Source organism: Cucurbita pepo, chromosome LG11 (genome assembly GCF_002806865.2).
Source record: "Cucurbita pepo subsp. pepo cultivar mu-cu-16 chromosome LG11, ASM280686v2, whole genome shotgun sequence".
Classification (NCBI taxonomy): Eukaryota; Viridiplantae; Streptophyta; class Magnoliopsida; order Cucurbitales; family Cucurbitaceae; genus Cucurbita; species Cucurbita pepo.
In genome coordinates, this window is record NC_036648.1 from 6,280,286 (window position 1) to 6,341,233 (window position 60,948).

The 60,948-nt window shown below is 37.2% G+C and overlaps 7 protein-coding genes and 1 non-coding gene across 13 annotated transcripts; 4 read left to right on the forward strand and 4 right to left on the reverse strand.

The window, feature by feature from the left end:
* The first annotated feature begins 6,965 nt into the window (after positions 1–6,965).
* Positions 6,966–10,019, forward strand: LOC111805279 (protein CUP-SHAPED COTYLEDON 3-like). Its single transcript, XM_023690272.1, has 3 exons — positions 6,966–7,263; positions 8,091–8,365; positions 9,378–10,019. The coding sequence occupies exons 1-3, from the start codon at positions 7,044–7,046 to the stop codon at positions 9,870–9,872; spliced, it is 990 nt and encodes a 329-aa protein (XP_023546040.1). The 5' UTR covers positions 6,966–7,043; the 3' UTR covers positions 9,873–10,019.
* Positions 10,020–17,385: 7,366 nt separating this feature from the next.
* LOC111805270 (monosaccharide-sensing protein 2-like) lies at positions 17,386–22,215 on the forward strand. Of its 4 annotated transcripts, XR_002816645.1 has the most exons (7): positions 17,386–17,806; positions 18,317–18,418; positions 18,509–19,069; positions 20,019–20,938; positions 21,032–21,219; positions 21,327–21,824; positions 22,123–22,215. XR_002816645.1 is itself a non-coding variant. In XM_023690256.1 (6 exons), the coding sequence occupies exons 2-6, from the start codon at positions 18,340–18,342 to the stop codon at positions 21,769–21,771; spliced, it is 2,193 nt and encodes a 730-aa protein (XP_023546024.1). In that variant the 5' UTR covers positions 17,387–17,806; positions 18,317–18,339; the 3' UTR covers positions 21,772–22,010. The 4 variants fall into 4 exon arrangements, 3 of the variants coding, with proteins under 3 accessions (XP_023546024.1, XP_023546025.1, XP_023546026.1); XM_023690256.1 differs by lacking the exon at positions 22,123–22,215 and having other exon boundaries at positions 17,387–17,806; positions 21,327–22,010; XM_023690257.1 differs by lacking the exon at positions 22,123–22,215 and having other exon boundaries at positions 17,797–17,935; positions 21,327–22,010.
* Positions 22,010–25,526, reverse strand: LOC111805288 (outer envelope pore protein 21, chloroplastic-like). Its single transcript, XM_023690280.1, has 5 exons — positions 25,300–25,526; positions 24,988–25,062; positions 24,747–24,899; positions 24,524–24,652; positions 22,010–22,260 (listed from the first exon to the last, which is right to left on the reverse strand). The coding sequence occupies exons 1-5, from the start codon at positions 25,390–25,392 to the stop codon at positions 22,177–22,179; spliced, it is 534 nt and encodes a 177-aa protein (XP_023546048.1). The 5' UTR covers positions 25,393–25,526; the 3' UTR covers positions 22,010–22,176.
* Positions 25,527–26,653: 1,127 nt separating this feature from the next.
* LOC111805295 (dolichyl-diphosphooligosaccharide--protein glycosyltransferase subunit 1A-like) lies at positions 26,654–31,504 on the reverse strand. Its single transcript, XM_023690290.1, has 10 exons — positions 31,367–31,504; positions 30,805–30,849; positions 29,361–29,995; positions 29,122–29,269; positions 28,867–29,043; positions 28,345–28,413; positions 28,110–28,199; positions 27,782–27,940; positions 27,424–27,648; positions 26,654–27,223 (listed from the first exon to the last, which is right to left on the reverse strand). The coding sequence occupies exons 1-10, from the start codon at positions 31,457–31,459 to the stop codon at positions 27,032–27,034; spliced, it is 1,833 nt and encodes a 610-aa protein (XP_023546058.1). The 5' UTR covers positions 31,460–31,504; the 3' UTR covers positions 26,654–27,031.
* A 1,545-nt stretch (positions 31,505–33,049) lies between these two features.
* LOC111805277 (MLO-like protein 9) lies at positions 33,050–39,728 on the reverse strand. Its single transcript, XM_023690268.1, has 16 exons — positions 39,592–39,728; positions 39,320–39,485; positions 38,137–38,194; positions 37,795–38,042; positions 37,566–37,682; positions 37,345–37,402; positions 37,164–37,252; positions 36,390–36,464; positions 36,217–36,305; positions 35,855–35,904; positions 35,649–35,689; positions 34,482–34,655; positions 34,354–34,389; positions 34,182–34,249; positions 33,613–33,673; positions 33,050–33,502 (listed from the first exon to the last, which is right to left on the reverse strand). The coding sequence occupies exons 2-16, from the start codon at positions 39,452–39,454 to the stop codon at positions 33,179–33,181; spliced, it is 1,623 nt and encodes a 540-aa protein (XP_023546036.1). The 5' UTR covers positions 39,455–39,485; positions 39,592–39,728; the 3' UTR covers positions 33,050–33,178.
* TRNAR-ACG lies at positions 38,849–38,922 on the forward strand. Its single transcript has one exon. It is a non-coding gene; the product is annotated as a tRNA-Arg (tRNA).
* A 2,063-nt stretch (positions 39,729–41,791) lies between the features above and the next one.
* LOC111805903 (F-box/kelch-repeat protein At5g42350-like) lies at positions 41,792–44,795 on the forward strand. Of its 2 annotated transcripts, XR_002816716.1 has the most exons (3): positions 41,792–41,943; positions 42,511–44,543; positions 44,620–44,795. XR_002816716.1 is itself a non-coding variant. In XM_023691188.1 (2 exons), exon 2 carries the CDS (start codon positions 42,764–42,766, stop codon positions 44,444–44,446), a length of 1,683 nt encoding a protein of 560 aa, XP_023546956.1. In that variant the 5' UTR covers positions 42,097–42,220; positions 42,511–42,763; the 3' UTR covers positions 44,447–44,795. The 2 variants fall into 2 exon arrangements, 1 of the variants encoding a protein (XP_023546956.1); XM_023691188.1 differs by lacking the exon at positions 41,792–41,943 and adding an exon at positions 42,097–42,220 and having other exon boundaries at positions 42,511–44,795.
* A 3,619-nt stretch (positions 44,796–48,414) lies between these two features.
* LOC111805362 (U-box domain-containing protein 44-like) lies at positions 48,415–59,847 on the reverse strand. 2 transcript variants are annotated; one of them, XM_023690419.1, is made up of 4 exons: positions 59,468–59,847; positions 58,740–59,313; positions 58,339–58,648; positions 48,415–50,317 (listed from the first exon to the last, which is right to left on the reverse strand). In XM_023690419.1, the coding sequence occupies exons 2-4, from the start codon at positions 59,292–59,294 to the stop codon at positions 48,735–48,737; spliced, it is 2,448 nt and encodes an 815-aa protein (XP_023546187.1). In that variant the 5' UTR covers positions 59,295–59,313; positions 59,468–59,847; the 3' UTR covers positions 48,415–48,734. The 2 variants fall into 2 exon arrangements, with proteins under 2 accessions (XP_023546187.1, XP_023546186.1); XM_023690418.1 differs by having other exon boundaries at positions 58,740–59,341.
* Positions 59,848–60,948: the final 1,101 nt, after the last annotated feature.

Consider the following 60,948-nt stretch of genomic DNA (forward strand, 5'->3'; position numbering starts at 1 on the left):
GAGTGGATTGGAGAGGGGAACGAAACATTTTTTTTATAAGGGTGTGGAAACTTCTCCCTAGTAGACACGTTTTAAAACCGTGAGGCTGACGACGATACGTAACAGACTAAGACGAATAATATCTACTAGCGGTGGACTTGATCTGTTACAAATGGTATTAGAGTAAGGTTACGGGGCGGTGTGCCAGCGAGGACGTTGGCTCCAAGGGGAGTGGATTGGAGATAGGAACGAAACATTTTTTTTATAAGGGTGTGAAAACCTCTCCCTAGTAGACGCGTTTTAAAACAGTGAAGCTGACGACGATACGTAACAGGCTAAAACGGATAATGATCTGTTACAAATGGTATTAGAGTTAGGTTACTGGGCGGTGTACCAACGAGTACGCTGGCTCCAAGGGGAGTGGATTACGAGATCCCACATTGGTTCGAGAGGAAAACGAAAGATTTCTTATAAGAGNTCCTTGTCCCTATGTATTTGTTTCTCTCTTAATTTTTTTTTTTTTCTTTTCTCTTCTATGTTCTTCATCAAGAACGGAAGAGTCGGGATATAATGCACCGTGTCAAAGTTTCAGATAAAGATTTGAAATTCGAATTCGATACCTAATGATTTTGGCATTCTCGTACATCTTTTGGAACATGATCATGTTACCTACTTGCCTCGAACTGTTTTTAAGAGTGAAAATGTGAAATCTCACATTGGTNTGTGGAAACCTCTCTCTAGTAGACACGTTTTAAAACCGTGAGACTAACGACGATACGCAACGGACCAAAACGAATAATATCTGCTAGCAATGGCATTGGGCTGTAACAGAAAACTATTCATACAAACCGTAAAAAATCATATTATTATTTACGTCTCGGTCTCGATTAATTGATTTAATTGAAGTGTGACATTAAATATCTAATATTGCGGTGCCTATCTGGAAAGCTAAGAATTTTATGTTTTTGTGAGCATTTCCTTTTATTTTGATGCCTAAGTGTTGAAATTTTTTCTCCTCTTTAATTCTTTTGTTCGTACAATATAATAAATAATATCTCATAATATCTAGTCCACGCTTAAGGAAGACTACAAATATTTAAAATATCATGGTCCACAATAATAAAGAAAAAAAAAAAAAAAACCCGAACATGTAGTTGTGATTAGTCGGCAATAACAGCTCGTTTGTTTTGGCTCGTTACATATCGTCGTCAACCTTACAGTTTTAAAACGCGTTTACTAGGGAGAGGTTTCCACACCCTTCTGTTATGTATTACCGTCAACCTCACGGTTTTAACATGCGTCTACTAAAGAGAGGTTTCTACATCCTTCTGTTACGTATCGCCGTCAATCTCATGGTTTTAAAGCGTAGAGTTTTCCACACCCTTATAAGGAATATTTTATTCCGCTCACCAATCCATCCCCCTTCAGAGCCCAACGTCCTTGTGTCTGGCTTTAATACCATTTGTAACCGCCCAAGCCCACCGCTAACGGATATTGTCCACTTTGACCCATTACATACCGCCGTCACTCACAATTTTAAAACGTGTGTACTAAAGAGAGGGTTCCACACCCTTATAAATAATGTTATGTTCACCTCTCCAATCGATACGAGATCTCACAATCCACTCCCTTGGAGGCCAGCATTCTTATTGACACACCACTCGGTGTCTGGCTCTGATACCATTTGTAACAGTCAAAGCCTATCACTAGTAGATATTATCCGCTTTGGCCTGTTACATATCACCGTCAGTTTCATGATTCTAAAGCGCATCTAATAGGGAGAAGCTTCCACATCCTTGTAAGGAATATTTCGTTTCCTCCTCTAATCAATGCAGGATCTCACATAAACGCTCAATAAGTTCTAGAAATGGCTGGAAGCTAACTAATGAAAATGCAACACTTGATCCAACGATACATTCATCATATCTTCGAGACAAAGTGAAAACAAGCTCGACAGAAGTTGGAGGCGCTACAAGCGTTCAAATAGTGTGATTCCGAGTAAAAGAGGTAAAAAATCAATCGAGCATCAAAATTCAAAATTTTAAAAAATCGAACGTTGCCACGTCACTTTTCAATTAATTTTTCTTTTTGTTGGGGTGGGATTTCCATCGCATTGAAGGCTTTGTTCTTGTTTGTAGACTTAATTTGGCTCTTAAAAAAATTCAAAATATAACTGAAATTGAGTTGCAAATTTTAATTCAACGTTTAAAAATAAATAAAAATCTATATTTTAAGTATTAACATTTTACTTTTATTAAAAATAAATGATCCAAACAATTCAAATAATAATCCAAATATTTTTTAGCTGAGTTCATTGCTCGGGTGGAAAGAAATTACAACTCGAACAACTGGGTTGGGTCTAAAATGATTTTAACAAATACTTATTATGTAACGGCCCAAGCCCACCGCTAGTAANGGTGGGATTTCCATCGCATTGAAGGCTTTGTTCTTGTTTGTAGACTTAATTTGGCTCTTAAAAAAATTCAAAATATAACTGAAATTTTAATTCAACGTTTAAAAATAAATAAAAATCTGTATTTTAAGTATTAACATTTTACTTTTATTAAAAATAAATAACCNCACACCACTCGGTGTCTGGCTCTGATACCATTTGTAACAGTCAAAGCCTATCACTAGTAGATATTATCCGCTTTGGCCTGTTACATATCACCGTCAGTTTCATGATTCTAAAGCGCATCTAATAGGGAGAAGCTTCCACATCCTTGTAAGGAATATTTCGTTTCCTCCTCTAATCAATGCAGGATCTCACATAAACGCTCAATAAGTTCTAGAAATGGCTGGAAGCTAACTAATGAAAATGCAACACTTGATCCAACGATACATTCATCATATCTTCGAGACAAAGTGAAAACAAGCTCGACAGAAGTTGGAGGCGCTACAAGCGTTCAAATAGTGTGATTCCGAGTAAAAGAGGTAAAAAATCAATCGAGCATCAAAATTCAAAATTTTAAAAAATCGAACGTTGCCACGTCACTTTTCAATTAATTTTTCTTTTTGTTGGGGTGGGATTTCCATCGCATTGAAGGCTTTGTTCTTGTTTGTAGACTNAGTAAAAGAGGTAAAAAATCAATCGAGCATCAAAATTCAAAAATTTCAAAAATCGAACATTGCCACGTCACTTTTCAATTAATTTTTCTTTTTGTTGGGGTGGGATTTCCATCGCATTGAAGGCTTTGTTCTTGTTTGTAGACTTAATTTGGCTCTTAAAAAAATTCAAAATATAACTGAAATTGAGTTGCAAATTTTAATTCAACGTTTAAAAATAAATAAAAATCTATATTTTAAGTATTAACATTTTACTTTTATTAAAAATAAATGATCCAAACAATTCAAATAATAATCCAAATATTTTTTAGCTGAGTTCATTGCTCGGGTGGAAAGAAATTACAACTCGAACAACTGGATTGGGTCTAAAATGATTTTAACAAATACTTATTATGTAACAGCCCANTTAACAAATACTTATTATGTAACGGCCCAAGCCCACCGCTAGTAAATATTGTCCACCTTGAATTTTCCCTTCCAGGGGGAGATTTCCACACAGTTATAAAGAATGTTTCGTCCCTCTCTCCAACTGACGTAGATCTCACAATCCACTCCCAGGACTCAGCGTTCTCACTGACATTCATTTCTNTTGTTGTACATACCTGAAGTTATCAATACAAAATCCTTTTAGATCCACCTTGAATTTTCCCTCCCGGGAGAGATTTTCACACAGTTATAAAGAATGTTTCGTCCCTTTCTCCAACCGATGTAGATCTCACAATCCACTCCCAGGACTCAGCATCCTCACTGACATTCGTTCTTCTCTCCAATCGATGTGAGATCTAACACATTAGATTAGGGTTTTACTTAGACTCTAAGTACCAACTTCTAAATAAAACAACTGTATTAGCTCACAACTCGACCTATAAAGCTTAAGAACGTAAATCAAATTTTCCCGTTCTTCATTGAATACGAACCATATCGAGTCGAAAATAAAGCGATAATCGAAAGCGCCCATAACCTAATAAGAACTCAGATGAGAATTGTAATAGTGAAGGAGGAGGAGGAGGAGGCAAGAAAGAAAAGAGTAGATTGGTAGGCAGTCCATGGTCTATGGTACCCTACACATAATGGGCCTTCTTGGTTCTTATTATGATCATATGATGCTCCTGAACACAAGAATCCAAGGCTTTTCCACTTATCACAGTCAATCTGACCACGTTTTCTCTATTATTTTTCATAGCCTAATTGAGGTCGGTCATAGCCTTCGCTTTCTAATCAATTATATGGTCTCCTAATTCAAACTTTTCAATTTATTTTAAGCTCAGACCAAAGCCCCACAGCTCTTCTTCTTCTTTACTACTACCTACCCTTCATGTCGCTCGTGTCGATCACCATTCTAGCTATGTCGGTCACCGTTGCCGTTTTCCGTTTTGTTCTTCTTTCTTCTCCTTCGCTTTTTAGCTCTGGGAAATATCTTCTTATTTGAATTTTGGTCGTTCGTGTGAAATGAAAGAAAGAGTTAATGAATTTTAGTATTAGTTAAGAGTTCGCCCCACTTGATGTTTCATGCACCCACTACATTTGGAAAAGAGAAATTTATGGACGAGTTAAATCGGTATACTGTTAAAAAGTGACCATTTTAATCTTTTGTTTCCTTCTTAAAAACCCACGTGGTCAGTTTTTGAAAATCAGATGAAAATAGACGTTTGAAACGTATAAATATCAGAACGAATCATAATTGAAAGTGCTATGACTAAAATGAAAATTTTGAACTATATGAACTAAAATTTATGACTCGAGCTTCTTTCTCCCGAACAAACCGACATTTGCACATGAAATTGAAAGATATAAAAACCCTTTTGGATGATTGCTATTAATATGAGATTTTATTTTTTAAGTGAGAATATTTTTATAGGTCGAACGTAATTTTTATTCATTTTCTAACGAAGTCAACTTAGAGGTTAATTTTTTTTTATGGGGTATGCCATACTCCGCTCGTTGAGACGATAAGCTCCGTGTGTACTATGGAATCTATTGTCGAATTCCTATCCTAACGAAATTTAACTTTATTTACGGGCATAGCTTATATAGGACAAGAAAAGTTATACTCTTTACCCAAGACTTTATTGTCTAGCTTTATGAAGGTATGATAGGTAATATGCAAAAACGGATGAGACTGATAGTAATTTCATGCTAAACGGACATATGAATACTTATATCATACCTAATGACTCGAATATTTTTTTGCATTCCTTACTACCTGGACACGACACCATAGATACAAAATTAAGTTGTTTGAAAACTATTCAGTGTTGTGCCCATGATAGCGTGCCTAGGTCTTAAGGGATGTAGAGAAATATCGAAGATATTTGGTGTTAAATCTGGATTTCAAATCTTGGTCTAAATCCTAGATTTGAGACATTATAGATGATAAAGATGGCTCTATTACACGTCTTGAGATTGTTCGATAAATGATATAACCAGATTTGATTTGTTTATAACTTAAGATTACTCGATGCATAGTATAACTAAAGATTTCTCTATTGCACGTATTTAAATTACTTTATGTTAGTATGACCATAGATTTACGTATCGGAGTAGTGATGATTTACGTACCATAGATTCAATTCTAGGTTTAGTAGGGTAATCTGGATCGAAACATGAATTAGTGTAACATCTGAAACGCACGGTTAGCAGATATTGTCCGTTTTAGCCTATTATATATTGCCTTCAGTCTCACAGTTTTAAAATACATCTGTTAGGGAGAGGTTTCCACACCCTTATAAGAAATGTTTTATTCTCCTCTCCAATTGACGTGGGATCTCACAATCCACTCCTTTTGAGCCAGCGTCCTCGCTGGTACACCACTCGGTGTTTGGCTTTGATACCATTTGTAATAGCTCAAGCCCATTGCTAGCAGATATTGTCCACTTTGACCCATTACGTATCACCGTTAGCCTCATTCTCCTCTCCAACCGATGTGGGATCTCACAATCCACCCTTTTTAGGCCAGCGTCCTTGCTTGCACACCATTCGGTGTCTGACTTTGATACCATTTGTAATAGCTCAAGCCCACTGCTAGCAGATATTGTCCGCTTTGACCCGTTACGTATCACCATCAGCCTCATTCTCCTCTCCAACCGACGTGGGATCTCACAATTCACCCCCTTTGGGCCAGCGTCCTAGCTGGCACACTGCTCAGTGTCTAACTTTGATACCATTTGCAACAACCCAAGCCCCACAACTAGAAAATATTGTCCACTTTAGCCCATTACGTATCGCCAATAACCTCACGATTTAAAAACGCATCTACTCGAGACAGATTTCCACATCCTTATAAGGAGTACTTCGTTCCCCTCTACAAGCAATGTGAGATCTCACAATCCACTCCCCTTGAGGCCCAGCATCCTCGCTAGCACACCGCTCAGTGTCTGACTTTAATACCATTTGTAACAACCCAAACCCCACAACTAGCAAATATTGTCCACTTTAGCCCGTTACATATCACCATCAGCCACACGATTTTAAAACATATCTATTAGGAAGATGTTTCCACACCCTTATAAGAAATGCAACGTGGGATCTCACAATTAGTATACCACATCATCTAATTCACATATCTGTTCTTTCAAATCATTAACTTATTTACAAACGACATATATCTTAATCACTCGAGCTATACTTAAATCATTAAAACGAGTACGAGTCCAAGCTCGTTCTAAACAAATCGTATAGCGATTTAGGTATGGACCAAAGAAGTAAAAGTCAGTAGTTTGATTCAAAGTTTTCAATTCAAACCAAAAGCATCTTTCTTTCTTTCTTTCTTTCTCTTGAGCTTTCATTTTGCATTCAATGCCTCTTCCTTTGACCCACCAATCCGTTAACTTTCATTTCTTTTGTCCTTTCTAACACAACCAATCGTCCTGAAAAGTTGAAATAATTGTAATAAAGTGTTTGTCTTCTCCAACTTCTTCATCATGTTCTAAGTTTCAAAGCTTTTAAGCTCTTAAAATTCTCTTTATTATTTCCCAATAACTCATATCTCTCTCTACAAAATGTTTGGAATTGAAGAAGTTATTGATGAACTAAATGGAGAAGAAGCTGATAATGCTAAGGAAAGGCATAGATTATTGCCACCAGGCTTTAGGTTTCACCCTACTGATGAAGAACTCATTGCCTTTTATCTTGCTTCAAAGGTCTTTAAACCTTCAAATTTTCATGGTGTCAATATTGCTGAAGTTGACCTCAATAGATGTGAGCCTTGGGAGCTTCCAGGTACTCGTAATTTCTTTACAATCTTCTCGCTCGGGATTCACTCTCGAATCGAAAGTATCATGTCGTGTAAGCTTACCCTATTGAAATAATCGTGAAAGTAATAATCGCATGAAACTCGTTTTCTAGGGTTTGTTTGGTTTGTGTTTCTGTTTGAGTCTGTGAGTCAATAAGCTTGACTTGTTTAAATCCGAACATTAAGCATCATGTTAGAATCGTGATATGTAGTAGCCGTGCATTGAGAAGTTATTGATCGTAGAGTATTTCTAAGAGAAGTTAGTGGAACATTTTTTAATATTTCTATGAGAATAATTGTCATGATTTTGTTGGTTTAAATAGTTGTACAATTTTTTTTGTGGGTGTTTTGTTCTACTTCGATGATTTGTTTTGGTGTACTTAGATCGATAGTGAATGATCAAGAAAGGAAAACCCAACGAGGACAATATCAGCTAGCGGTGGGCTTGAGCTGTTACAAACGGTATTAGAGCTAGACACCGGGTGGTGTACCAGCTAGGACACTGTGCCTCCAAGGGGGGTGGATTGTGAGATCCCACGTCGGTTGGAGAGGAGAACAAAACATTCCTTATAACGGGATGAAAACCACTCCCTAGTAAATGCGTTTTAAAAACATTGAAGAAAGTCGAGAAAAGACAATATCTGCTAGCAGTGGGCTTAGACTTCTTCAAAGATTCATTTTTAATGTGTTTTCAAATGAATTGTAGCGATTTTTTTTTTTCATTCGACCCAAAATCTTAGATTGATGAGTTATATGATCGAATATTCGATCATTAGTTCGTATAAATGATGATTATAATGATTTTGTTCTTCAGATGAGGCAAAGATGGGAGAGAAAGAATGGTATTTCTTCAGCTTAAGAGTGAGGAAGTATCCGACAGGATTAAGAACCAACAGAGCCACAGTGGCTGGTTACTGGAAAGCCACAGGGAAAGACAGGCAAATTCACAGTAGTTCCAATGGAGTGAAGCTTGGAACAAAGAAAACTCTCGTGTTCTACAAAGGAGGAGCTCCAAGAGGCACTAAAACCAAGTGGGTTATGCATGAATATCGTCTCCACTCTGATCTTGCTTCCCCTAATGCCTGCAAGGTTCGTATTTGTTTCTTTCAAGCTAGATCCTATATTATTTGGAGAGGAGAACGAAACATTCTTTATACGGGTGTGGAAACCTCTCTTTAACAAACGCGTTTTAAAAATCTTGAGAGGACAATATCTACTAGTGGTGGGTTTAGGCTGTTACAAATGGTATCAAAGCCAGACACTGGACGGTGTGTCAGTGAGGACGCTGGGCATCGAATGGGGTGGATTGTGAGATCTCACATCAGTTGTAGAACGAAACGTTTTTATAAGGGTGTGAAAACCTCTTATTAGCAAAAGTGTTTTAAAAATCTTGAGAAAAGTCTGAAAGGGAAAGCTCAAAGCCGACAATATTGGCTAGATGTGGGCTTAAACTATTACAAATGATATTAGAGTAAATTTTGATGGAAGTCCGAAAGGAAAAGCCCACAATATCAGCTAGCTGTGGGCTTAATGGTTACAAATAGTATCAGAGCAAATCTTGAAAGAAACCGGAAAAGAAAAGCCCAAAGAGGACAATATGTGCTAGTGGTGAGCTTGAATTTTTACAAATAGTATCAGAGTCCGACTTCGGGCGGTGTGTCGGTGAAGACACTGGCCCCAAATGAGGTGGATTATGAGATCCCACATCGGTTGGAGAGAAAAACGAAACATTCTTATAAAGACGTCTCCTTAGAATACGTATTTTAAAAATTTTGAGGGAAGCGTGAAAGGGAAAACTCAAATCGGACAATATTTGCTAGCACTAGGCTTCACCTGTTACAAATGGTTTCAGAGCCATACACCAAGCCGTATGAGAGCAAGGATGGTAGCCACTAAGCTTGGACGGTTACAAATGGTATCAGAAGTGTACCAGCAAGAATGCTGGCCCGAAGAAGTAGATTGTAAATTCTTACGTCAATTGGAGAGAGAACAAGTACCAACAAGGAGGCTAGGCCCGAAAGGAGATGGACGAAGAGAACGGAACATTCTTAATCTTTTTAAGTGTCAAAATTTTGCTAATTTTATGTGTGATTTGATGCAGGATGAATGGGTTCTATGCAGAATAATTCACAAATCAGGAGAGAAGACAAAACCAAGATCCTTCCAACAACAACAAACATGTCACCAAGAATCATCTCCCTTGTCGGTCCCCTCTCCCATTTCTCCGCCGCCATTACTACTCGACACATCTCAAACCATAGACCATAACAACATCCGCCTCCAAGCAGCTCTACACAACCTTCACCGCCATGAAAATGGCCTCGACAGCTTCAACATGAACAACCCACATTTCATGTTCCAACCAAACCCCTTTCCATTTGGCTTAAATCTCGACACCCATTTCTGCCCGCCGTCAATTCAGGGGACCAACACCGACTTTCATGGCCATTTTAACCCACAGTTGTTGTTCGAAGGCGGCGGAGGAGGTAGTCGGGAGGCGTCGAGCTTTGCTGTGGATGGTGGCGCGTTGGTTGATGTGGCTGCTTATGCTGGTGGTCGTGGTGAGTTGGATGAGAATTGGAGCGGAGGGAGGTGATGAGATGTTTGCGTTAGATTATAATTGTTATTCTCCACCTGTATGGATATGGAACGATACAACCACGAAATGTTTACGAAATGGTTAGGATATGGAACGATATTTGTACGGATCCCCAAGCATTTTTGCTTCGTGGTGTTGGATGATGGTCGAAAATGGATGTCTACTACAATAATATCTACTTGGAACTTAGCTTAATTTATGACATTTTCGTGGGAGCGTTCATGCATATATGTTTCAATTGTTCGTTCGTATAGAAAAACTTAAATTAAAAAATATATGTTCAACTTTGTCTAAAAAAACATTCCTAATTTTTAAAATTTTTTTATAATATCCTTCAACTTAAAAAAAAATAAAAATATTTTTTATGTTAATACCTTATTCAAGCATGTATAAACGATGAATAGATATGTGCGGGGTAGCTAAAGGAAGAGAGCTAACACAACCCTACCACCTTTCTAAAGCAAAAAGCGAGAAAGTTACCGTTTTTCAATAACAAAGAAGAAAGGACGGGCGGTGAAAGACAACTTTACTCATGAACCAGAAATCAAGCGGAAAATGGCCTGACGTTTTCTTGTCTTTCTAGAATAGAGTTGTTTTGCTCGTATCCTATTGATATAAAAAAGGATAGAACCACTGCTTGGTTCGGTGATTCACTCATCAAACAATAAATGAAGCAGAAACATTTAACCCTTGAGCTTGTCTTTATTGGATATGACCATGACCCTAGATTGAAATACACCGAAACAAATAAATGAAGCACAAATAAAAACTTGAGAGGAGAGTTTCTGATAAGGCAACCCTAATCCTCAGCCAACTATCCAAGCTTTTGTTAAGCAAAAACCCTTCAATCAAATAAATTAACACCTATTTATACAAAATTCGGATCAAACAATAGATAATGCTAGAATTAAATTACCTATCGAAGATCTAGAAACAAGATTTGGAACCTAACACAAGAATTGCATGATTCAGATGCAATCTACCACAAGAATTGAGTCACTCCACAATCGAACTTGATCAAAGCTTGATTGAATGACTTTGATGCAATCTACCATAAGAATTGTATAAAACTTAAAAATGACAAAGATAATGCTCCATTTCTAAAGGTGAAAGTCTCAATTTCATATCTCAATTTCATTCTTTCAAAACGGGTCTTTTACATAATAATTGGTGGGTATTTATAGTTTCCACACAAAAAAGAAACTTTCAATTCTTAAATAGGCACTAAAGGAGTCATGGCCGTAATTTAATTCCAATCCCCTAAATCTACACAAAAGAAAAAGAAACAAGTCAATTTGACCAATAACTTTCTCCACCCTTTCCCGTTGTTATAAGAAATCATGAAACTAAAAATAAAAACAAAAACAAAGTTTTCTAACCGCTTATCAATAAAATGCAATTTATAGCATTCCGCTACTTCAATTATGCAAATATTCACTTCCGTACCTCCAAGTTGTCATTCCTCAATCGAATCAGCTTGTAAGACATGAAATAATGGTTGAACCGAGCCTATCCAATTTCGTAGATGAAGAATGAATGTTTGTTGAATCTTCTTGACCGTTGATCGTATAATACGTCCAGTTGGAACATTTGGTACATCGTGTTCCTTATCAATTTCTTTGAACTGAAGAACCGACTAACAATTTTTCTAAACTTGCTCAAGTTAATAACGGTGTCAATTTTCCTAAACTTACTCCAATTAATAACCGTGTNCAATAAATGAAGCAGAAACATTTAACCCTTGAGCTTGTCTTTATTGGATATGACCATGACCCTAGATTGAAATACACCGAAACAAATAAATGAAGCACAAATAAAAACTTGAGAGGAGAGTTTCTGATAAGGCAACCCTAATCCTCAGCCAACTATCCAAGCTTTTGTTAAGCAAAAACCCTTCAATCAAATAAATTAACACCTATTTATACAAAATTCGGATCAAACAATAGATAATGCTAGAATTAAATTACCTATCGAAGATCTAGAAACAAGATTTGGAACCTAACACAAGAATTGCATGATTCAGATGCAATCTACCACAAGAATTGAGTCACTCCACAATCGAACTTGATCAAAGCTTGATTGAATGACTTTGATGCAATCTACCATAAGAATTGTATAAAACTTAAAAATGACAAAGATAATGCTCCATTTCTAAAGGTGAAAGTCTCAATTTCATATCTCAATTTCATTCTTTCAAAACGGGTCTTTTACATAATAATTGGTGGGTATTTATAGTTTCCACACAAAAAAGAAACTTTCAATTCTTAAATAGGCACTAAAGGAGTCATGGCCGTAATTTAATTCCAATCCCCTAAATCTACACAAAAGAAAAAGAAACAAGTCAATTTGACCAATAACTTTCTCCACCCTTTCCCGTTGTTATAAGAAATCATGAAACTAAAAATAAAAACAAAAACAAAGTTTTCTAACCGCTTATCAATAAAATGCAATTTATAGCATTCCGCTACTTCAATTATGCAAATATTCACTTCCGTACCTCCAAGTTGTCATTCCTCAATCGAATCAGCTTGTAAGACATGAAATAATGGTTGAACCGAGCCTATCCAATTTCGTAGATGAAGAATGAATGTTTGTTGAATCTTCTTGACCGTTGATCGTATAATACGTCCAGTTGGAACATTTGGAACATCGTGTTCCTTATCAATTTCTTTGAACTGAAGAACCAATAAACAATTTTTCTAAACTTTCTCAAGTTAATAACGGTGTCAATTTTCCTAAACTTACTCAAATTAATAACCGTGTGTGCACTACGTCTCGACCAGTTGAATTTGAGATAAAATATCGAATATTTATGATGCTTCCATTCACATGTCTCTACGTAAATGATTTAATCATATACAACTATTTAAAAAATCCATCATTTGATATTGAAATTTGGGTTGAAAGATATGCTTTAAGCACCACTCGTGAAAACCAAGCCTTTGGAGGAATAGCTTCAATTTTGGCTGGACATCATTTTCAACAAGATGTGAAAAGCCTAGTTTTTGGTGTTCAATTCGTGGTGGGCTCACCTTTAAATTATTTGCCTGCCTTTCAATTCAAGTAATTTTGCAAATTCATGGGCTTATTTTTAATCTCCTATCGGCATCACATCGATAGAGATAGCGTCGATTACTCATATATTCGTGGTCTTCATCGACTCCAACAATCTTCAATAATCATCCCATTGAACAAAATACACAATAGAGCCTCTCTTGAGACCTTCTTTGGAACTCTCGAACAAAGTATACTCTTTAATCTTGTGCCACCACTGCCCCCTATCACTGTCGATTGTCACCCCACCTCGAACGACCATTTGACCGATCCTCGATAGCCAATCATTGTGTTTTAAATTCAAATTGAAAGTTATTGGTTCATTGTATTTAATAGTCGTCCTTTAAAATAATTCGAAACATTTTTTTTTGCCATTAAGTGTTGAGGATTGTTAGGAGTGATTCCCACCTTGGCTAATTTAGGGAATGATCATGATGAGTTTATAAGTAAAGAATACATATTCATTGGTCTCACGAGGCCTTTCCTAGGAAAGCTCAAAGCAAAGTCATGAGAGCTTATGCTCAAAGTGGAACAATATCATACGACTGTGGAGAGTCGTGATTTCTAACATTAAGTTCATATCAGTAAATTCTTGTGTTCCATCTAAGCCGTTCTAAGTTAGAACGTGATATTCGAACTTTTAGGTGGTATTTTGAGTATCATCAATTGCACCAACATGATCCTAAAGAGAAGGAAATTGATATTAACATGAAAACAATAAACTCAAACAAAAGACGTGGAGGAGTCACTATCTTGATCACCATTATGTGCTATACTACCTAATCAAATAATATAAGAACAAATTTAAATGTAGGTAACAAAAGCATGTAAAATCACTCATGTGATTCATATCTATAATTTCTTACCAATACATCTTGCTAGGTTTCTTAAAAATCAAGGACAAAAGCCTACACCTAAATTGTTCGAAGATTTTCTTAGAAAAATTACAGTTTTAGTACGTGCGGTTTGAATTTAATAGCATTTTGGTCGCTCCAGTTTCAAACTCAACATTTAGTCTCTAGGGTCGTAGGTTTTAAAGTTTTGGTCAAACTTTGTCACACCAATACGTTGTACTAAACGAGCTAAAACGTTTGTCAAACTTAGTCATGCAAATACCAGGTTCAAACAAATGTTGTACAATAATTGTCATATCGAGTCACACAAATTTCTTATATTAAAAACAAGTAAACTCCTCGTCAAATTTCTAAACTCTTCATATTGAATCAACACAAATACCTACTAAAAACGCAACTTCGTAATTGATTCGTTGATCAAATATTGCTCGTGTTGGAACTTATGCCCTAAAAGTTCGTAATTAATTTTTATTATTGAATAATTTTTTTTATTAAATTTTGTTCATTATCCATTACATAAAAATTTCAAGATTATTAGAGTAAATTTAGAACATACGTGATCGACATAACAGAATCATATTCCAATAATAACTTAAAGAGTATGTAGTGTGTGATAGCACTATTATAATATAGTTCGCTTTGTATATTATTCTCGAAGATTCTCTCCATTCACGGTCGTTTCTCAAATCTCTCTAGCTCATGAATTTTTTCCGTCGAGTCGATATCAGTAGTCTTTCAAAAAACGACCTCTAAGTCAATGTCCAAATTCTCCGTTTTACATCCGTCCGTCCCAAGTTTTTTTTTTACTATTCTTTCTATTTGGCATTAGAAAAAAATTATAATAACCATAAAAATAAATACCGAAATTGATTGTTGTGTTCTAGGAATTTACGCCACAAATCCATAGTCAAAAGGAACCAAAAATCAATTAAGATCGGCCAAAAGTCGACTGTGAACATAACAAAAAAACGAAACAAAAAACAGAGATACCGAACATAAAAAAAAAAAAGATCTAGAAAGTGTTTGTCCCAATGAATTTAACCGAAAGCGATGTGGTTGTACACTAGCGGGGCTTGATGAGAATATGAACAAATGTTTACGTAGATGAAGATTGTAGAACTTTTAAGGCATTATGATCCAAGTATATTTTTATTTACATAAATAATTTTTAAATATATTATGAAATTATAGTATCTAATAAATTGTACGTTGATACTTGTCATCGTTTTACTTTAACGGATATCATCAGATTGAATTGGAGCAGATTCAAGCTAGTATCAAGAATAATTAGTAACTCCGGTCTAGGTTAATCAAATAAGTGTTTTACTACTGACTTAGTTGGATGAATTGTTTAACGTATGAACGGTGTGTGTCCAATGGCCCTGCACGTACCGTGCCTTATGATTGTTTAATGCATGTTTGTTACATTATTATTGTGATGTGAGTATGTTATGTGACAGAGCTCATTATGTTACGATGTAATTACGAGATATATTATGTTATAGAATATCATGCTGACATGCCCATGCTATGTTATGGAAAGTGTTGGTAACAAGTTACACACTATATTATGAGATGACGTGAAATAATTAAGTTACGTATGAAATGAATTAAGGTATAACTTGCGTCGCATATACATGCCATGATTTTAAACTATGAGCACCTCATGCATATTGTATGTTCACGTGCATTAAGATACTTCCCTGCTAGGATTAGCACGGACGCGTACTCTATGATGTTATGTTACAGTATTATGTACACCATAATACTATGTGCATTCCTTTACTCTGTGGCATTTCGGCAACGTGAATGTATGCTAGTCGAAGGCCAAGTCTAAAGGTACGTATACGAGCTCGCCTAGGTTTCCATGTGCCCGTACGTGGATCATGTGTAGATAAATACCACAAATCCAATTCTACCACATGTCATGATGTTTTATAAAAGAATAGATCCCAAACATGATTGCACGTGATCGCATTTCTTGATCGTATGTACTCAAGTTGTTTGTAGCCCTTAGGTTAGATCAAGACGTTTTATTTTTTACTTTATATTATTTAAACTTCACGTTATCTATTTTCCATTGTGTTGTTCTAAAGATTTTATTATAACCGTTCGAGTTTATGTCACCCTTTATGAAATATCTGCATGAAACAATCATGTCATGCATACAATAACGACCTCGTTTTAATAGGAAACAACATCGATACATTACTTGATTTCGAAACTTAAACAATGAACTTACTAAACTTATTGTCCGATAATAGTTAATTAATAAATTATATTTTAAAGTGGAAAGATTTAAAATTTTGGTGTCTTATAAAATGCATTATTGTACCTAACATCCACCTAGAAAAAAAACATAAAATAAAACCAAGCAACCTTAACATTTTTCATTTGTTGAGGTTGGCATTAATGTCTTTTCCTTCACACTTTTTCCTTCTTTTAAGGAAATTGGTGAATTGAAGGTCACATGTACTTAGCTCATCCCAATTTCCATGGAACTCATTAAATATTAGGAAATTAATGAAAATGAATGATTCCATTTATGAACATTGAAGATTTGTTTTCAATAAATTATATATATATATTACTTATTCGTCTGTGATGCAATACATAGCATATATTTTCTATCAAAAGATTAGATACTTCAAAAAAGTATCTTATTAAAAGAATATCGACCCCACTTGGCTCTAGGGATATTACTCAGTTGGTAGAGTTCCGTTCTTTCATTTGGGTCGTTTAATTGTCCAGGTGGTAATGATAATATCTTGTACCTGAACCGACAGCTCACTTTTTCTAAGTAATGGGGAAGAAGACATGGCCTATCAAGAACCTAGAGGAGGTGGGAGAGGCAGTTGGTCAAATCTAATATGGATCGTACATAGACGATAGTTGGAGCCGACAACTCTCTTAAGATTAAATAATACACCAAACCAAGATCGAAGTAAGGCACTAACTATAGTCCTAAATTTTGATGATTCGACCTACTCAAAAATCGTTGAATTCAATTAAAAAAAAAAAATAGTATAAGAACATGTGAGCCTCAATTCTCAATTAGACATAACACTTTCCTTCTTCATCTCCATCTCTTTCTCTCTCTACGTGCATACAACCATTTAAAAAAAAAAAATCTTCTAGTAATATTACAATAAATAAAAGTTTACATATTTGTCTAAAATATTCTTATTAAATGAACGCGACTCTCCACAATAGTATGATATTGTCCATTTTAAGCATAAACTCTCGTGACTTTGTTTTGGACTTCCCGAAAAAGTCTCATATGAATGGAGATAATATTATTTGATTATAAACTAGTGATCATTCCTAACCGAGGTGGGATTTTCATCCAACACATCTACATTAGAAAATTCTTAATACCTGTTTGATAACTATTTAGATTTTAAAAATTTTACTATGGAATATTCAAATTTTTAGCTAAAATTTATTTTTATGAAAGAAAAAATGAAGAATCTGAGCTAAAGGGTGCGGATTTGAATCATGAAGAAAAGTAATGATTTTAGAAAGAAAACAATAAAAACAATTATTTGAAGGAATCTGAAAGCAAAGCTCACGTGGATCCACCATGGAAGATGTGACTGTTCACACAGAAATGATTCATATCCTGCATTTAATTTAATGATGAATGATCTTCTCATCTCGCCATTAGGCCCCATTCTTTGATTTATATAATGCATTTTGTTCATTAATTTTTGATGAAGAACAAGCAAACCAAATCTGGATCCTACCCACTTTCGTCTCCTTCCCCCTCACACCACCACTTCCACTCTGTTTTCACTCGTTCTTTATTCCTTTTGTTCTGTTCTTCGGATTTTGAATCCAGAACTTGAGGAAAAGTGAAACCCATTTGGGCAAAAATCAAACAAAAAATGAAGAAAAAACATAGGGTTTACTGAGTAGAAAGCTTTTGTTTGTCGGTATTCCTTTATCAGTAACAAAACCCAGATGCTGTTCTTCTACTGAAACATACTTTCCAGCTTCGATTGGATCTTCATAACCCTCAAGGTTCTCTCTCACTTCTTCTTTGATTTCATTCTCTCTGACCCATTTTTTGTAATTTTGTAATCTTCAATCCCTTTTTCCATCTATGATTGAATCCGTTTGAACTTCGTCAAATCTCTTCGCGAATCGGAGGTGCTGTTCTTGACTGTTCTTGATTGATTCTTCTTCATTATTTTAATGTAATGTTCTAAAAGTTTGTTGATCGGATCGATCCCACATCCCACACTGTTTTCAAGTGTTAATTATTAGTATTATAATGGTTGGTTTGTCTATATTCTCAATAATCCGTCCAACCAGACAGTTCATAGTGCTCTCAACCAAGAACAGTGAGCCTTTTCGCTGTCCTTGTCGCGTTCTCTCATCTGGGTGTCTCTTTTTATCAGTTCTGAGCTCATTTTTTTTCTGGTTTTCAATTGATTCTTGAAGTTTTTTGTGTAGTTTTTGTTGGGTTTTGGAGATTCATAGAGTTTAGGGGATAAAAGAGCCCTTCTCCTCTGTTCTTTGTTGTTGCAGGTCATAGCTAGAGCTAGCTATAAATGAAGGGAGCTGTGCTAGTAGCTCTTGCTGCTTCCATTGGAAACTTTCTTCAAGGATGGGACAATGCCACCATTGCTGGTACTCATTCACTACAATTTCTTTCATGATTTCTCTTAGCTTCATGTTTCATTTGGGAACTTTATTCAATGGCGGCTATCTGTTTATCAGGGGCTATGGTTTACATCAAGAAAGACATGGCCCTTAAGTCTTCTGTGGAAGGTCTTATTGTGGCCATATCGCTCATTGGAGCTACGATCATTACGACGTGCTCAGGACCGGTATCGGATTGGGTTGGTCGACGTCCGATGCTGATATTGTCGTCGTTGTTTTATTTTCTAAGTGGTTTGATCATGTTGTGGTCACCTAATGTGTTTGTACTCTGCATAGCTAGATTGTTGGATGGATTTGGGATTGGTCTTGCTGTTACTCTTGTGCCTGTTTATATTTCTGAAACTGCACCATCAGATATAAGAGGATTGTTGAATACTCTCCCACAGTTTACTGGATCTGGTGGCATGTTCATATCCTATTGTATGGTATTTTCGATGTCGTTGTCGGTCTCACCGAGCTGGAGGTTAATGCTTGGAGTTCTCTCGATCCCGTCTGTGCTCTATTTTATACTAACGGTGTTTTTCTTGCCTGAATCTCCTCGGTGGCTTGTTAGTAAAGGGAAGATGCTCGAGGCGAAAAAGGTTCTTCAGAGACTCCGTGGCGTGGAGGATGTTTCAGGTTCGTACATGGCAACTAAGATTTTGTTTAATTAATATTCATGTTCCCCTAACGCTTGGTTAGGCTAGGCCTCCACGAGCATAGTTCAAAACTGGACCCTCGATGCGTCGGTTATCGAATCTTATATATTCCCGGAGCGTTGTTTTTGTTTACTTACATTAGTCCATTGCTTTGTGAGTCCTTAATTTTCGTAAGTTCAACAATGTGTGATATTTAGGAAGATATGTTTGAGAAGGAAGTGATAACGATTTGTTGAGAACTGTCATATTTGTTAAAATGAAAACTAGACAAGGGTGAGTATCAGAATTGTATATGTGAGATCTCACATTGGTTGGAGAGGGAAACGAAGCATTCCTTAAAAGGGTGTGGAAACCTTTCCCTAGCAGACACGTCTTAAAACCTTGAAAGAAAGCCCAGAAGGGAAAGCCCAAAGAGGACAATATCTGCTAGCGGTGGACTTGAATTGTTACAAATGGTATCAAAGCTAGACACTGGGCGGTGTGACAGCAAAGACGCTGGGCCTCCAAAGGGGGTGAATTGTGAGATCCCACGTCGGTTGGAGAGAGGAACGAAGCATTCCTTGAAAGGAAGCCCGGAAGGGAAAACCCAAAGAGAACAATATTTGCTAACAGTGGACTTGAGTTGTTACAAATGGTATCAGTGCTAGACACCAGGCGGTGTGACAGCAAAGACGTTGAGCCCTCAAGAGGGGTGGATTGTGAGATCCCACATCGGTTTGAGAGGGGAACGAAGCATTCCTTATAAGGGTGTGAAAACTTCTCCCTAGATTATGCATTTTAAAACCGTGAGACTGACAGCAATACGTAACGGGCCAAAGCGGACAATGATTATGTATAGAAGAAGTGCATAACATGGAAAGAGTTTCACCGAGAAATTGCTCTTTTTGATTTGATTGTCGATTATTTTCTTACAAGTCTTTCCTCAACAGGTGAGATGGCTTTACTGGTTGAAGGTCTTGGGATTGGTGGTGAAATATCCATAGAAGAGTATATAATAGGTCCTGCTGAAGAATTTGAAGGAGAGGCTGCTGATGAGAAAGATAAAATCAGGTTATATGGACCTGGAGAAGGCCTATCTTGGGTTGCTAAGCCTGTCACAGGACAGAGTTCTCTTGCGCTTGCGTCCCGGCAAGGGAGTTTGATCAATAAAAGTATGGCTCTCATGGATCCGCTCGTCACCCTCTTCGGTAGCGTTCATGAGAAGCTCCCCGAGTCTGGAAGCATGGTTTTTCCGAATTTCGGCAGCATGTTCAGCACAGCTGAACCTCATGTGAAAAACGAGCAGTGGGACGAAGAGAGCCAAAGAGGAGACGACTATACATCGGAGGCGGGTGGAGTGGACTCGGACGACAATCTGCATAGTCCATTGCTTTCACGTCAGGCAACAAGCATGGATAAAGACATGGTTCCCCCTCCTTCCCATGGCAGTATCCTCAGCGTGAGGCGCCACAGTAGTCTTATGCAAGGAAATGTCGAGGCAGTCGGTAATACTGGGATTGGTGGGGGATGGCAGTTGGCATGGAAATGGTCTGAGAAAGGAGAGGACGGGAAGGAAGGTGGATTTAAACGTATTTATCTGCACCAGGAGGATATTCCCGGGTCCCGACGTGGATCGATTCTTTCACTTCCTGGTGAAGATGTCCATGGAGAAGGTGAGTTCATCCAGGCTGCAGCATTAGTCAGCCAGCCTGCTCTTTTCTCTAAAGAGCTTAAAGATCAGCGCCCCGTCGGCCCGGCAATGGTTCATCCATCTGAAACTGTTTCGAAGACTCCCATATGGTCGGCTCTCCTCGAACCAGGCGTTAAGCACGCTCTAATTGTAGGAATTGGAATCCAGATTCTTCAGCAGGTACTGCATATCATCTTCTTGCAGTTTGATCTTTTTATCTTTACGTTCGAAGTGATCGAATCTTACACGTACGGTTTTCAAACTAATATGCAGTTTTCTGGGATCAATGGAGTTCTTTACTACACTCCTCAAATTCTTGAAGAAGCAGGCGTTGAAGTTCTGCTATCAAATATTGGGATTGGTTCTGAATCTGCATCATTCCTGATTAGTGCATTCACTACCTTCCTGATGCTTCCCTGTATAGCTGTGGCTATGAGGCTCATGGATATTTCAGGCAGAAGGTATATTCACCATTTTAGAGCCTCGTAGATCTAAACGAAACTATGTTATAACGACATGAATTTCAAAGTTTATTTATCAAATTCAAGCTAACATTGCTCTTATGTAGGCGGCTCTTACTCACTACCATCCCGGTGCTAATAGTATCACTCCTCATTCTCGTCGTGTTCGAGCTTGTTACAGTGAGCACCATGGTCAATGCAGCAATCTCAACCATATGTGTAGTTGTTTACTTTTGCATCTTCGTGATGGCATATGGACCAATCCCAAACATCCTTTGCTCGGAAATTTTCCCGACAAGGGTCCGTGGCCTCTGCATTGCAATATGCGCAATGGTTTTCTGGATCGGTGATATAATAGTAACCTATTCTCTGCCTGTGATGCTTAGTGCAATAGGTCTTGCAGGCGTCTTTGGCATCTACGCAATCGTGTGCATAGTTTCATGGATTTTCGTCTACTTGAAAGTCCCAGAAACCAAAGGAATGCCACTCGAGGTTATCGCCGAGTTCTTCTCTGTTGGTGCAAGACAAGCTGCTAAAGGTGCTACTAATTGAGTTTGGCAGTCTTGACTCCCTACAGAAACTCCATCTGTTCTTGCTGCATTAAAGTAAGTATGAACAGAAGGAATGCGTAGCAAGCACAAATTCGTTTCCTATTTTGAATTTTGGTTCAAGTTTGTGTACTCTTTATGCATTGGAGATTGTGATTAGTTTAGATTCTTATAAGCTGTTTTTTTCCCTCTTAATTTTGAAGTGAACAATAGTTGTAGCTAATAAAAGGGTGTATTCTAGCATCAAAATTTTCTAAAATGGAATGATAAATACACTAAAATTCTTCAGAATATTGTTGAGACAATGCAAATTAGAATAAAAACAATAGATTTGATGGTTAAGTACATATCTCAGAGAGGAATTCAGCAGCTGAAACTGTATTTGTGAAGGAAGTTCAACCAAAGCTTCTCACAGGTCGAATCTGACATTCCATCTACCCTTGAGGTCTGCATTCAGTGTCCAATTATTTTCCCTGATCTGAATGTATGGTGTCTGTATGAAAGTGATGGAATACAAGTGAAAAGCTCAGTATAGTACAATGCAGGACAGAACAATAATTGCTTAATAATGTAATGTGTGTAAAGCTATCATGTCGGGGATGATATATAACCATAGGCAACTTTAACTAACAAAGGTGAGGAAGGAAGAACACACCATTAGGAAATAAACTCCAAAACTAAGCTTAAAAAAATAAAGTGCTAAACATATTCTTATATTCGTGAAGAATTAAGATCCACGAAATGGAATGGGCTCCAGCAAGGACTCAACCTCGTGAAGAATTCTTATATTCCACACCGTCCAAACTGCTCAAAGGTGTTAGACGAACACGACTCTCCACAATGGTATGATATTGTCCACTTTGAGCATAAGCTCTCATGGCTTTGCTTTGGGGAGCCCAAAAGGCCTCATACCAATGAAGTTAGTATTCCTCACTTATAAACCCATGATCATTCCCTAAATTAGCCGATGTGGGACTTCCATCATCCAACAAAAGGAACGCACTAAAATCATTCGAGATAAAACACCATTTTTGGCAAAATGTTAGTGATAAGGTGGGATCCAGCAAGGATTGAAGTATATGTGGATTAATCAATATCTCAGATATCTTTTATAATTACACATAAAACACAATAAATATCATTTATTAATCCCAATATGAATGCACATACCAATAACAAGATCTATAACTAAGTTTGGAAGTTAACCATCTTATTAATTAATAATTTTTAAAATTTCTTCATTTACAGGAATGTTCATCTATAACAATATATCGAAATATCCGTAAAATTGAAATCTCAATTGATATCGGTATCTATATTTTAATCCTCTAGTACAAGGGAAAGATATTCTAATCTGGGAAGATAGATAAACTGGTATTCCACCTTTAAGGTTCATGTTCCCTTCGATTTTTAGTGTTTCAAATGCTAAATCAAGCAAATTCCAGTAGCTGAAGAACCTAGCAGATGGTAGTTGGGACTTCAGGCTGAGAAGAGGTTAGTTTGAGGGAGAGATAGAGGAGTGGGTCAATCTTTCTGTTTGGTTGGAGAGTAGAAAAGCGACTCAAGGCAACTATGATTGAGGCTGGAAGCTGATGGTTCCTATTTGGTCAAATCTGCTTATCATAGCTAGAAAAAAGGTTGTTGGCGAAAGCGCTTAGTACGGCCATTTGGAGAAGAATAGCTCAGAAGAGAGTCAAGTATTTTCTGTGGTCTGTAGCCCACAGTGGTATTAATACTTTTGACAAGGTACATTGCAAGGCGTTTTTAATCGAATTGGAAGTCATGCCCTAGTACAACAGCCATCTAAGCCAAATCAAGTGCCGAAGTGGAAAAAGAAAAAAAAGAGACAAAGGGTTCCTTGCCTCGAGGCCTCAGAAGCCAACATTTCATTCATAGGTTCACTACCAACTACCAAGGAAGGACTAAGACGAGGAGGATATTAAAAGAGAACTTCTAAGCTCTTTTTGGAATTGTTTTGACTTTTTTTTTCTTTGAGAAGGTGTAACGGTCCAAGTCTACCGGTAGCAGATATTGTCCTCTTTGGGCTTTCCCCAACCCCCCACTCGCCTAGCCGATTCACCCAGTAATTAATTGGGTGGGGCTTTCATCCGCTAGCATAACCACTAACTCGGCGGAAAGAGCACACAGTGGATTGTGGCCGACTTGCAGTGATCCATTTTTGTCTCGGGTGAGATGGACCAAAGTCTCAGAGGTCGGGAGTTGTAATAAGGGTGCCCAGACATATTATCCTTTCTGGATATGGGATCTCACAACCCACCCCCCTTCAAGGGCCAGCATCCTCGCTGGCACTCCTTCCCTTCTCCAATTCACCCCCCTTTGAGGCCCAGTGTCCTTGCTGGCACACCGCCTCTTGTCCACCCACCTTCGGGGCTTAGCCTCCTCACTGGCACATCGCCCGACGTCTGGCTCTGATACCATTTGTAACCGCCCAAGCCCACTGCTAGCAGATATTGTCCTCTTTGCACTTTTCCTTTCGAGCTTCCTCTCAAGGTTTTTAAAATGCGTCTCCTAAGGAGAGGTTTCCACACCCTTATAAAGAATATTTTGTTATCCTCCCCAACCGATATGGGATTTCACATAAGGTTACTTGAGAATTAAATCATTAAATCATATGAGATAACTAGAGACAATCAAATAATATATAGTATGGAATGAAAATATAGTTATTTTATGTACGATAAGAAATATGATTTGAACTGATCACTATAAAGCAGAAAAATGAAAATTAACTCTACCTTTTCGAACACTTCATATCCTACTTTGACTCTTATATCTTGCACCCTTTCAAAATCTAATGCACCCGAAGAATCTTGCTCTCTTAGAAAATTTAATACACCCAAAGAAAATTCAGCAGCTCCTTTGTGCTTAATTTGCCAAGAAAACAATGAAACAAAATTGGTCATAAAGAAAAGCAAAAGAATATATCAAGTTCACAAGATACAATTAGTCATCACTAACCTGCTTAAAATTACTTTCAAGATGAGATTGCCCTTTAATAGTAAATTTCAACAAACCATCGTTTGCCACAGGAAGAGACATTTTCCCACGAGCAAGATAATGGAGTTTCTTATATTTGTCATATTTCACCCCGAAACCGACGCTTGAGAACAACTGCATTTGATTTACAATCATGAAGAAAATGTAACAAATACCAAACAGAGACTTCCACAAAGTGAATTGATTACCAAGAAAACCTTACATCGGGGTAAAATTTTCTCACGGAAGCAGCGAGTAGACTCGGTTCACCAATTCTTGTATCTAGCTCACCACGAACCTTTAAGCGAGGAAGAGGAAAAGGAAAATGCAACTATGTTAGAACCAAGGACGGTAAAATCCATTTTGTTCTAAATCAGCGCAAAAGAATGCTTCAAAATACGGTTCCGAATCAATGTGATACCGGAGAACAAATCCTACCAAGCACACACTTCGGAAACTGGCAAGAATCGAAACTGGGAAACGAAAAAGGAAAAGAAAGGGTTCGTTGGCAGTGCTAGAGAAGGAAATGGATTACCTCCAAGAAAGTGTTGGAGTTGAGAGGAATCTTCTCCTTGGCGTGGATTCTTAGGGCTCTGGAGTCTCCGGCATATCTGAGAGAAGTGTCCATCGGTGCGGAAAGTAGAATTGAAAACGAAGGAGGAGATGGAACCGCCGTATAAACCCTAGAACTTATAAACCCCAAGCTGCCATGCGAGTTTCCTTCCAAGCCTTTTCAGCACAAAATCTTATCTGCGTTGGAGGCTATAGCTTATACCTTTTGGTTGAATTAAATATGAAAATTGGGCAAAGTCAAAGATTTGGTCTTTTCTCTTTCTCTTTGTTTTTTTTAAAAGGGTAATATGTCCATTGTATACTCCCATAGTTGGTTCTGATCACTACTAATACGAACGGGGAGTCTCGTATAAATATTACGGTCATACAAAAAGTTGAATTTTTCGATGCTAATTAGGTTAGATCTAGAGAAAATAGATGAGCAATGTTAAGATATTAGGAACGAGGCTGCAATTTCACATTCCCCAAATGGAACCTATCGAATGGGAATTAGTATTAGTAGTGCTTAAATTCCTATTTGTTAGTCGTGGGGAACTATTGCTCGATTAGGAAGAGCTCAAATCCAAGATTTTTTTGTTGCACTAAGAGAAGAGATTGTACCTCCCCTCTCCTTGCTCCGTTGATTGATCGAGGGACAAGAAGTCCTAGAATTTCTTTACAAAATTTATGCCAAGACGATCCATATGGAAGAACAGTTTTGTTGATACAGAAGTGGGAGAAATTGAGGTTGGGGCTCTAGAAGGATTGTCGTGTATTACATAGTATCAAGTAAAGCTCATGCTTACTCCACGAAGTCTCATCTAGTGTAACTCCATGTGGTCTTTGTGGTACAGACCGACTCCAAGAGCCTCAAGAGTCTGCCCTGAAGTAATGTAACCTAAGCAACATTGTTGTTTCCCAGCCGGATCTAGGTATCGTTTCGCTTGTTCTTCTTTACGGAGGAGCCAAGTCGACCTGCTTCTGTAGCTGTCCTTCCTTTCCTCATTGCCACTGGACTCGGGCAAAAAACTAGATTTCCGAACCTTTCCACTTGAACCCGCTCGGATCACATCTAGACAAATCGAAACGGGACGAAGGGCACCCTCCACCGAATGACAGGAAAATCTCATGTATGGTTCCGTAATTGGAGTTGGTCTTTGTGATACAGACTGGAGCCTCAAGAGTCTGTCCTGAAGTATGAAATTAGAATATAGAACTATGCGTATAATCAACCTTTAACTACGATAGAATTCGTCATGGATGTACATCTTAATGTAAAAATGCCCAACTAAACTGCGACAATGAAATTGCATTTCACATTGCATCTACTTTTAGGGTTATACGGGCAAACTAAACATATTGAAGGAATTATCATCTCATTCGTGAGAAAATACATTGAAGATCCAATAACCATTGAGAGACACCCTTAAAAAACCCTAAAAGCAAGGATAAATTATCTTGACAACAAGTCAAGCATGATGTAGATAAAGAGGAAGGATTATACTATATGCCATTATGTATCCGCTCTATTCCAGGCTTATACTTTCTAATTGGATCATAATTCAAAACCTTGCAGGTCATCAGATTAAAGGTGAAGGTAACCAAAATCTCTAAATAAAGCACGACAAAATTATGAACCCCTAGCAGACATTGGCTAATCTTAGGGCGTTATGTGGTCATGAAGATTAATATGCCAACGCTGTCAGTATATTTCATTATATTTCATCAATGAACTCGAGAAGATCATCTACTTCCTGCCTCAAAGTTGTAATTCTTTGCTGCTGTGAAGCAACTCTGTTTTCGATTTCACGTCCACCGAACTTCTTCTCGTAGCAGTCCACCACCGTCATGTGTTTCACAACCAACCTCTCCTGCAGATCTCTCTCCTTGGCCACCAGCTCTTCCACCTGCACAGGCAGCACCACTTGATACTTAACATAGTTTGTTCATGACAATCAGCATCCCCACTTTTCTAATCAGTGTGTGTTTGAGCCAACATGGGACGGGACATCTCCTTTTACATATCACACTATATTTTGTTTGACTTTTTCTGTCCTTTTTTTGTGTTGTTGTTAAATCTATACGAACAAACTAGAAGCAATTGAACCTTAGGCAATATCTGGGTGGCCTGCTGGGCCGACTGCAAGAATGAAAGCAAAGACTTCAACTCTTTTGAAAGCTCTTTCAATGAAGCATCGGCTGCTTTGCGAGCTGCTTTACAAGCTTGAACATCACCAGTACGAGAAAGATCACGCAATGACGCATCCAATTTATCGTGTATGGTTAAGCATCTATTGATAATATTCTGAACTTGTTGAATCACAGTTTGCACCTGAAATGAGATGGACAAAGCAATAAGGCAGTGAGAATCCACCAGTGTCAGAAATGTAAGGCATCTTCTACTACGGCCCTGCCTAAACCATCTACATACTTGGAAGAATACGATAGAAAACAATCTACTTTACCTCATCCCACTGTAGTTTAGCTAAATAAGAAGGAGAAGACTTTGAAATTGACATGTCCGAATGCATATAAATGATGCATGAGACAAAAAGGACAAAGAATCCAAAAATCAACATTATAGGCTCCCTAAGCATTGAAATGCTGTTGAACTTGTAGTAGACCTGCAAATCATGTAAGAAAGAGTTAGAAAACTTAATAATTCAGATGTGAGTAACCTTTAATTCAACCGTTACATACAACTCACACCATGATTATTACTGCGTCCATGATTAGGTCAAACCATTAGAGATACAGAACATCCAAAAAATTCAATTTAAAGAGAGCAGATACCTGGAAATGCTGATTATGCTCTGGCACTACATTTTCCTTCTCCAGTACAACCACTGGTCTACCATCAATGTCCAAGTGTGAAATTTTTTTCTGTAACAATCAAAATAGAAGCTTCAGGGAAACCGAATCAACACATTTCAATGCAAATAATAATAATAATAATAATAATAAAACAAAAATCAATAAACAAATAGGAAGGAGACAATAAAAGAATCATGTCACTAGTCTATCCTACCTCATGCCGCTGTTTATGAGAAAATGGAACAGACACAGAGAAATCACTGGAGCCCTCTGGTAAAACAACCTGAAGTTTACAAAAAAACCAATCAATTATATGAATAAAAAAAAGAAACCCTTTGTTTGAGTTCTACATAAACTGAATACAATCCATAGCTATGGATACATCCCTTGAACATAGCAGACAACAAAACCTTAGAAGTTATAGTAACCCTTTGGATAGAAATAAGGAAATATAAGTAAATGAATAAGTTGCAACAATGTCAAAATGGTACAATACTTTGTATACCATAAAAAATGAGCAGTTAATCCATAAATTGGCACATACCCTTTGCTGAATGTTAAATAAGTTTTAGAACACCAAATAATAATTCAAGAATGTCACACGCAAAGGATGCCAAATTTTATTTTTTCTCATCTGATAAATCCCTGATTTAAGGGCGCTATGTTTCTGATGGCAGAAAAATTACCCTATCAATCACATTGCAGCATATAACAATAGAGGAAAAAAGAAAATTACCCTGACAATGAGCCTATCAACCACAACTTCATTTATTGGAGAGCCAAAAGAGATGTTAAGAAAACGTTTTCCCTGATCCTGAAATAGAAAATCTTGAAGTGGCAAGCTGTATCCAATAGTAAAAGAAGTTCTCCAACCACCAAACATTGGATATCTAGGTTCAATCTCCAGGTCTGTCTGAAATTTCAGAAAAGAATTGAGAAAATAATCAGGTAAATAGTTTTGGTCGTCATATTGCTAAAACAAAATTTTCACCTTCCTAAGATTGCCCCATAGATGAGATGTAGAGATGTTTCCAATTTCATCTCTATAGTATACTGAATGAGTTCTTGGTGGTAGTTTTGCAACGAGTTTGCTAAATGCTGAAGCACCTCTTGCAAAAGGTCTGGTCTGATAATCAAACCTGCAGCAGAAATAAGCAACGAAGTTACACGTTCTGCTAGAATGAAAACTTGCAAGAACTAGTGTAAAGAAGAAAGAAAACAAGAAAAGACCTGGAAAATCCCCCCTTATTTTGAGCACCACCATTGACAAGATTATAATGCTCTGTTATTTGAACGCTGCCCCAGTGAGAAACTTCTATCTCACGGACAAGCTCTTGAGCAACAGGAAATGGCTGATTGTTTTCAAAATGAAAGCGTATGAGTGCGAATGAATATGGGGGAGCATTCTCATAAGGGCCATATTTGATCTCAGAACCATGAATCTTGGTATTTTCCAATTTTGTATAAAACTCAATTCTTGCTTCGGGCAATTTAAGACTCAATGACTGGACCTTGACAGTATAAGGAGATAAAAAGTATGCAGTGTCAAGAAACAATACAAACTGAACATCAGCCTGAGTGATTGTCTCAGGGAATGGACTCAGCAAATGGGTGAAAACAGCAAACACATCAAAAGTCAAGCCGTCACCCTTGTTTAATCCCTTTGGTAGAGATACCGAGTAAAATTTCAATGTTGGAGGCATTTCCTTGGGATAAACAACATTGACAGGGAAATTTATAGCAGATCCTTTGGCTTTCCCTTTTCCTTCATTCGATGTAGCTTGAATATGAGACAAGTATTTTGCTTGTTCCACGGGAAAGATTAAAAGTACTTCAGACACCACATCAGTCCCCTCATTTTCCACCTAGAACAGCACGAAGAAGTTATTAAACCATAGATCCTCAAACTACACCAACCCTTTTCCACAATGTGCCCCATTACGTAGAATATTCCAAAAACTACGTCTTCCCAATTTCATGTTAATTTCACGAAAAACAAAAAGAAATAGCAAGAGATACCATACCCTTATAGTTGAAGATATGCGAACGATTTGTGATGTCAAATCAATCTGCAAACGGGAAGAGAAATACAGTCAACGACACCATGGCGAGGTAAATTAATTACAACTGGAATTTCAGAATTCGAAAATGTAGAACCATACACTGATCGAGTGAACAAAACGTAAAACATGATATTTAATCGATTTACAAAGAATTAAGCGGGGTAAATTAATTACATCAAGAAATGGAATTTCAGAATTCGCAAATTTAGCAACCATACACTGATCGAGTGAATAAAACGTAAAACATGATTATTAATCGATTTACAAAGAATTAAGCGAGGTAAATTAATAACATCAAGAAATGGAATTTCAGAATTCGCAAATGTGGCAATCATACACTGATCGAGTGAATAAAACGTAAAACATGATAACTNATGAGACAAGTATTTTGCTTGTTCCACGGGAAAGATTAAAAGTACTTCAGACACCACATCAGTCCCCTCATTTTCCACCTAGAACAGCACGAAGAAGTTATTAAACCATAGATCCTCAAACTACACCAACCCTTTTCCACAATGTGCCCCATTACGTAGAATATTCCAAAAACTACGTCTTCCCAATTTCATGTTAATTTCACGAAAAACAAAAAGAAATAGCAAGAGATACCATACCCTTATAGTTGAAGATATGCGAACGATTTGTGATGTCAAATCAATCTGCAAACGGGAAGAGAAATACAGTCAACGACACCATGGCGAGGTAAATTAATTACAACTGGAATTTCAGAATTCGAAAATGTAGAACCATACACTGATCGAGTGAACAAAACGTAAAACATGATATTTAATCGATTTACAAAGAATTAAGCGGGGTAAATTAATTACATCAAGAAATGGAATTTCAGAATTCGCAAATGTAGCAATCATACACTGATCGAGTGAATAAAACGTAGCACATGATAATTAATCGATTTTAGACCTCATCATAAAACACAAATCCATAAGCATTACGAAAATGTATGAAACACAAGAGGGAAGCTGCAGAGTGCAATCGAATGAGCTATTGAAATCAATAAAAACATGCCTACAAAACCTTCAAACGGTNACACAAATCCATAAGCATTACGAAAATGTATGAAACACAAGAAGGAAGCTGCAGAGTGCAATCGAATGAGCTATTGAAATCAATAAAAACATGACTACAAAACCTTCAAACGATNCAAACGGTACTTACCCGACGATCAACCTTGGAGAAGATCAGATCGGAAAGTACAGGCGAAAGAATCACAGCGAGTGTGATAAGGAATAGATCCAGCTTGAGTGCCATTTCTAGTTTCCTTCTCGGTCCTTCAAAAGATGAACTCACTCTGGATCAGGAAGAGATCGGACCATAGGCAAGGCAATGCGGAGGGAATACTCGAGTCTCTGTCAAGTGATGAACGAAATGGTTCAAACAAGTCGTAATTTTGGCGATAAAAAAATAGATATAAATTTATAATTTGACCTAAAAATTCGCAAAAAAATAAAATAAAATAAAATAATAATAATAATAATAATTTAAAAAATTACTCTAAATTACTGTGTATAAGCACAGACCTACACGAGTGTCGACATGTTTTGTCCTTAATTTCGGAGTTTCTATGATTGAGCTACTGAAAAATGATGTGCACCTTGATAGTATTGATAGTAATTTCAATTTTTTTAAGCTTTTCTCGATCCTCCTATCTTCAGAACCACTCTCGTCCAGACGTAAGTCTCTTTATGTACCTCTAGTTTACTCATACGTCACAACTCAAATATGCATGAGATAGAAGTGGGCATCTCTAATTAGAAATCAAAAGAAAGAACTCATAAATGGTGGTCGAGCATCATAATATGAACATGGAATTTGCCAATTTCTCTACCGGCTCTAACTATCAAACTACTTCTGCTGCGATATTCAAATNGGGAAATGCCCTACCTTTGAGTGCGGTTTGAACTATTGATTTACGTAATTGGAAGTAACCAATTAGGTTTACGACGAAACCTAGAAATCGATCACTGATCCAATTTGAGTACCTCCACAGGATAGACCTCAACAGAAAACTGAAGAGTAACGGCAGCAAGTGATTGAGTTCAGTAGTTCCTCATATAAAATTATTGACTCTAGAGATATAGTAATATGGAGAAGACTAAATTGTTTCAAGCACCGACAGAACCAGAAGCGTCCCTTGTTTCAAAGAGAGGAGGACGGGTTATTCACATTTCATTTGATGGTCAGAGGCAAATTGAAAGCTAAGCAGTGGTAATTCTAAGGATTCCCGAGGGGAAAAATAGAGATGTCTCCTACGTTACCCGTAATATGTGGAAGTATCGACGTAATTTCATAGAGTCATTCGGTCTGAATGCTACATGAAGAACATAAGCCAGATGAAGGAACGGGAAGACCTAGGATGTAGAAGATCATAACATGAGTGATTCGGCGGATTTGGATTCCTATATATCCACTCGAAGTAAACTTTAAACTTGCATGGTGTCATATTTTCATTCTTTGGAAATTCACCGTGCTATTGTACGACACTTACTCAAGAGACTTACTCTTGTCCTCGAGTAAATCAACCAACTAACGTTTTGATCATCGTTGGCCTAGACAATGTATGCTTAAGTCTCCGACCCCATTCTTGGCCTAGACATGATTTTGACGAAAGGTCGTACACTAGGTAGTGCAGCTATATGCAACACGTCTTAGACAAGTATAACCATGACACATTAAACTCATATGCTCGAAAGTTTACGAACTAAATTTAAAAATTAACGAGCAAAAATGGGAAATCCAAGTTAAAAAGAAGAATTCATTGATGAGATATATATGAACAAATAACATAAGGAAGAATACAAAAAAATTGGTAAGGCAGGCAGGTTGAGCTCATAATGATTTACAAGAAAAGAATTGCAATTCCCAAATCTTTTCAAAGCTTGAGACACAATATCTGAGATGTGTTTAATTAATATACAAACCAACCCCTCTTTTAAGCTTCTTGGCTCATTAAATAATACATAGTTTTAATCAGCTCAACAAGTCACGATTCGAGTAATTCTGCTGTTGCTGAAGATCGACGGTGGCGATTATGTTAGCCGAAGGAACGGCGGAGGCTTCAACGTCGTTGGGTGGTCGTAGAGAGTCTGAATGATGCTGGAACTCATGCGAGCCTTCCGACGGTGACTCGGGAGGGCTTCCACTGCCTCCGCCTCCGCCTCCGCCCAGTGTTCGCATTGGCATTGGATCTGGCTTTCCCCCTTCGTTCTTTTTCTTCAAAGCACTTCTATGCCATTGCTTCAATGCTTTTGAAGTTTGTTCATCGAATATAGATTTCTTCATAGTCGATCCCATCTAATAAAAAAAACGACCATTTTAAAATGATCATGCATTTATAATTAAGGAATACTATCTTCATTAATACGATTCTCAGTAAACGATATCATTGATATTAAAAAAAATACCTGAGTAACAAGAGCATATAATGGGAGTGTAATGTAGCTGCACAAAATCTGTACTCCGACCCTGTCAAAATTCAACGTCCATCATATATATATATATATATATATATATATATATATATATATAAAAGTATGTGTGTATATATATATATATTTATGTGTAAGTATGTGTATATATATATGTGTAAGTATGTATATATATTATTTATTTATTTATTTATTTTTATGCAATAAGCTTTTGAAATTTAAGCCAAAACTTAAAAATAAAAAATATAAGAAATTTACTTTTTTATGATAAGGTCAAGATTTCAAAAAGTATTTTAGAAAAATTAAATTATTTTGAAAAAAAAATGTTAATAAAGCTTTTTTTTTTCCTTATAAAAAAGTAATAAATATTATTTATAAATCAAATAACTTTTTTTTTTTTTGCAAGGTTTTAAATTTAAGTAAAAAATTAAAAATAAAAATAAAAAATAAATATTTTTCCAAGATTTAAAAAGTATATATTTTATTAATTAACCTTTTTTTTTCTTATAAATATAATAATAAATAATATTTATAAATTAACTTACCCAAGGGCAACTCTGACGATAATAAGATCAAAATTTTGGTGAAAGCATGATCTCAACCCAAATTCATACTGTACCATGAACACAATTAGAATATATATAATAAAATAAAATAAAATAAAATAATTTATATTTTGTAAAAAATAAATTATAATATTTAAAATTAATCTCTTACCCATATCCAAAAGAAATATGTAATCTCAAATGCATTCTGTCACATATTTAAATAAATATTAGATTATTTAATATAAGAGCATAATAAATAGAAAAATTAAAATTAAAATTAAAATTAAAGTAATAAACCTGGAAGAGGACGTAATGGATGAGATAAAGAACCAAAACGGGCCAACTGAACCAGAAGTGTCTATCGGAGACTTGGACCAGGGGAATCCCTTGAACCACTGCGTGCCTTTCCTTGATTTCAAGCGCCATTTGTGTTATGATTCCTTGCAGCTTTGTTCCAACGGCTAGGATCACCTTTTCAACGAACAAAAAAGTAATATCAACGTTTCTCGTGCGTCTATGAGTTTGATATCGATTATTTCTCGTATGTTTATGAGTTTGATATTAATGTTGACATACATCTCTATTGGTGTGAGATCTTTTAAGGAAACTAAAAGTAAAATGATGAGTTTATGCTCATAGTGGATAATATCATACCATTTGGAGGTTCGTGGTTCCTAACATGGTATTAGAGTCATGTCCAAACAAAGAAGTTGCTAGCCTCAAAGGTGTCGAACAATGGGTGTACTTTATTCAAAGGCTCCAAGAAAAGGGGAAACTGTTCGAGGGTTTGAGGGCTACATAGGTCTCAGGGAAGGCTCTATAATGTACTTTGTTCGAGGGCTCCAAAGAAAGGAGTCGAGTCTCGATTAAGGGAAAGTTGTTCGAGGGTTCAAGGGCTACATAGACCTCAGGGGAGGCTCTATGGTGTACTTTGTTGGAAAGAAGTTGGTGTGAGACCTTTTAGGGAAACTAAGAGTAAAGTCACGAGAGCTTATGCTCAAAATGGATAATATCATACCATTGTGGAAGTTCGTGGTTCCTAACATGGTATTACAATCATGTCCAAACAAAGAAGTTGCTAGCCTTAAAGGTGTCAAACAATGGGTGTACTTTGTTCAAAGACTCTAGAAAAAGGGGGAACTATTCGAGGGTTCGAGGGCTACATAGCTCTCAGGGAAGGCTTTATGATGTACTTTATTCGAGGGTTTTAAAGAAAGGAGTCGAGCCTCGATTAAATGGAAGTTGTTCAAAGGTTTAAGGGCTACATAGACCTCAGGGGAGACGGGAGTCCCACATTGACTAACTAAGGGGATGATCATGAGTTTATAAGGAATACATCTCAATTGATATGCTGAAAGTGACAATACCATACCATATGTGGAGGTTCCTAAATATGAACCAAATATTACAATTTTTTTAATAATTTTATTTAAAAATTATTTTTTGAGTATTAAGAGTTCTTACCACCAGAGGAAATATGGACACCCAAAGCATAACTTGCCACCCTGGACAATAAAATTAATAACAATTATATAATTTAAAAACATAATAAATATTGCAAAAAAATTAATAACAATTATATAATTTAAAAACATAATAAATATTGCAAATATTAAATAAATAATATTAACACAGTGAAGAAAATGAGTTTAAAGGGTAACAATACTAACCACTAACATTGAGAAGCAGAAAAAGCACCATTGATGCCCATAGTAGAGGACTGACAAATGCAAACGTTAGCGTATAATTCAAAACTATAAGAACCCGAGTATTCGAAAAATTCAGTGACTCAAAGAATCCAATCAACTCAACCTAATTCGTTCCGTTTAGGTCGGATTGGTTCATGAGTTCTCGTAAGATTAGTTTAGGACCGAACTAATTCAAATTTATTGTTCATAAGGGTTGCTTATGTTATAAAAATTTACGGCCCAAACAATTGGGTTGGATTTTGAATATATCTCAACCCGATCAAACAAAATCCTGAATACCCATAACTCGGAGTCCTAAATCGAAGCGTTTGTCAAAATTTTACCTGATTCCGACAACCACCTTGAAATCATCTTCTAATGACCTTTTGATGTACTTTTGGAAGTCAAATTTACTCCCGGGTGCTAAATGAACCTATATAGTAATGAATAATAATAATAATCTAAAATTTGAGACATTTGAAACTGCCTATTGCTCTTAGTAATGAAAATAACTCACCGTGACGAAACCATGTCTAAGAGACAAGTAATCGGCCCTACTAACCGACCGGAAGAATTGCCTAAAGAAGCATACCTGGAAAACAAATCTGAGTATCATATTAAAATTGAAAGATTAAAATATTCATAAATCCGATCTAAATGTAAACGATCTTTCAAATTGTAATATTGTTCGCTTTAGCCTATTACGTATCAGCATCAGCCTCAGAGTTTTAAAACGAGTCTACTAGAGAGAAGTTTCTACATCTCTAACCAATATGGGATCTCACAATCTAGAGGTCAGTGTCCTTGCTGGCACACTGCCTGGTGTCTGGCTCTAATACCATTTCTAACAGTTCAAGCCCACCGCTAGTAGATATTGTTTGTTTTGGTCCCTTACGTATCGTCATCAGCCTCACAGTTTTAAAACTAGTCTACTAGAGAGAAGTTTTTACATCTCTAACCAATATGGGATCTCACAATTCACCCCTTTAGAGGTCAGTGTCATTACTGGCACACTGCCGGGTGTCTGGCTCTAATACCATTTGTAACAGCTCAAGCCCACCGCTAGTAGATATTGTTCGTTTCGGGCTCTTACGTATCGTCATCAGCCTCACGATTTTAAAACATGTCTATTAGGGAGAGGTTTCCACATCTTTATAAGAAATATTTCGTTAATTCTCGAGATGAAATAAATGAAAACGTCTATAACTCAATCGATAGATATTTTGACCTAAAACGAGTGGTCGAGATACTCGTAAACTCCTTTAAATAAAAAAAAGTGGTGAGCCCTTACAAAGTAAAAGGAGAGGGGTGTTTTGGTCCAGAAACTGCTGTGATCTCTTACAAACGATGTCTCGTGAGTAAGTCGGAACCTTGTAGGATCTGAAAGAGAAAGTAAAATGACGAAATTGTAGTGCATAGTTGGGATTAATTACAAGAAAACCATGAATGAACCCTAATCTTTCTTACTATACCGTTCATGGCCTCATGTTCTAGTTCAGTCTGTCTTTCCCATACTTTCCATCCACGAATCTTGGGAGAAAAAAAAAAAAAAAAAAAAAACATAAAATTTTTAAAATAATATTACAAAAATACCTAAATTTGTTGTAATGCTCGGTTCTGTAAGATCTGACTCGTCTAAAATTTTAGCATCAATTTTATAAGAATGGGCATCGAAAATTACGGATGTACTTACTTTCAATCTTCCGAGAGTCATCGTTATGCCGCTAAAGACAACATGGAGAACGGCTAGAAAGAAGATGAAGATATGTAATTGATGCAAACCATTTAGAGATATAAGTTGCATATATCCCTACACGGAACGAAAATGAAAGGGTTAATAACACGATTAGGTTACAGGATTAGGTCTCCTACTCATATATGTTAAAACAGAAGCTCGAAGACTAAATAGAAGCATAACTTACTGGTTTGCAACTTTCTATGTGACCACCACCGCTGAGACGTCGATGCTCGTACCAAAGAAGCCTACGGTGGTGATCGTGGGCGTCTTCCTCGTGTTCATCGGGTTCGATGCCATGGGAGCTTTGATGTGATTTCCCTCTATAAGGGCAAGGCAACATGGTATTTGCATACCTTGAGGGTATGCAAATTTCAGCAATATAGTTTTGTCCGAATGTTAAGAGTAAAGAAATGAATCCCAAAACCATAAGCTCTGTCCCAGAAAAATAAAAAACATAAATAATATAAACTTTTTAACTCTAAAATAAATAATTAAATAATTAATTATTCAACGAAAGTAGCTTTACCGCCTTTAACCTTCTCGAGCGCCTCGTACAATGCTTTCTTTTTCTTTCTTTGAAATATCTAATATATTAGAAAAAAAAAATTAAGAAAGACGGGTGTTCGAAAAATTCAATGACCCGATAAACCTATCAACCTAACCCAATTCGTATGGTTCGTTGATTCATTGGTTCTCCTAAACTTGGTGGAACCGAAATAGTCAGAATTTATGGTTAATTTTAAAATATACATTAAATTTTCTATTATAAATTTTAATTAAATAAATATTTTATTATAAGCCTATCGAACTAATCCAATCCAAAAAAAATTATAGTTCAATTCGATTGGATTCGTTATTTAATAAGCTCAGAGGATTAGAGCACGTGGATACGAACTGCGGTGTCGGGGTTCGAATCCCTCCTCGTCCACAACAGGCCAAAAAGGGAAGGACTTTTCCCTTTGGGGGTAGGAAAATCATGATCGGGATAGCGGACCCAATGCTATGGAACTTGGGTGTGGGTCTTTTGTCGAAATAAAAAAAAAAAAATGAAAAGGTCGTCTTATTCAAAACCCCTTCTCTCCCACTTTTCTCTCTCACTTCACACCTTGGAACGCACCGTTCTTATAGAGAGAGAGGCGCTTTCACATCTTCTTAACCCGAAATGGCAAATGGCTGGGGAGAGGAAAGGTTCCTTTTTTTAGGGTACCCCCGGGAACAGATCCAGTGGAGACGGGGTGGGGCCTGTAGCTCAGAGGATTAGAGCACGTGGCTACGAACCACGGTGTCGGGGGTTCGAATCCCTCCTCGCCCACAACCGGCCAAAAAGGGAAGGACTTTTCCCTCTGGGGGTAGGAAAATCATGATCGGGATAGCGGACCCAATGCTATGGAACTTGGGTGTGGGTCTTTTGTCGAAATTGGGGAGGGAAGGACTTTTCCCTATGGGGGTAGGAAAATCATGATCGGGATAGCGGACCCAATGCTATGAAACTTGGGTGTGGGTCTTTTGTTGAAATGGAATGGCCTTATCTTTTTCCTTAATGGGTTAAGGGTGGGAGTTCCGTTATAAATTAAATATAGTGTCGTTTGGGTTTCAAAATTTTTAACCCGAAAAATTGAGCTGAATTTAAAAAATGTGTTGACCCGACCTGATTTGACCTAACCCACGAACACCCGAGCAAAATTACGAAGGGTATGAAGAAGGTGTACCTCTCCAACCCTATGAAGAACTTTTTCCAATATGATGGAAATGAGAATGATGACTGCACAAACAGCGGAAACGGCCCATGTCGGAGTTTGATCTAACTCTCTACTTTGAGCACCGCCACCGCCACCGCCGCCCATTTCTTAGAGCTCAAGCAAGCTTTGAAGTGCCCTTATGAACAACCAAACAATCAATCAAAAACAAAAACACATTAGGTTAAATCAAAGCTAACGACATTACGTAAACGAATAACATCGTAAAAAAAACAATGTCATACCAAAATCTATAACGATTTCCCAACCCGACAACCAATAGCTACGGTTTGGTAACGTTCAAATTTCCCGACTTCCTGTTTCTTGTTCTTAGCTTTTTAGAACTCGAAGCGTTTGGTAGCTGTCACCAAACGCAGTTCCATTTCTCTATATTAAGAAGCAAAAACAAAAACGTTATCAAATGGGCTCTCGAGGGTTTCGACGAACGAACAAACGAACGAACACCGTCGCCTTCAACTCTTATTACATTAACCTTTTAGGGAAATCAAAGCCCTCAATGTTCTATTTGATTTCCTTCTAAAAATGTGTAAACGATGAACATCATGGCTATTTATAGAACAATCTCAAGTGTTCTTAAACTCTATATTTAGTTATATGTTCTAAGAAAAACCTGTTTTTGTGGTTCAAACTCTTCTTCCATTTTCAACCACTAATTCCTTATCTATTTTAATCAAACATGTTAGTTTTGGATCTAAAACGACCAAATAATAAAAGTTTTGGATAATTCCAGAACCAGAAAACATACCATTATACACTGATTCAGCTACTAAATTTGAGAATTATTGTAACTGAGGTACTTCGATCGTGTTTATTCGTAGATAGTTACAAATTTTCGGTGAATGATAATTTTGCTTATTGGCTAGTTATGGTCGTAAAGTGTGAAAGTTGACTCTTGAAATGTCTCGTGGATGCTCGAGGGTTTTTATGTTTGTATGTTATCTTTGTAAACTACTATACTTCAGAAATGTAGTAAAACGAGCATTTGTGCTTACTTTTAGACATGATTGATCTTGCTTGTGGAGTGATTCGATCGTGTTATCGGTCACCAAAGAGTTATAGAATATGTCCGAACATATGAAAAGTTGGATTCATTAGAGTCCGTTGGAGTTTCAAATGGGCAACCCGAGCTTGTCAAGCTGAGATTAGAACAAGTAATATAAAGGTCAAATTTAAATCATTTAGAAAGTTGGTAAGGTGTCGTATAGAGTTCGACCTCCTACTTGGATAAAGATTTATCATGTCATCCATGTAAGTAATTCGAAACCCTATCATTATAGACCTAGTTAATTTCGATCACAGTGAGACATTTAGGCCTTATGTCATAGTGAAGAACACCGTCGAGAAAGAAGTCAAAGAGATCCTAGTTGAGAGGGGTGAGGAGTTGACAAGTCGAGAAGATATGCGTAAGAGCTTTTTGTAAAGTGGAAGGGACTCTTCGATGTGGAACGGACTGTTACAAATGATATTAGTGCTAGACATCGGACGGTGTGCTAGAGAGGACGCTAAACCCTGAAGGGAGGTGGACACCAGGCGGTGTGTCAACAAGAATGCTAGACCTTAAAGTGGGGTAGACACTGAGCGCTTTGCCAACGAGGACGCTAGGCCACGAAGGGGTTGGATTATGAGATCTCACATCGATTGGAGAGAGGAATGAGTGTCAACGAGGACGCTAGGTGCTGAAGGAAGGTGAATTTTGAGATCCCACATCAATTGGAGAGGAGAATGAGTGTCATTGACAACGCTGAGCTATGAAGGGAGGTGAATTGTGAGATTCTATATTGGTTGGAAAGGGGAACAGAGAATTCTTTATAAGGGTGTGAAACCACATTGATTGGAGAGAGGAACAAGTACCGGCGAGTACGCTAAGCCCCGAAGGGAGTGGATTGTGAGATCTCACATGGAGAGAGGAACGAAACGTTCTTTATGAGAGTGTGAAAACTGGCTAGTGGTGGGCTTGAGTCGTTACAACAACCCTACAACCCAACCGAGCGCAGTCCAATTCAACTTATTAATGGAAACAAATTTTAATAATTGAAAATGAACATATTAAATAAAAAACATTTTAAATAAAAACTTGAGAAAAAACAATCAAACATTAGAGAGAGCATTGAATAAACAATTATGTTTTTTTTTTCTTTTTTTTTTCAATAAATCTAAAAATTCGAATATTTTTTTAATTTTGAAAGGGGAGGATTAAAATAAAAATAAACGGAAATGGAATTTAAACATTTAATAATAATAAATAAATAAAAGAAAAAAAGCAAAACGCTTTTGTTTTTTTCTTTCTTATTTGAATTTATTTCCACACGGCAACCAGTGGGGCCCGCGGATTAGGTCGAATCGGAGGGATGGAATTTGAGGAGTACAGAAAAGTCGTCGTAGAGGATTATAGCCTCGCCTTCTTTAGGCTTTGTTTTGGAAGATCAAATGCTTTCCTTCTTTCTCGCCTTGACTCCAAAATTCCTCCATTGTTGCACCTTCACTCTTCTTCCACAATCTCATTAGTTTCTTTCCATTTCTGACTTTGCCTTTCATTCACTTCCTGGATTCCTCTTCCTTGCAACGTTTCATGTAATGTAAGTTACTCCTTTTCTTCCGCTTGTGGTGTAAAACAGTGTTATTCTCTAGGATATTGCGGTTTCTCTCTTTTTTTTTTTGTTTTTTTTTGTTTTTGTTTTTGTATTGTTCTATTGTGTTGTTGTTGTTGTTGTTGTTGTTGTTGTTTTCCAGCGCTTTGAATCTTGATTCTTTTTGCAGATGATTTTAATCTGTTGTAGCCACTGAATGTTGTGGATCTGGAGTGAGATTTTTCTTTTTTCTCTTTACTGGATCAGAATATCTGACTATCTGTTGGTAATTCTGTCGAGATTTTGTTGTGTGGATTTTTGAGTCTTTGCAGATCGTAGTTTCCTTTGCTTTTGTTTTGCGTTTTGAATGATGATCGCGATAATTGTCTTACTCTGTCTTTTGAGGTTGAGTGAACATTTACAACAAGAGAATCCGTGATTCTGTTTTTGAATATTGTCTGTGAACGCGGTTGCGAGTTCAGGAATACATGGCTGTTTGAAACTTACGGAGTTAATTGAATTTTTTGCCTTTCTTCTATGAACTTATTTAGCAATTGATCGTGGTTTATTGTACAGGTGTTTCAAGTGAGTAAAGAAATAGTATTGTACTGTTTGTGAGCGGCTATATGGTGTTCTTGTGAGACAATTCAGTCTTTCTTAGAGTTCACATCTTAGATAGGAAAATGAAATGTGCCAAAGGATGAGTTTCGAACTTTGATTCGTATGGTCATGGGAAGAGTGACTTTTACTGCTAAGATCTGGAGAAGGAAATTTGTCCAATACACAAGCTGAATTGGACTACTTTCATCAAGAGTTTGAGGTTTTGAGCATGTCGAAGAGGCTCATGAGAAGCATGAGCCAGAAATTGAGGAGGAAGAATAACAAAGGTGTTGCCGAGGAAGAGGACGTTTCAAGGGGAATATCTTTGAGATGTCTTACATTATATGGTAGAGGTGGAGGTTGCAAAGTTGGGGCCGACACCGGTGAGGAAATTGGTGACCCAGGCAGTCGAAGAAGATCCAGTGCCAGTGAGGAAGGTAAGGGATACAAATCATTATTCAGTACTGAAGAAAATGGTGTGGATTGCTTCTCATATGGCGTAAAGGAGAGATTTCGTAAGAAGCATAGCCCAAAGAATTCCGGACTTCGGAACTCTACGAGGAACAGTGACGTTCATATTTTTCTTCCTGATGACATTCTGGAAATGTGCTTGATGAGGCTACCACTTTCGAGTCTCATGAATGCTCGCCTTGTATGCAAAAAGTGGAGATACTTGACTAGCACTCGTCGGTTTTTACAGATGAGACGGGAATGTTTATATCAGACTCCATGGATATTTTTATTTGGTGCTGTTAAAGAGGGTTATTGCTCGGGCGAGATACACGCACTGGATGTATCTCTAAAGAAATGGCATAGAATAGATGCTGATATTCTCAAGGGAAGATTTGTGTTCTCTCTAGCCAGTATCCAGGACGATATATATATCGTTGGTGGATGTTCTAGCTTGGCTAACTTCGGAAAAGTCGATAAGAGCTCCTTCAGAACACATAAAGGGGTCTTAGTGTTTAGTCCTTTAACTAATTCTTGGAGGAAAATTGCGTCTATGAAGCATGCCAGATCAATGCCTATATTAGGAACTTCAGAGGTTAACTCAGAATTTTCAGTAGTTCCGAGCCATCATAATCGGCAAGATAGACGTTATTTGAGATCACGTGCCGGTGGTTCATTGGATGTTTATGAGGATCCTCACAGGCTCTCGTTAAGACGTCAAGCCAGAAATCCTTTGGAAGACAATGATGCTTCAATGTTGTCTAATAGGAAGTCATATAAGTTCAGTCGACAAAAGAGCGAACAGTCTCGTGCGAAAGGACATCGTAGGTTTGTGATTATTGCAATTGGCGGTCTAGGATCTTGGGATGAACCGATAGAGTCGGGGGAGATTTATGATTCCTCATCAAACAAATGGACAGAAATTCAGAGGCTTCCTGTAGATTTCGGTGTTATATGTTCTGGGGTTGTCTGCAATGGGATCTTCTATGTTTATTCTGAGACAGACAGACTTGCAGGTTATGATATCGAAAGAGGCTTTTGGATCGGAATCCAAACTTCTCCATTCCCGCCTCGTGTTCATGAGTACTACCCGAAAATTGTATCCTCGAACGGTCGGCTGTTCATGCTTTCTGTCTCCTGGTGCGAAGGGGATGGACAAATAGGGCAGAGAAACAAGGCTGTAAGGAAACTGTGGGAGTTAGATCTCGCGTACCTTGCCTGGACAGAGGTGTCGGTGCATCCCGATGCGCCAATGGACTGGAACGCTGCATTTGTTGCCGATAGAAACCTGGTATTCGGGATCGAAATGTTTAAAATCTTCGGTCAGGTACTGGACTTCTTGACAGTATGTGACATCTCCAACGCAGTATCAGACTGGAATCACATCTCAAGAACTCGTGTATCTCATGAAATGGATGCTTCTTCCTGCTTGACCAAATCAATGGCAGTCCTCCATCTCTAAGGTCCTTTCTCTCGATCTATCTGCCTCATTCCCTTGCGATTGAAGAAATCTAAATTAACAATTTCCTCATGTTGAAGATATGTGGTGCAATCCAAAGGTAACATTCCATTTCTTGTATCAAATTTTCTTTTGTACGCGATCAATTCATCTTTGTTTCTTCATCAATCATGCAGGATTATATATTGCTGCACCCTACTGTGTAATTTCCAATCAAATCATCTTTCCTCTCGTAATTGATTTTATATCTCTCAAGTAAATTTGGTATTGTCTCATGATATTCGATGAACACAAGTTTTGGGGTAATAAACTCACTCAAATAGTCCATGATGAACTCTTGGGGATTTGTGTCGTCCTCTTTCTTTTCTACCCTGAAGAACCTGCATTTCATTTCTGTTGTTGGGTCTAGCACTCATTGTTGAAATAGAACAAAGTTCTCTAGGAAATTTTGTTTTTTTTTTCCTTTCAAATGAACATGTCATGCATGTTTAACGAAATATGGGTTTGGATTGGTTTTTGGTCAAATCAACTGAATTGATCGATCTTGTCATGGATTATTATTGGGGCCAAACTGAACCAACCATGGCGAAGATGATACTCTTCTCCATTCTCTTCTTCATTGTGTTCCGGATTATCGTATTCAGAGTGATAGAATAATTTTACTTACGTATTTAAAACTAACCTCGTTAATTTTTTATACGAACAATATAGATTCACCCAACATAGAATGTGTGAAACTATTAGTTAAATTGAGTATAGTCAGCACGTTACGTAGATTGATTTTGAAAAAAAATCATTTTTGACTTTATTGATTTTATCAATTTTAACTTTAAACCATGAATTTCAAACTTGACATATCGCATTAATTATAATTCTAAATGCTTAATTTCATCCATTAGTGTATTAGTTTATACACGTATTAATTTATACCAAGTATCTATTTTATTAGACTGGTTGGAGTGTTTTTTTCAATTTGAGGCTGAGATTTATTTTTAACTTTTTATCTTCTACAACTATATTATGAGTACTTTCATTCTTGAATCTATCGTCAATACTGATTATTTATTCTTTTTATTTTTCATTAACTGGAGCTCGATTTATCCTCCATCTATACAACAGTTGTAAAGCTTTTCGAATTTTCCTCGATGGAATCTTTATCTCTTTCCTTCCTAGTGGATATGGTGCTCTCATCATTTGTAAGACCATTGATGGGGTTGACAAAGTCAACTATGAATAATGCATGGTGTAACTCCACTCTATCACACCCAACATTTTAGCCAAGCTCAAATTCATTACCAACAAAACTGTTGTGGTCATCTCAATGATGTTGCTGTTTAGATATTCTTCATATCATTGCTAGTAAAAAGGTGAGGGAGAACACAAAAATTTATTTATTTTTATAAGGTGGGGTTCTACTTTGGAGGAACTTTGGAGAGTGAGGGTCATGATCGTCATGATCCTCACTCTATCACACCCAACATTTTAGCCAAGCTCAAATTCATTACCAACAAAACTGTTGTGGTCATCTCAATGATGTTGCTGTTTAGATATTCTTCATATCATTGCTAGTAAAAAGGTGAGGGAGAACACAAAAATTTATTTATTTTTATAAGGTGGGGTTCTACTTTGGAGGAACTTTGGAGAGTGAGGGTCATGATCGTCATGATCCTCACTCTATCACACCCAACATTTTAGCCAAGCTCAAATTCATTACCAACAAAACTGTTGTGGTCATCTCAATGATGTTGCTGTTTAGATATTCTTCATATCATTGCTAGTAAAAAGGTGAGGGAGAACACAAAAATTTATTTATTTTTATAAGGTGGGGTTCTACTTTGGAGGAACTTTGGAGAGTGAGGGTCATGATCGTCATGATCGTGATCAACTCATCTAAAATGATTTAATTATTTTCTTTTATAAATATTTTTTTAGAAAAAAATAACAAACAAATACCTCCCATAAAGTAACACATGACTTTGGACATATTTGAGAAATATTTCTCAGTTAAAGGTTAATATAATCTCTAATGTTTGATCTATGACGTTGAAAGTTTTGGGTCATTTTTTTTCTCTTTTATTGGAATATATAATGTCTACAATTATAAATATTTATTTGCAAATACTAGTCCTCAATATTTGGCCTTAAAAGTTTCTATTTATTCATATACTTGTTCTCTCAATTAATATTAATATTATACTAAATTGGGTATTGTACAACTTTTTAAAAGCATAAATAAAGAAAAATGTTAAACAAATTTTAGAAAACGAAATTAGAGAAAGTTTTGAAAAGAATTCAAAAAAGTAACGTTATAAGCTAATAAACAATAAGGAAAAAATTTGGCATATAACTCAAGTACGAAAAATTGGCAACTAGTGTCCCTATAATACATTTTGAGACAAATTGTCTTGTTAAACATCAAAAGTGACGAGGAGTCATACATAAATAATAATAAATAAAAAAAAACTAAAAAAAATACATTACTACCTGATAGAAAGTAAAGTAAAAATAATTGAAATGGGCATGTGACGATAAATAACACGCCCTAAATAAACACGACCGTAATACTATACACAATAGTCGAATAAAAAAAAAAAAAACTTTAAAACATTTAAACATTGAAGTTTTTCAAGTAGACCCTATACAGTTTATTGAATAGTACACTCATCATCTCTTTAGCTTATGATATAATTTTACATGATAAAACAAAATACATCGTTATATAAGAGAAAGATCAACGTAAGTATAATATCTATTTCTTATCCTCCGACAACAAAGTAAATTGTTGATGTACTCATTAAAGAACTTTCAAACAAACAATTCAGAAAAACATCCTTAAACCAACTTGGAGGTAAGTGTTGAAATTTCAAAGTATATATAACGTTCAAATGTTAGTCATAAATACTCGATAATCTGAGTATGTCCAATATAAGGCGACCTAAGTCGCACATATATATGCTCAAATCTCTAAAACTTGAGAATTTTGGATGGAGTTGGTTCATCATGTTACCTCATTGTCCCCCTAATCCTTAAGCTTATTGAACGAGGACTTGTAACGACGCTGAATTTTAGGCAAGCAGATCAAGAAACGAAGTACAAATCCATGAACAAGCAATCCTCAAGAAAATAAAAAACAAATAAGATAGAAAAACACCACCTTTATCCAACATTGCTTCCCGAACTTGATATCTAGTTTATTTGATTGACAACAAAAGAACTTACAGGCTATAGAATCACTCAACAAATCAAATTTCTGATAAGTCTAAAGAGCTGGAGACTTTATACATCCAATATCTACCTCCAAATACTTAAAAGAGGCTAGAATCTCTCAAACCAAAATAAGAAATAATGATAAGAAAAAGGAAGAAAATAGAGAAACAAAGAAAATTTCATATGCAAAGGCAACAGAAACCACAAATAATAAAAAAAAAAAAAACTTTAAAACATTTAAACATTGAAGTTTTTCAAGTAGACCCTATACAGTTTATTGAATAGTACACTCATCATCTCTTTAGCTTATGATATAATTTTACATGATAAAACAAAATACATCGTTATATAAGAGAAAGATCAACGTAAGTATAATATCTATTTCTTATCCTCCGACAACAAAGTAAATTGTTGATGTACTCATTAAAGAACTTTCAAACAAACAATTCAGAAAAACATCCTTAAACCAACTTGGAGGTAAGTGTTGAAATTTCAAAGTATATATAACGTTCAAATGTTAGTCATAAATACTCGATAATCTGAGTATGTCCAATATAAGGCGACCTAAGTCGCACATATATATGCTCAAATCTCTAAAACTTGAGAATTTTGGATGGAGTTGGTTCATCATGTTACCTCATTGTCCCCCTAATCCTTAAGCTTATTGAACGAGGACTTGTAACGACGCTGAATTTTAGGCAAGCAGATCAAGAAACGAAGTACAAATCCATGAACAAGCAATCCTCAAGAAAATAAAAAACAAATAAGATAGAAAAACACCACCTTTATCCAACATTGCTTCCCGAACTTGATATCTAGTTTATTTGATTGACAACAAAAGAACTTACAGGCTATAGAATCACTCAACAAATCAAATTTCTGATAAGTCTAAAGAGCTGGAGACTTTATACATCCAATATCTACCTCCAAATACTTAAAAGAGGCTAGAATCTCTCAAACCAAAATAAGAAATAATGATAAGAAAAAGGAAGAAAATAGAGAAACAAAGAAAATTTCATATGCAAAGGCAACAGAAACCACAAATAATTGAACAAGAGCATATGTAGAAGAGATAAGGTAATCCCTACGTACCAGGATTAGGAAATATATTGGAGAAGTTGGGTAACTTATCAACATGTCTCAAGGCACGCTCAGCGATTTGCCTTGTTTTGTAGTCACCATGCTGGAAGGCATCGACAAGCGCTGTATTCACGTTTGGATTGTTCGAGAATTCGATAGCGATGTCATCGTTGCGCAACAGCCTCTCGGCTGTCCAAACTGCCCGTCTCATCAGATTCTCTGAGCGGTTTTCAAACAACACGTTAAATATAGGCTGAACCCCATCTACATTGTGTAAAATGTTCACGCCCTTCTCGACGTCGACCCCATCATCCAACAAAGTAGATAGTGCTGCAAGTGCTGCCTCGACGACCTTCTCACTTGCGTGATCTAAAAGGGCTACCAATTTGTCGACTGCATTACCTTCCAAAAGACAAAAAGTTTCCTTCAAAGAGCATGTACCCCGGTGGAGAGGACACAGCCCTGTCAGCACTGGTTGTGAGCTGAAGCATGGGAAAATTGAGGCACAAAATCCCGGTTCTGGAAGCGTAGGTAACTGAGTCAAAGTTTTAGATTCTAAAGATAAATTTTCCAATGCCATGGCTGAAACCATCTGCACATTGTCAAGTCCATTAGACTGAAGCAGTTCGATGAATAAAGCAGCAAGATCGCGGTTGCGACAAAATGCAACAGCATCAGGTTCATCAGCCAGTATAAACGTAATCCTCGCAAGAATTCGAACAAGGCCTTCGAGGAATGGTGTTAAAAATCGGCCTCCCCTAGTCCCCCCTTGGCGGAGTTGAAAAATTCTAAGGTGGACCAACTCAAAAGCTCCTTCATCAAGCATCTGCCGGGAGAGGCCTAAATCCCTTTCAGGGAGATCAGCTAGAAGCCCCACAGCAGCTGCTTGTTCTTCTGTGATTCCTGTATTTTCTGCTATGATTCTAAATAAACTGCTCAGCTGGCCAACCGAACCACGTAGCGCATCTGCTAGCTCCTGGCTTAAGTGTGGGGAGATGTTCTGGAGGAGCTTTATAGCAGAAACACGCAAGTCCAGCTGTGGGGCCTCGATAAATTGAACCAAGCTGATTATTGCACCAGAGCTTCTAATGGCATTAACAATACTCGAAATAGTTGAAGGAGAACTTGTAAGTCCAACAAGAACCTGGAGAAGCTTGCATTCAATGGCTGGACCGGTATTGCTAATGAGTTGTAGCAGGCTATGTATAGTAGCTTCAGAGACAAGTGTGGTCTGATTATTAGGTTCCACTGGAATGGAATTGAAATCACTTCCTGAGCTAACAATATTGGCAAGAATTGTAGCAGATACTTCTTTTAGTTTCATGGGAAGTGGGTTCGAACCAACTGCGAAAAGATCCCGAACGAGAGGTGGCAGTATCCCTTGCTGTACCAAAACTCGTGCACTAGCCTCAAAAGACGAAATCTGGTTCAAGGCTTTTAATGCAGCTTCTTTTGCCTGCTTATCACCACTTCTCATGATATTAATTAGCGACGACCCCACGGTCTGAGCCACAAAGAGTTTGTCGTCGTTATTTAGAACTAGCTCGCCCAAATGTGCAGCCATAGAATGTTTAGTTTCTGGGGGGCCTGTAACAATCCCATTGAAGAATGAAGTAATTTAAAAGGAAACATGAAAGGATTTTTTTTTTTTTTTTTTTTTTTTTTTTTTTTTTTTTTTTTTTTTTTTTTTTTTTTTTTTTTGTCTATTGCCACCAAAGTTTCTCCAAGCTCAAGCCAACCGCCAGCAAATATTGTCCTCTTTGGGATTTTCCTTTCGGGCTTCCCCTCAAGGTTTTAAGATGCGTCAACTAGGGAGAGGTTTCCACATTATAAGGAATGTTTTGTTACCCTATTCAACCAATATGAGATCTCACAATCCACCCTCCTTGGGGGTCCAACGTCCTCGCTGGCACACCGCCCGGTGTCTAGCTCTGATACCATTCGTAACCGCCCAAACCCACCGTTAGCAGATATTGTCTGCTTTGTCCCGTTACATATCGCCGTCAACCTCACGGTTTCTAAAACGCGTCTACTAGGGAGAGGTTTCCACATTATAAGGAATATTTCGTTCTCCTCTCCAACCGATATGGGATCTCACACTCCCCAGGGAAAATTGAGGGAACGAGGGAATGAGCTGACTGAAACACCCATTCAACCTAATTTTAAAACTCCAACGATTGAAACTAGAGTCTGAGTTATTACATGCAAGACTACTTTGTGTATGTGAAAGAATAATGAGTCGGTTTATGCATAACTACTGCAGTTCATCTCCAAGCAGTCAATAGAATACTCTAATACTTGAAGGGAACCGCAGGGAGAGACATAATACCAATGATCTAAAATAAATGCGAAATATATGCTATTACTTTCTAGTTCCCATGTAATGTTCCAGCATTTTTTCAGTCCCTGTTAACAAAGTTCCAATTTAATCCTTTTAAGTATTGATATTTTTCCATTTAATCTTCATCATGGATGAATGTTATGATAAACTTATTTGGCATAACACTTAGTAGATTGACAAAAATTTATTGTAGAAAAAAGAACATCTAAGAGAAGACTTGAAAGTTCGATCAATCCAAAATAAAAGACCACGCGTTAGCCATAAAAGGACAATGAAGCAACGAATAACCAAGGGTTTCTGCCCCTGAGAATACAGGCAGCAACAAGAGGGGGAGGAACACCAGGAGGGGAACATTCTCGGCCGTCTATCTGTAACAGCCCAAGCCCAAGCCCACCGCTAGCAGATATTGTCCGTTTTTGTCTGTTACGTATCACCGTCAACCTCACAATTTTAAAACACGTTTGTTAAGGAGAGGTTTCCACACCCTTATAAGTAATGCTTCGGTTCCCTCTCCAACCAACATGGGATCTCACAATCCACCCGTTGGAGGCCAACGTCCTCGCTGGCACACCGTTTGGTGACTAACTCTGATATCATTTAGAACAGCCCAAGCCCACCATTAGCAAATATTGTCTGTTTTGGCTCATTAGTATCACTATCAGCCTCACCGTTTTCAAACACGTCTGCTAGGGAGAGGTTTCCACACCCTTGTAAGCAATGTTTTGTTCTTCTCTCTAACCAATGTGGGATCTCACACTATCAATAGTATTTATGTCCCTATACATAATTGTCCACAAGAAAACTTTAACTGATTTAGGCCGGGTAAGTGACAGAAAGGCTGATTTCGAAGAGAGCCACCTGGCTCCAGTATTCATTTGATTTTGTCCTCCCCTCGGCTTAGCTGTATACTTTCAAGTTTAACATAGGATGCTGCCCAGTTCTCGAATTCCCAGTCAAAAATACCTCATCTAAAGTTGAGTTCCCAAGTCGGCCGATCCTGATTCTAACAATCAGCGACCAAGCATCCTTATTAGGGAGTGAGTAGATGTCTGGAAACAAATCAGCCAAAGGTCTAGAGTCCACCCAAGAGTCTTTACAAAACTGAATACTTCTGCCATTGCCTATAAAAATTTTTGACAAACTGAAAAACACATCTCAGTGTTGGCAAATATTGGCCCAAGGTCAGCCACTAAAATTCTTTTTAAGCTCTTAGGTCATCCGACCACCAGAATCACACCCAAAGATTGACGCAATCACTCTTCTCCAAAGAGTGTCCTTTTCATGGTTGAATCTCCATAGTCATTTAAGCAGAAGGAAGGCCTTTCGTTGCTGCAGAGAGCCAACTCCGAGCCCCTCGTACACCGATGGCAGTGAAGTGGTCTTCTAATTGATGAGATTGTTTCCCGGCTTATAATTACCACCACTCCACACACAGTCCCTCATCACCTTCCCCATTTCTTTAATCATCTTGATCAGAACCATTTGGAGCAAAAAAAAGGTAAATAGGTATGCTATTCAAGACGCTCGGATGTAGCCCACGATCGAAATATGTCGAAACAAACAACTGAAGCAAGAAGAACAACTTAAGGGGAGATAGATTTTGAATAGAGGAACCTTAAGCACTTATGCCTTTTAATTCTCTTTGTTGGTGTGAAATGAGCATACACCTCATGAGTATTTACAGTGGAGAAGGATGTTTCCTAAACTTTCTCCACAAGTTAGCAACTACTAACAATTCTCTCTGACAAAAGCCTAATCATTTTCCTAAACTTATTCAAGTTAATAACTCCTAAACAATTATCCTAAAATTGCTCTAAGTTAATAACTTTTTTTGCTAAGTTAAGCTTATTAACTCACGTTCTCCTCTGTAAGCTTGACTTTGCTCGAGATTCTTCACTTCGAGAAACTCTCGCATGTCTGCAAATTTAACCTTTGCTAGGGTCTTGGTGAAAATGTTCGCACGTTGCTCTCTAGTTTTAACTTTGCTTGGTCCCTAGTGGCAACCAATGGGAGCATGGGACACTCAACTTTATGGAAAACAGAATGCGGTCTTGTCATATGAGGGATGGTTAAAATTTAGGAATATTCTTTTTAATTTATGGAGTGTGGATCTTTTTGAGAATATCAAAGATTGCTTTTGATATGGTAACTCTAACCAGTTAAATCTAAGAACCCTCGTAAACGCTTTGGATATGCAAACTCCAAATTCATAAATGCTAAAACCCCCCAATCAATTTGATTTTATTCCAAATGATTGCAACTCTTGGAATTTGATCTAACAATCTTATTAAAAAATAAGACCTTTAGATCTAAAATATCCAAGAACCTCAAAATGATAAGGAATCACGCCAGAAAAAGTAAGATCCGAATTACCTCGTTGATCAATCATGGCAAGAAAAGTTCTTTGATATTCTAATCACACTCCACAAGCAAAATCGATCATGTCAAACTTGCATGATTCTAAACATGGAACATACTACATAGAATTGCAAAAATACTTATCTCTCGGCTAAAAGAAAGCGCAAATGCCCTTTTTACTACATTTTTGAAGTCTACTTAATAAAGATAGCATACCTAGCTTTATATAGTCTCAAGATAAAACTCTTGATCTTCCATGAGGAATTTTAAGAGTGGTAACATTCATACTTTATGACCATAATTAGCCACTAAATAAATTAACATTAAAGTAAATAAAAAGTCTTAAAAGTACAATAATGAAACACCATAACTTTAGATTATCATCCACCCAAAAGTAAGTTCATATTGCACCCAAAATAATGAAGTCCATCTTCCTTGAATGATAATCTAGAGTTATGGTATTTTATTAATGTATTTTAGGACTTTTTATTTACTCTAAGGTTACATGTATATAGTGGCTAATTATGGTCAATAAAATATGAATGTTACAAGTCCTGAGATGCATCATGGAAGGTCAAGGATTTTAGTTTGAGGCTATATAAAGCCATGTATGTTGTCTTTGTAGAGTAGACATGGAAAATATGGTAAAAACAACATTTGTGCTTCCTATTAGTCAAGGGCTAAGTTTTTTGCAATTTTATGTAGCTTAGGTTAATTGTTTGGAATCATTCAAGCTTGACATGGTCGATTTTACTTATGGAGTGATTCGAATCTCAAAGAAATTTCTTATCTTGAGATATTTGATCAATAAGGTAATCCAGATCTTACTTTCTTTTGGGGTAATTCTTTATTGGTTTGAAGTCCTTGGATATTTTAGATCTAAAAGTATGATTCTTCAATAAGGTTGTTAGTTCAAATTCTCGAGAGTTACAATCATTTAGAATGAAATGAAATTGATCTGGGAGTTTTAGCACTTGTGAACTAAGGGTTTGCATATCCAAAGCATTTACACGAGTTCTTAAATTCAATTGACTAGGGTCACTATATTGTTTGGTATCAGAACTTTCGGCTAGATCGGATCTATATTTCCTTTGCGTTTCTTTTCAATTTAGTTTCATTTATTTTTATTTATTGAGCTTATAATCAATCCAAAGTTTAAAAATCAATCTTGGCTCTAAAGAAAATTTTGAGAGGTAAGAATGAGAGCTTAACTTGTGTAAATGAGTGCAAACAGAGTGGCCTAAATTTTCTTGAGCGTGAGAGAGTGTTGTGAAGTTTTTTGTGTTTCTTAAACTTATTTTTGCAGCAAAGTTTCACAAATAGATTCGAGGATGAATCCTTTTAAAGAAGTGGAGAATAATAGTGTGTCAATCATGCAATATGAACTTCAAGGAAAATGAGTTTCATTTATTCTTAGATGGTTACAAATTGATAATCTAGAGTTATGGTGTTTCATTAATGTATTTTAAGACTCGTTATTTAAACTAAGGTTACATTTACATGGTGGAAAATTATGGACATAAAGAATAAATGTACAACTCTTGAAATGTCTCATGGAAGGTCAAGAGTTTATTTTGAGGCTATATAAAGTCATGTATGTTGTATTTGTAAAGCTAACCTAGAAAATGTAGTGAAAATAGCATTTGTGCTTCTTTTTAGCCTACGGCTAAGTTTCTTTACAATTCTATATAGTTTAGGTTGCATGTTTAGAATCATTCAAGAATGATGTAATTGAACTTGCTTGTTGAGTAATTCGAATCTCAAAGAAGTTTTCTCGCCTTGAGATATTTGATCAACAAGGTAATCCGAGTCTTACTTTCCCTTGGGTGATTCCTTATCGTTTTAGATTTTTTGAAATTTTAGATCTAAAGGTCTTATTCTTGAATAAGGTTATTAGTTCAAATTCTCGGGGTTTAGCATTTGTGAACTAGGGGTTTGCATATCCAAAGCATTTATCAGGGTTCTTAGACTCAATTGGTTAACATATCAAAAGCAATCTTTGATATATGAAGTTCCGTTTTTCAAACCCGTGTTTGAGGCTCCTTGTTCCGTCCACATTTTTCCATTAAAATTCTGAAAGAAGCTGGTGAAAGGCTTCCCAAGCTTTAAGGTGGTCCTGCTGGAACTACAATGTTGTTCTTTCCCCCAACATCAAAGATATTAGTGACCTCAACAAAGTTACCTCTCTTATTCATCGTTTTTTGAATCCACAGAAACGATCATTGCAAAATGTCGTTCTTATAACACTTATGTAACCGAGGGGTATGAAGGAGGCCTGCAATTGCGTCTGTGATCCATACCCCCAGCACCTCTTCAACAGAAATATAGAAATATCTTTTCCAATGCGTCTCTGTAATTGTCACCACTCTCATTTATACCGTTTGTCAAACTCCACTGCAATAAATTTGTTTTCTATTCTGGAGGAAAGCTTTTTGGCTGCTATTGGTGACTTGGCAGACTAAGTTAGGGTAAAGCGGGGACATTCTAGTTGACGAATAGGTTATCAGCAATGATGACTATGGCACGGTCGGNGGGGGGGGGAAGAGAAGCTGGGGAGAAGGCGTTTTTTCCAATGTATTTTAGAGTATATTTTCTTCCATATTCTTTCTATGTAAACAAAATTATACAAGGACTGTACAAACGGAAATCAGCCAGTCCAAAGTTGGATTGTCATCGAGGACGATGCCGAGATTAAGTGGGAGAGAGTGTCATGATTCAAAGAGTGGTTGTGCCCCAAAGTAAGTCATCGAGAACAATGACTAGTTTAAGTGAGGAAGAATGTCACAACTCACAATGGTTGTGCCCCCAAGTAAGTCATTGAGGACGATGACTAGTTTAAGCCACCAACAGCAATTTTTCTGTTTCCCCGACCTGAGCCTATATTGGATTTCAAAACCATACCTCAGTAATTTTGTTAGCCACCTATGATGATCAACACTAACCAACAGATTTTGTAGACTTCGCTGATGTGTGCATAAAACTACATAAGAAACTTCCTTCTCAATGACATTGACTACATTTCTATACTGCATTTCTATACTGCGAACACCCTAGCTATCAACTCCATTTAATAAATGGATATTTGTTGGGCTTGCTATTAAAGAACATCATAGGAGTAGACCACTGGTCACTAAATTTGCATCAGAATAGCACCTAGTCCATAACCACATACCTGATTTTTTTTCTTTCAGCCCTTTAATGAAGTTCCCCACCAACTCAACATCAAAGAGCTTCGAGAAAGTAGCAGTAATCATCTTGAACTGGATCCAATATTGCCTCAAGGTGTTCTCTTGTTTTGTCATAATCCAATTTTTTAATATTAAACTACAGGAATATAGGTTTTCCAACCAACATATCAAATTTCCTCTACGGTTACTACTACTTTAATTCCATAGAAAACCATTTTATCGGTAACGCTAGATTCCTTTTTCTCAAATTACCAAAGCCCAAGCCTCCTTACTCAAGTGGTTATGAAACTACTTCCCATGAACCAAGTAACTTAATTCCCCTTGCCTGATGTTAGGAATCACTACTCTCCACAATGGTATGCTATTGTCCACTTTGAGCATAAGTTCTCATGGCTTTGATTTGGGCTGCCCCAAAAGGGCTCATACCAACGGAGATGTATTCCTTACTTATAAACCCATGATCATTCCCTAAATTAGCCAACAATTCTCAACAATCCTCCCCTTGAACAAAGTACACATGGCGCCTCCTCTGAGGTCTATGTAGCCCTCAAACAACCTCCCTTTAATCGAGGCTCGAATCCTTTCTCTGAAGTCAAAGCCCTCAAACAAAGTACACCCTTTGTTCGACACATGAGCCACTTTTGACTACACCTTCGAGGCTAGCAATTCCTTTGTTCGACACTTGAGGATTCTATTGATATGGCTAAATTAAGGGCATGGATCTGATACCATGTTAGGAATCACAACTCTCCACAATAGTATCATATTGTCCACTTTGAGAATAAGCTCTCATGGTTTTGCTTTGGGTTTCCCTAAAAGACCTCATACCAATGGAGATGTATTACTTATAAATCCATGATCATTCCCTAAATTAGCAAATGTGAGACTCCCTCCCAACAATCCTGACCCTCTGCTGTCATTCAAAGAAATTCCCTTATCTTCTTTAGTAAGGATAATACACATCCTTCCTTGCCATCAGGAACACTTGACATACATTAAGTTGGCAAGCTTTCCGGGACTAAGGTAGACAAGGTTAAAGCACTCTTAGAAGGGCACAATTTTTTCCAATTTCCCAATGTCCTTGAAAACTTTTCTTCAATTGGTCTCCAAAACTCCACTTTTCCAGACATACGGTTGTTATCAATCTCCACTAAACAAGTATCGTACATGTCCACGTATCTTTAAAATCAAATTACAAGAACTTCTTCAACAACAAAAGTAAAAGAGACCTACAAACCACATGTCTAATGAATCTGTCTATATTGGTTACATATCTAACAAGTAACACCACTATTTTGCTCAAAATAGAGTGCATGTTTTCTTAGGAGAGTACCATAATTCTTTACACGAGCCAAAGCTGAAGTACAGCATTCGGTAAAATATTTCCTATAGGGTGGTCTAGGAAGTACCGACACATCCCTATGACACATCCCTAAGGCAAGTGTGAGAATGTCCAGCAGATAACCAGCAGTAATATGCTTCATTACAGGCTTTACATGCACATTCTAATGTGTATTCAAATATAACTTAGAACAACAAGGATACTGCAGGACAGGGTTTGGCATGCATTTAAGCACATGTTGTTCATTAGAAATTAGTTCAAGTATTGAACAGAAACATGGAAAAATGCTTTTTTAGAATGTTTTCTTCCTCACCTTTTTCAAAAGAAGCAAATACCAAATGAAAACTAATAACTCTAATGCTGAAGATCATGTACGCACCTTCAAGAATCTGTGTCAGAAGAGGCCTCAGTCTACCATATTCAGCCATTTGTCGAATATTATTCTCACATGTCTGCAGATTCTCTAATGTTCTCTCAGCATTTTCAACTGTGGTGACGTTCTCAGATCTGCTGCTTGACATTCCAACTAATATAAGAATAGCCCCATTAACAGAACCAATCTTTTCACACAAGTCTTGGGACGTGGAAAGCTCATACAGCAAAGCTACAGCTTCCTCCTTCTCTTTCGAACGCTCATGACGCAAGAACTTTACTACCGTGCGAAGAGTGTCACCTTCAGCTAACATTTCCTGCCAAATGAAACAAGTGGTTCACAAGAAGTCCACAAGCATAACTTAGCTAGCTCGACACGCTAATGAAATCTAACCCGTGAATGACAACCTTACACTCATTGTCTTCTTGCACCACAATTTTAAGCGTTTCCAAAGCTCTAAACTGAACTCTTCGACTGGTGCTCTTCAACAAGCTAACAATCATAGGTATTAACCCCGCATTTCGTGCGATGTGCCTCGACAAACCCTTTTGGCAGACATGTTGAACATACTTCAAAGATCCCAATGTTTCATTTTCTGGACTTCCCAAGTTAAGTGACTTACGAGCCATATCTAGCTGAACAGCTTCATTCCTCGCAGTCCACTCTTCAATAGTATTTCGCAGAGCAATACTCGGATTCAGATCCGTGGTTCTTAATTCTTTTAGTGTCATTGGACAGATTGGCTTCCTTCTACTCTCCCTGCATTCGTTGAACCACATCTCAATGGCCGCACGTTCAAAAGTTTGCCCACTTTCTATAGTAACAGGATCCCGCATTACTTTCTTCGTTAAAGGGCACAAAAACGAATCATAAATAGGTTCAATATGCAATCTCGCGTAAAAACCGCTCTCATCTGAAAAGCTTCCAGAGTCATCATAACTTCCATCCCAACTCTCAGCCATCCGATCTACAACTCAAGCCCTGAGAAACAGAGCCACCACAAGATTGACTGCACAGTAGCCACGAGAAATCCAAATGGAGTAAAGAAAACCTCAAAATCAACCCTAATCTCAACAAACACAACAACATGAAAGTAAAATAACAGGATTAAACAAAACGAATGCGAAAATCAAACCTGCAATGGCTACGCCCTACTCAATCGTGATCACGCGTGGCAGGGGAAGGAACAAAACAAGCACATTAAAAATTCACAAGACGGTTGCGATTCCTTCCAGCGAGGAAGAATCAGGAGAAGGCTAATTTCGCGGAAGAACAATCCAGGGGGGCTCGTTGACCAAAGTGGACTCCATTACAGGGTAATTGGCTGTCATCCATGAAAGAGGGAGAAGGATTGGAGTTAAATATTCGTCGGGGGAGGTGGAATTGAGAGATTTCTCAGGTTAGAGTGTGATTCGATGGCGGAATTGGGCTGTGATTGGGGCAAGCAACAGGAGCTTCCACGATAGAGAGAGAGAGCGAGAGGATGAGGGACAGGGAGGGGTGGTTGACCGTAAGTAAGAGGGAGAATGGCTGAAGGCTTATCGTAAAAAGTAGTAGGAAAAAAATAATCCGTTTTTTTTTTTTTTTAATCCTTTTTGTACTAAAAATTTTAAATATGAAATNTTTTTTTTTTTTTTTTTTTTTCTTAAGATATATTAACGTATCAACGCGTTCATCGTGAAGTGGTAGTAGTTAAAAGGCGAGACGACTTAAATCCAAAGAAAAACGACGATGGAAAAGCCGTTGAAATGATGTCACGGGGAGAGAGAAAAAATCAGAAGGAAAATCGTAAGGAATTCTAGCTCAAACACGTGCAACAGCCCAACCTCACCGCCCGCGACTCGTGTACTTGCAGCAATTTGCACCTTGACCTGACTCGACTTGCACACACGTCATTGCCTCGTTGCGTCATGTGTCACACCTGCAGCTGAAAATCCTTTCGGCTTCGACTCGACTCGGTAAAGGGAATTTTTCCCTTTTTCATCGATCCGACCATCTTGAAGTTGAAATTGACCTTGATTAAGGTAATAAAGGTCAATATAATGTTCAATTTTTTTATTTAAGTTAATTTGAGTTATTTCCGAAATGGGATGGATGTTCTAATAGGAGATGACAACCAACGATACTTTGAGCAATTTCGAGGGACGGAAAGTGAACGTACTCGACTTTAGAGAAACGCCGGCTAAAGCCAACCAAGTAAGTGGTCTTACTATCGGTTTGGTTATAATTGTATGCTGTACGGAAAGTGAACGTACTCAAATTTAAGGAAACGTCGGCTACAGCCAACCAAGTAAGTGACCTTACTATCGGTTTGGTTATAATTGTATAGTGTTTGATGACACGTGTCTATGGGTTCCACGTATCATCTGCTCATATATTCGAACGATTATGAAATGATATGTGAATGTTATGCTATATGTGATGGAATGATATGTTAAGATAGAATATGTTTGAAGACGTGCTCGTGGTGATATGTTATGTGAATGTTATGATATATGATACGATATGATATGATATGTGCATGATATAATTTGATGCGTTAGAAGATATGAGAAGTTAATGATAGATATATGTTCGACGTGAATGATATATGATATGATTGACATGCAACATGAA

Bases quoted from the DNA above. Each gene is read 5' to 3' on its own strand.
- LOC111805288 (XM_023690280.1), bottom strand. From the start codon at position 25,392: ATGGACACTTCTCTCAGATATGCCGGAGACTCCAGAGCCCTAAGAATC. The intron at 24,900-24,987 runs GTAAGGTTTTCT...AATCAAATGCAG, and splicing joins TGAGAAAATTTTACCCCGAT to TTGTTCTCAAGCGTCGGTTT. The intron at 24,653-24,746 runs GTTAGTGATGAC...TGGCAAATTAAG, and splicing joins TTGAAAGTAATTTTAAGCAG to CACAAAGGAGCTGCTGAATT.
- LOC111805270 (XM_023690256.1), top strand. From the start codon at position 18,340: ATGAAGGGAGCTGTGCTAGTAGCTCTTGCTGCTTCCATTGGAAACTTT. The intron at 20,939-21,031 runs GTACTGCATATC...ACTAATATGCAG, and splicing joins GAATCCAGATTCTTCAGCAG to TTTTCTGGGATCAATGGAGT. The intron at 21,220-21,326 runs GTATATTCACCA...GCTCTTATGTAG, and splicing joins ATGGATATTTCAGGCAGAAG to GCGGCTCTTACTCACTACCA.
- LOC111805903 (XM_023691188.1), top strand. From the start codon at position 42,764: ATGTCGAAGAGGCTCATGAGAAGCATGAGCCAGAAATTGAGGAGGAAG.
- LOC111805279 (XM_023690272.1), top strand. From the start codon at position 7,044: ATGTTTGGAATTGAAGAAGTTATTGATGAACTAAATGGAGAAGAAGCT. The intron at 7,264-8,090 runs GTACTCGTAATT...TTTGTTCTTCAG, and splicing joins TGAGCCTTGGGAGCTTCCAG to ATGAGGCAAAGATGGGAGAG. The intron at 8,366-9,377 runs GTTCGTATTTGT...GATTTGATGCAG, and splicing joins CTTCCCCTAATGCCTGCAAG to GATGAATGGGTTCTATGCAG.
- LOC111805277 (XM_023690268.1), bottom strand. From the start codon at position 39,454: ATGGGCGGCGGTGGCGGTGGCGGTGCTCAAAGTAGAGAGTTAGATCAA. The intron at 37,403-37,565 runs GTAAGTACATCC...TTTTCTCCCAAG, and splicing joins TGACTCTCGGAAGATTGAAA to ATTCGTGGATGGAAAGTATG. The intron at 35,905-36,216 runs GTAAAATTTTGA...TGCATTTGTCAG, and splicing joins AAGGTGGTTGTCGGAATCAG to TCCTCTACTATGGGCATCAA.
- LOC111805295 (XM_023690290.1), bottom strand. From the start codon at position 31,459: ATGGCACTCAAGCTGGATCTATTCCTTATCACACTCGCTGTGATTCTT. The intron at 28,414-28,866 runs GTAATTTTCTTT...TGTAAACTTCAG, and splicing joins TTGATAGGCTCATTGTCAGG to GTTGTTTTACCAGAGGGCTC. The intron at 27,941-28,109 runs GTATCTGCTCTC...CATGATTTGCAG, and splicing joins AGCATAATCAGCATTTCCAG to GTCTACTACAAGTTCAACAG.
- LOC111805362 (XM_023690419.1), bottom strand. From the start codon at position 59,294: ATGGCTGAGAGTTGGGATGGAAGTTATGATGACTCTGGAAGCTTTTCA. The intron at 58,649-58,739 runs GTTGTCATTCAC...TTCATTTGGCAG, and splicing joins AAGAAGACAATGAGTGTAAG to GAAATGTTAGCTGAAGGTGA. The intron at 50,318-58,338 runs GTGCGTACATGA...GGATTGTTACAG, and splicing joins TCTGACACAGATTCTTGAAG to GCCCCCCAGAAACTAAACAT.